The sequence below is a fragment of the Anopheles funestus genome, chromosome X (genome assembly GCF_943734845.2).
Source record: "Anopheles funestus chromosome X, idAnoFuneDA-416_04, whole genome shotgun sequence".
Classification (NCBI taxonomy): domain Eukaryota; kingdom Metazoa; phylum Arthropoda; class Insecta; order Diptera; family Culicidae; genus Anopheles; species Anopheles funestus.
Genome location: NC_064597.1, coordinates 17,312,288 through 17,384,376, shown reverse-complemented (window position 1 = coordinate 17,384,376; position 72,089 = coordinate 17,312,288). Strand labels below are relative to the sequence as shown.

Below are 72,089 nucleotides of genomic sequence, written 5' to 3'. Positions count from 1 at the left end.
GAGTGACTGAGGAAGTTTGAGGGAAAGTCTCAACTGTCGTGGCCCCGCAGCTTTGGATCTAGCGTTAAACTGTAGACTACTTTCCGTAGGATGGCGATCGAATGGTTCTGAAAAGGACTCGTAGGTTTGAAGGATCGATAACAAGTGAAGTTCATTGAAAATTTTCCTTCTTATATATTAACAAAATGTTGGTAGTATTAATTCTTATCCTACATGCCGTGAGTGTGTGTTAGTTTCAAGAACGTAGAGGTAAAATCCTAGTTTTACCTGTAAGTGTTGTTTTAGGATTCTGTAGCCGTGATCCGATTTGGCCTTTTTTAGTTAATTGTACCGCGGGCATAGGCGCGTTGTTTCCCTGTCGACCCTTTCGCCTATTTTACCTAGATGCAAATATGCTGCCTGATCGCATGGTTTTTAAGGGATCGGGATGCAGTTTTATTGCCTGCCACGTATACCACGGCGCGTGGCCGTAAGCTGGTTATTGCTATTTTTGTATCGTGCTCGTTCGTACAAAGGATGCTGTTTTATCGCATTAATTTACCCGCGTCAAGACCTTGTTTACTAATATTAGCATATCGAGATGCTTTGTATTTTTAATGTTTCGGGTAATCGCTTATTGAGGATAGCGAAGCCGTCGGCCTTTGTTATGAGTTGCATTTTTGGATATGTTGAAATCGTGTTTATTAGTTAGCGTTTCCTGTTGCAATGTTTATGTAGGTACTTCCTGCAGATTTGAACCTAAGTTGGCCATGCGATCCTAAATAGCATCCTGTTTATTTTAAGCGGCGTTCTGTTCTTGCTCATTTTAACTAGAATTCTATTGCATTTCTCTTAACGTTTGTCTAGCCTGGAAGGAGACATATTTTCTTCGATTGTCCTGATTTTCTCACGCGTACGTTATGAATTTTGTCGCGTTCGTAACAATATTGATTCCCTCTTTGATGTTTCCAAAATACTTGTTGAATGCTTCATCGAATTCCTTTTCTAGTGATGCGTATTTTGTATTATTTTTTTTTCGTGTTCACTTTTTTTCCATTTAAAATATGAGATAATTTTGGGTTTTACGAATGTAAACCACCAATCTATCCAAGTGGCATAGTATTTCTTTTGTTTTGTTCATAGTTAAATTCATTCAGTTAAATTCTTTAGAAGTTTCTTTATTTATAGTTTGTTTTTGTAAAGTCCAGAGTCCATATTTTATGAGTGTTTCCTCGCTGTTTGGGATTCATAGCCTAACTTTATATGCTTTATGGTCACTGAATGAAACACTAACTATATCTGCTGTGCGTAGATTTGATTTTAAATTTCGAGATATGTAAATTCTATCAATGCGTGAAGAGGAGTTGTGTGTGAAGAAAGTGTATTCTGTATTTTTTTTAGCAGTTGCCATGTATCGTCCAGTTTAAGGTGCTGTATTGTATTTTTGAGAGCAACGCTATTGCTACAGTTTCCAGTCGAATCTTTCTCATTAATGACATAGTTAAAGTCTCCTGCTATAATGAAATATTCATGCGGTCTTCGCAAGTAATATGCCAAGGTGTGTTGGAAAAAATATTCTCTCTTCTGCCTTTGTTGTGTACCAGACGGCGCGTATAGGTTCAATAGTTTTAGATTGTTGTAAATTATAATTGAGATAATTCTTCCGTTCAGACTTTTTTCCATTATTGAATATTTTAAGCCATTGCGTACAGCAATCGCTGTTCCCCTTTTGTGTTGGTCTATATTGGTAAATGTGTTGAATCCTCTGATGTGTAGCTCATTTTCGTATACCTCTTGGTTGGTTCTTTGTACCTGTCTATTTCGTTTTGTGGTTCGGCAGTGATCGTTGCGTATGATGTTTTTGGTCGGTCGTTCACCGTGGATTTTTGTCCAATCAGACGTCTGTTTTGGTTGCACGTCATTCCATGGTGTACATGGAGCTCACAATAGCAACAAATTGGTTTTTGGCCCCGATGTGTTGCAAGTGAGGTATCCCCGTTGATTTGGACAAACGAGGGAATCGGTTTTGCCGTTATTATTCGCACGAAGCGATAGCCGTTTGACCCTTCCCCATGTACCTTCTGATACATTTAGCACTTTTCCATAGTTAGAAAAGAAATTGACAATATTATTGTCAGTGGTTCTACCAGAGATGTCGTGCAATTTAACTAGCACGGATCCATCATCCATTGCGATGGGAATAGCGTACTCCTGTCCTTGGCAAAGCATCGTGTGCTTGTCATCGTTATTATCGACGATCTTTAGAGCCTCGCTCTCATCCTTTAAATCAATAAAGGCGTTGACACTGCTTGTACGCAGATGTATGCGTAATACTTGCTCTTTTGTTATATGCAAATTAGATGTGATGAAATACATCAACTCTTTAACGTGGGGTTTGAGTGGTAGATGTGAGAAATCTACTCTCAGAGCAGCTTCTAGTTCATCCATGTTGTCACTGTATATTTTGCACTTCTGTTTTACGTCCGTTCACTTCGAGCTCTAGAACCAAACTGATGTTCTAGCACATAACACGTGGAATTCAACTCTCAACACGTGGAAAATCAACTTATGATTAAGTTGCGTGTTTTTCACCATATCACACAGCTTCAAAAAATCAAAGCACTGACTTACGGATTTTCACTAATGTTTCTACCAAAGTTTCATTTATTGCATCCCTTACAACCATGTTAAGAGTATGTGCAAAGCATGGAAATTGTCACATATGTTCATTTTGCACTGCACGTTTCATATTGGCTGCATTGTCAGTAACAATTTATCCGCAATGTTGAAACTGTCCATCACAGTTCTCAATCATTGCAAAACGACACACTGCGGTAAATATTGGGCAAACTCGTTACAATCTAGCAAATATGATTTTAATCTGCACTCTTCTGCAGCCATGAAGTGTGCTGTTGCAGCTAAAAAGCTAGCATTGTTTATATTGGTCGAGCCATCCGATCTTAAACAAACAGCTTTAGAGTTATTCATTTTTTTGCTCGTTTTCTCGTAGCTTGTTGTATTCGTTGGTCAACATTGTATAACTGAACGTTTTGTGGTTTGGTAGGTTATAACTTGGACAGATCATGTGAAACAGTTGTTTGAAGTCTTCAGTCTCCAACAAAAAAGGCAAAGAATGATTATAAAAAACGTTCAACAGTTGCTGATCAATGTTGGTTTTCGTATTAGCACTGAAAAGCTTGAAAATATCGACATAATCAGTAACTAATGACTGTACTCGTTTGCCTGATGCGGTATTCTCACGCAGTTCTTTTCCTGAACCTAACAAATTCTAGCTTTCTGCAGGATCATAATCACCAGTTGGATGTTTTTTTAGAACGCTTCGACGACGCTTCGACGATTAAGATGAAATTCCTCTTACCCTTAAAACATCCTTACCAATGTCACACATGTGTTTATTAAGAGATGCAATATGACGCTCAAAATGCTTCCAACCACTCTTATTTGATGCTTCCATTTCTGATAGAATAAACTTTCACTTCACTACATGTACCTATATCTACTACACGTGCCGATACTGGATTAAACTGTACTGATCAAGTTACTGGTTCGTCCGTTAATGCCGATGTATGTGATTTTATCGCATCTTTGTTTCATGGAGCGACAAAGTACTGTCGCACACATTGGCACGAGATTGATGGAAAAAGTTCCAGAAAAAAGGAGCAGTTACAATTCGTTCATTCCTCAAAACGAACCCGACTGTTCCCACAAGGTTTTTAACCCGGTTCCAAATCGGTTCCTTGAACGACGCTTAAAAAGTTGACTGCCAAGCAATTTTGAGCGAAATTCTTCGTGGGGCCACACGAGCCACCCATAGCTCACGCGTATATGTTAATTTTTTTAATTTTTCTGGATTTTATTTTTTGTTATTGTAAATAGTTAAAAATTATAAACCTTAGCCACCTACTCACCTGATCTATACAGATCTTGACAGCTGTCACGGTGACAGCTCAACATTTGCCAAAAGAATGGCACTGTGAATAAAGGATCATTACCGTTTGAAATTTGAAACCGACAACATCTTCAGCCTTCCGTGTTTTATTTCTTCCGTGCCTGCATTTTACATCTCAGAAGTGGGATCATCATGCCTACAAAAGACGAAATGGTGTGTGCGATCGAGTCTGCCGGTGAAGTTGTACCTCCTACGGCAACAATCGCGCAAATAAGAAAATTGTTCGACGAAATTAATGGTGTGACTGAAGAAAAGACCACCATCATTGCTTGCACCGACGCCGCCGCCATTTTCGACGCAGGCGATTCTGTACCTGTGGAAACCGACGCCGCCGCCATTTTCGACGCAGGCGATTCTGTACCTGTGGAAACCGACGCTTCCGTGCCTGCGATTCTACAAGCGAAAAGCGACGCTGCAGTTCTACCTCGCGATATGAGCAGTTTGGAAGATCGCATTCGTCAATTGGAGCAGGAGAAGAAAATTCTTTTGCTCCAAAAAGAAATAGCGGAACTGAGCGCACGAATTGACGGGAAAGCAGCTGCCACCATCGAAAATGCTCCTACTGCGGTACGTGATGCGTTTGACTGCATAAAGAGTATGGTGACGCCATTTAGTGGTGACAATGGGGATAGCATCAGTGCGTGGTTTGACGAAGTGGAGAAAGCGACACTTATGCTGCAATTAAACGAGATGTCGACGCTGATTGTTACTCGTCGTTTGCTTTCCGGAACTGCAGCTATGTTCGCAAATACGATTAACATACGAAGCTATAATGAACTAAAGGAACAGCTTAATTCAGCATTCGGTAAAGGCCCTACATTGGAGTGTGTGTACCAAGAGCTTCGACGCCGTCGCCTTTTGCCAACCGAAACTACCTTCAGATACGTCCTGGAAATGGAAAAAATTGCTAAAAAAGGATTCATACCCCAAGAGGAACTAGTGACAATCATTATTGATAATATGGGTGATGCGAGCAACACAAGTGCAATGCGCTATTCGGCCAACACCGTGGAGGAGCTGAAAAAAATGTTGGCTAAATACGAGCAAATGCGCATGTTAAAATTACCTGGCTCGTCTACCCGCAACAACACACGACAAGCTTCCTCAACTGGTCCAGAAGTCCCAGCCTTGGATACCCGCTGCTTCAACTGTTCGGCTTTCGGTCATTTTCGTGACAAGTGTCCTAAGCCCCTTCGCCCACCAGGTTCCTGTTTCCGATGCCATCAGACGACCCATGTATATAAAGACTGCCCTGAACGGAAGACAACATCGAGCGCAGCGATTTTTACGGCCGATACGGATTCAGTTACGAAATTGCAAGAAACACAGGAGGTAAGTGTTGCCTTTAAATTGAGAGATTGTTGGAGTGATGAAATTGATTGTGTGCGTTGTCTTTTTGATTCAGGAAGTCCAGCAAGCTTCATTGATGAATCATTAGTCCCTAAATCATGCTTAAACACAAGCGAAGCTTCAAAATATTTCGGATTAGGTAACAAACAATTAAGAACGCGTGGACGGCTCCAATGTCGCATTAAATTTAACGACCATAACAAATATCATATTTTTATTATACTCTGTAAAGGCTCAATGGCATGGCCATTGATTATTGGTCGTGATTTATTAAATAAATTTGATATTCATCTCACGCAAGTGAAATTTAAATACAATAAACCACAATTATTAAATTTAAATAATAAACCAAACCTTCCTACTCTAAACTCACGCACATTTTCACTACTCCAACATATCGGTATTTTGAAACAAGATAACACAAAAAAGAAAGAACAGGTTGCACCTTTGGACGAAAGTTTTGCAGAACTTTGTGTGATTAATATAGATGAGAAGGAAGAACCACATATTAATTACAATCTTGCAAAGGAACAAATAGCTACACTTAAAAAAACAATAGATGCTAATTATTTTCACATTCCATCAGACCAAATTAAGTTTCCTGACCATAGTATGAAAATAAATCTAATTCATGACACGCCAGTATATTGCAAACCACGACGCCTCTCATACGCGGAACGAAACCAGGTTCGGGAAATAGTAAAAGATTTATTAGACAGAAATATAATTCGTCCTAGCAATTCCCCATACGCTTCAGCACTCGTTCTAGTTCGTAAAAAGAACGGAGAGATTAGAAAATGTGTAGATTACAGACCAATTAACAAAATTACGATTAGAGACAACTTTCCCATTCCTTTAATAGATACATGTATAGAACATTTGAGCAACAAACATTTTTTTAGTTTGCTGGATTTAAAAAGCGGGTTTCATCAAGTCAGAATGCACGAAGACTCTATAAAATACACATCATTCGTCACACCAGATGGCCAATACGAGTACTTAAATATGCCATTTGGACTTAAAAATGCCCCATCGGAGTTTCAAAGATTCATAAATTCAATTCTAAGAGAATTCATAGATGCTGAAAAAATAGTTGTTTATTTAGATGATATTATCATTGCTTCAGTAGATTTTGATACGCATGTTCAAGTTTTAAGCGAAGTTCTTCGTAAAATTCGTCAAAGTGGCTTAGAGTTGCGCCTTAATAAATGCCAAATTGCTCAGAACGAACTAGATTATTTAGGTTACAAGGCAAATTCACATGGTATACGTCCTAGTGATAAACATATTTTGGCTATAAAAAATTACCCTATGCCTAAAGATATTAAACAAGTTCAAAGATGCCTCGGACTCTTCTCGTATTTCCGCCGTTTTGTACCATCATTTTCTATTCTAGCCAAACCAATTACAAATTTACTTCGAGCTAATAAGCCGTTCATTTTTGACTCAGACTGCACGATCGCATTTGAAACCCTTAGGCAAAAGCTGATCGAGTCCCCAGTGCTATCTATTTTTGATCCCACCCGTGAAACAGAATTGCACTGTGATGCGAGCTCAATCGGTTTTGGATCCGTATTATTGCAAAAGCAAGAAGACAACAAATTTCATCCCATTGCCTATTTTTCAAAGGCCACATCTAAAGACGAGTCCAAATTACATAGTTACGAACTAGAAACATTATCTGTCATATATGCCCTCAAACGATTTCATAGCTACGTCCATGGTATTCCGATAAAAATAATCACTGATTGCAATTCTCTTGTAGAAACTTTGAAAAACCGAAATGCTTCTGCAAAAATTGCTCGTTGGTCTCTTTTTCTTGAAAATTATAATTACACTATGCACCATCGACCGGGAACTGCAATGAGCCATGTTGATGCTCTAAGCCGATCCTTTTCTGTGAACATAATTGAAGAAATAGATATTGATAGCCAATTACAAATAACCCAATCCCGAGACCCAGACATAGAAGCAATCAAAAATGAATTGGAGACTAGGCCTGTGAAAGGATATGTTTTTCAAGATGGTTTAGTTTACCGACAGTCACCTTCAAATAAATTGCAGCTTTATGTTCCTAGAGAAATGATAGATAATGTAATTCGATATACTCACGAGAAAATAGGACACTTAGGAACTGGGAAAAGTTGTGATCAAATTAGCAAACATTATTGGTTTCCTCTAATGAAAACTAGAGTTGAAAATTTTATAAAAAATTGCCTCAAATGTATCATTTACACTTCACCCGCAAGAAATAATAATCGAAATCTCCATAGCATACCCAAAGTAGCATCTCCATTTGATACGATACACATTGATCACTTAGGCCCCCTACCATGTATTCAATCAAAGAAAAAATATGTATTAGTAGTAATTGATGCATTCACAAAATTTGTCAAACTATACCCAACAGTCTCAACAAACGCACAAGAAGTTTGTAATGCTTTATCACAATATATGGCTTATTATAGTCGGCCTGGTCGTGTTATTAGTGATCGAGCCACGTGTTTCACATCCGCACTATTTGAAAAGTTTTTGAATGATCGAGGGATTTATCATGTTCTGAATGCAACTAGTTCACCACAAGCAAATGGGCAAGTAGAGAGAGTAAATAGGGTCTTACGACCGATTTTAAGCAAACTGTCCAACTCCATAGACCACGGAAATTGGACCCTTCAACTATCCAAAGCCGAGTATGCCTTAAACAATACAGTCCATGCATCTACCAAATTTACCCCATCAGTAATGCTTTTCGGAGTCGAACAACGTGGTCCCGTGGTTGATGAATTAACTGAATTTTTGGAAATGAAAAGTAATACACAATCTAGGGATTTTGAATCCATACGTCGTCAAGCTTCTGAAAACATTGTTAAATCTCAAAAAACAAATGAACAACAATTCCTAAAGAAAAATTATCCAGCACCTATATATAGAACAGGAGATTACGTAGTTATAAAAAATATAGATACGTCACCAAACTCAAATAAAAAATTAATCGCAAAGTACAGAGGACCGTACGTAATTCATAAAATCCTACCTAATGATCGCTATGTAGTTCGTGATATTGACGGTTACCAATTAACCCAATTGCCATTCGATGGAATATTAGAATCAACCAAATTAAAACACTGGGTGCAACCACATACGTTTCAAAATATTAATAACTCTACAGGCAACACTTCGTCCTATGTATAGATTAAGTGAATTGAGGCCAATTCATTTGTCAGGTTGGCCGAGTTGTAAATAGTTAAAAATTATAAACCTTAGCCACCTACTCACCTGATCTATACAGATCTTGACAGCTGTCACGGTGACAGCTCAACATTTGCCAAAAGAATGGCACTGTGAATAAAGGATCATTACCGTTTGAAATTTGAAACCGACAACATCTTCAGCCTTCCGTGTTTTATTTCTTCCGTGCCTGCATTTTACATTATTGAAATTATAGAGGTTTTGAGCCTTTTATGGCTGCCTTCACCTCTTAACATTTATTTTACTACATATACATCAAATTTACTTAAATTCAGTAACAAGGCAAAATTTGTTATCCATCAGATTCGATCGTAAATTCCTATCTTTCTTACAAAGCATAGCACCTTTCGTTCATTTTTATCCTCGTTACATAATATTACATCGATTCCCGTATCCATTTCTAGTGTCCTCCTCTCTCCATTTTTTTTTTTTTTTTGTTAACGGGGAGGGAACCTTCAAAAGGTACCCACCTCGAAGGGCGGCTTGCGGCTACAAACCAATCCCTCCGAGATGGGTTATGTGGGATTCATCGTGACGCTGGGCCCGTGAAGCGGACCCGGCAGCCGATGGGACCCTAACTAAACCACTCCTCGACCTGATCCGAACCCTGCCGATGCGCTTGATGTGCGTAGTACTCCATGCAGGAACGTTTGTGCGATGCACCCATTCTGTTGACGCGCTGCTGCTTTCCAATGCTGCTACTGCGTCATCCGTCCTAGTTGTCTAAGCTGCTGCTGCTGCTTCGTGCCTTCCTTCCGCTGCTGCTGCTTAATTCCGCCCGTCCGTAGCCGCTACTTCCGGTGGGGTCTAGCTCCTGCTGCTGCTCTGGTTACTCGTTGCTGCTGCTGCTGCTTCCGTTGTCGTCATCCTTTGGTGCGGTCACGGCGGCAGCTGTTGCTGTCCCGTTTGTTCCGTGTTCCGCCGTCGTTGTTGTCGTCTCCGTCTGGCCGTAGGTGGACTTTCCTCATTCCATCTCTCTTGGAGGTTTCTGAAGATGGTCCTTGCGGGGGTCCGGACTGCTTCCCAAGGCACTGGCCACTCGAAGAACTCCTGTGCGGTGCGTTCTCTGAACCGTGGTCCGGTGAACGTCCTTCTGAAGAAGCGTCCGTCCCCACGATGGTGCCGCGTAGCGGACAATGCTATTCCCAACGTTAACCAAGGGTCTCCTTCTGCTGCTTTTTGGGCCACACTTATTCGGCATCAGAGTGGTCAAGGTATTCGTGATACGTGATGCCTTGCTGCAAACCTTCTCCAAATGCCGACCGTGGTGCTGTTTGCGGCAGAGCTCGACCCCCAGGTACTTGAGCGATTCCGTGGATACGATCGTGTGTGTCCCCGCACGTAGTTGACCTACCTGCGGGTTGTGATGAGTGCAGAAGTTCATGTAGCCGGTCTTTTGATGGGCCAGCTTCAATCCCACTCCATCCATCCAACGCTCGATCATCTCCAGGTTCCTCGTAGCAAGGTTGCTGATTTCCTGCGGGTCCCTCCCGATAAGGGTGAACGCCACATCATCAGCAAACCCTATAATGTCCGCACGCTTTCCGAACAGTTCCAAACGAAAAAGGTCATCGTACATAACATTCCACAGTGTTGGCCCTAGAACCGAACCCTGCGGGACACCTGCCGATACTGGTAGCGAGACCATTCCTTCATCCGTTTCGTAGTGCAGCGTGCGATTCGTGAAGTAGTTCCGCAGCAACGCCTGGAGGTACGGTGGCGTGTTCCTTCGCTGCAGAGCTGCTCCGATCGCTGTGCAGTTGGCCGTGTTGAAGGCGTTCTTCACGTCGATTGTCACCATCGCACACAGTCGATCGCCCCTGCGCTTCTTGTCAAGCGCAACCCTTCCGTTGGCAATCACCCTGTTGATGGCATCCATGGTTGAGCGTCCTTTCCTGAATCCGTATTGGGCATCAGCGAGACCGCCCGTTGCATCCAGATGCTCTGTAAGTCTGCGCTGTATGAGTCGTTCCAATACTTTTCCCAGAACACGCAGTAGGCAGATTGGCCGGTACGACGATGATTCTCCGGGTGGTTTCCCGGCCTTCGAGAACAGCACTATGGCCGGAAATGGCCGGAATCGATGTAATGTAAATGGCGATCCTGTCGCTGCTCTTCCGTTCGGGCTCGCCTGAGTCTTCTCCGCATCCCGATGTAAGTGCGACGTAACTGGGAAATCTCGTTATTCCACCAGTACACCGATCGTCGTCCTCCCCGTGCTGCTGGCAATCTCGGCATCGTCGCGTCGCAGGCAGTTGACATTGCCTGCGTCAACTCGTCCGCCAAGAGGGTGCGGTTGTAGATGTCCAGTGACCCCAAAATTTCAACGAACAAGTCCTTGTTGAAATACCGGGTTGCCCATCTGCTCTCCGAAGCCTGCTGTGCACTGTGTCCCAGGTTACGCTGCGTCGTCGTCCTCCCGACCGCAAACTTGATGGTATTGTGGTCACTTGGATTTTCGTCGCAGACGCGCCAGTTATTTTCCCCCAGAAGAGACGAGCTGCAAAAGGAAACGTCGATAATGGAACTACGGCCACTGTTGTTGCTCCAGGTTGGCCGGTTGCCCCGGTTCAACAAGACTAGCTCAAGTGATGCCATAGCATCCATCACCACTGCTCCCCTATGAACTCGTTCTCCATCGTTGTGTCTGCGTTCCATCCCCCACGCTCCTGACCAGGCGTTGACGTCCCCGCCGATCACGGTGTCCCGATTCCGCGGAATCACCGACGCAATTTCGGTCCATTTGCGTCGATAATCCTCCACTGACAAATCGGACCCCACAGGAGGTAGATACACGGAGCAGAAAACGATACCACGCATTTCGACCACGACGAAGCAATCCCGCCGATTCTCGATTATGCGTTGGATAGGGTATCTTCCTGTCGAGTCTGCATCAGCATGTCCTGGGCCAGCTGGCTGTGATTAAGGTTCTGTTGAAGGACATTAATCATGACGAGGCCGGTTTTTTACCCCTTCTCCTACTTGGCGGCAGTTGCGCTGTCCGAACGAGTGCCCTATTGCCTCCGGGCCCTTGCAGACGAGGCACTTTCGTTCCTTGGTGCACGGTCCTGAGTGCTTAGTCTTCGCACATCGATGACACTTGCTTGACCGATCCTTCCCACGGCAGTGGATGGCAATGTGGCCAAACTCGTAGCACCGATAGCATTGGCGCTTCACCTCAACCTTCTTGAACCGGCAGCACTGGCTGAATCCGACAACATGCTGTTTTAGTAGCACGTCGTCCGTTACTGCCACCTCTGGGCATCCGAAAAAAGCGACCAGCGTTCCGTAATTGGATTTAACGGTACTGATCTGGTCCGCGTAGATCGTAACTCCCAGGGCTGTGCTTAGGTCCGTTGCAATTTCCTCTTTGGTGCAGCTTGGTGGAATGTTCGTGCAGGTGAGGCGAGTTGTGGGGGTCCGTGGTCGGGCTTTCGCTTTGCCCTCCAGTGCTTCGGACACTTTCCGCCACATCTCAAGCGTCTCGTTGTGGCTCTTGCAGGACAATTCCAGAAGAATATTCCCCTGGAAATTCATCCTTACACGCTCCACTTTCTGCCGATCATCCCCCAGCTTTTCCTTGAGGATGCGCATCATCGCGTCCTGTGTTGTGTTGTTTGTTGTTTCCAACTCCAACGCATCTGGGACGCGATGCGCGCGCTGCTTCGGTTGTTTTGGTTGTTGCTGGTGCTCCGGCTGCTGTGGCTGGTTCACGTCAAGCGCTGCTGCTTCCTGCTGCCGCTGCTTCCTCCGTGCCCGTCGCTTGGCCTGTTTGCTCAGAACTTTTGTCCATTCGGGCGCCGGTTCTTGAGACTTGCCTTGGTCCTGTCTGTTGCCCGTAGTCTTGCTCTTGTTTTGTCTGCGTTTGCGTTTCTTTGTCTTTTTGGCTGTCTGTGTGTCTGTGTGTTTATCTGTTATGTTGCTTGTCTCATCGTTTGAGAGGGTCAAGGGTGTGTCCGTGGTCGTGGGGATGTCTGTTTCAGAGTTTTGTGTGGTTTCGGTCTTTTTGTTTGTTTGTGTTTTGGTGTTTGTGTCTTTTGGTGTTTTTGTCATTTTGTTTGTGTGGGTCGAAGGGTTGTTTGTTTGGGTGTCTTGTCTGTTTGTTGGTTTGTCTGTTTTTGTGGTGTCTGATGTTTGGTTTATCTGTGTTTGTGCCTGTGTTTGTTCCTGTGTCCACTGTTTTACAGCGTTCAACTTAAGCAGAAGCTTATTGTTGGCCTCCAAGATCAATTCCGTCATGTGCGTCAGCTCTTCCACCTCCTCTTTGGTCGGACCGGGAGACAGCTGTTTTCTGGGAGGCTGGGATGCAGGCTGGGCCTTCACGAGTGAAGACCTGGCCACTTCACCTACATTACCCGTGGACTGCCGCTCAACCGGTGTCGCAATGAGTTCCGGTAGTTCGTCCACTGCACGTGGCGGTGATTCGGGAACGTCCGTCATTGTTGTTTTGTCTTGATGTCCCGTTTTGTTTTTGTCGGCTGTGTCGGCAAGCAAATTCAAGGAATTCCTGAATTTGAGTGCCCAGTCTTTTGGCATAGTGCCAACGGGGTACCGTGCAAGGAAGTCCTCCAAGCTGCGCCCAGCCGTAGATGCAACCAAAGTTCCAGCACTCCCCTCGATGACCGGCTGCAGCGTCGACCGCTTTGCCAGGCCCAGTCCATCCTCGAAGTCCGCTGCAAAGGTGCGGAAGCTTCCGCTGATGGAAGGGTTGCGGGAGAATGACCTTGAATGATATAAATGTCAGTGACGTCATATCTGCATCTTTCCGTAAAAGGCAATGTGCTGTGACATCATCAGTTGCTAACAGATGTTTGACCATTCGGACAATTTGGTCACTAGTGGTGTTCGGTGCAAGGCGGGAAAAGTGCATCGCAAATTTTGGTGCTGACTATTGAGCTGGAACGATGTTTACAGTAGAGTTGGTAAAGTTCCTATTTTCATGTGAACTTGAGCGAACTGTTTCGTTCATTTTGAAGAACTGTTGAACGGTACAGGTTTTACGTTCATTTTCCGAGGTAATGACAATCATAACACCACAAGTTATTATATTTTTGCATTTGAAGCCCCTGTGAACGGACAGCCACTGTGCACGGTCGACATGGCAATGATGGTTAAAATTAGCAAAATTTATTGTTTTTTAACTACATTCTTCATCCATAATGTTATAAGCACAAAAGATTATTTTGAAACATAGGCATCCTAAACAAAATAATTATGAAAATTATTAATATAAGCATTTTGGTACGACCACAAAAAAAATTAAGTAAAAAAGACCTTTAATTTCATTTTGAAATTTATTTGCGCATGGAATATTATCAATAATATGCTTCTTCTTATTTATGAAAAATTCATTACTAATCATCTACAAGAAATAATCCAGCAGTATGCACTAATTTATGATGTTTCACCAAAAAAAATAGTATTTAATTTTAATCGATCATGACTATGACGAAATTTGAATGTGCATATCTCAATGTGAACGTACTTTTCCCGCCTCTTTTTTTATCTGTTTTTCCAATATTTGGCGGTTGAAAATTCGATTCTTTTTATTTAAATATTATTTGCCCATAAGAGGGTCTCTCGTTTGCGATTACTATCTCTCGTTTGTCATCTTGACTCACTCCGTGAATGTAATGGATGTTGTGTACAATTTTCACAATCACTCACACGTATGCATAGCATACCGTTCATTCTACTTGTCGTTACAGTTCGCTCGCGATTTTGAACGTGCTATTCGTTCTACCTGTCGTTAAGCTGCGGGGCCACGACAGTTGAGGATTCCCTCAGAACTCAAAACCTCAGGAACTCATGAGTGATTTTGAGGGATTTGCGTTTTGAGGAAAACCTGGCCGATCAACAAAAACCTCAAAAACTTTTTGAGACTTTTTTTGAGGAATCGTTTTGACAGTTCCGATGCCTCAGCTGTTCAGAATGTAAACAAAACATATTTTTGTTTGCGGTTTTTTCCAATGAAAGTACACTTTTCTTGTGCCATTGTTAATGCAAATACCTACTGAAGAACTAAAATTAACATTCATTATAATTTAACACCGTATTTGTGTGTTTATTTTTTTTTTGTTTTTTTCGACGGTAAATTGTTCATTTGTTGCACAGTGTGTGACACAATTTATGTATACGTGTTAATTTAAAAAATAAACTTTTTATGCGAAAGAGTATCCTTGTATCTCGTTCTTTTGATTGATAAAATGTTTAAATACTTTCTTTTTCTTAAAACAACTTTTTATTGGCTATATTTTCCATTGAATTGATCAAAAAACACCTTCGAACAAAGATTACAATTACATGAATTACATAGCATTTGTCAAACACTGTTTGTTGTCGCTGACGAAAAGAGAGGCAGCATGAGTGATTGTTTGTGTGACCAAATTTGAGGAAAACCTCAAACGGCCACGGCAACACTGGTTTTGAGACGCTTTTTGAGGGATTTGAGTGACTGAGGAAGTTTGAGGGAAAGTCTCAACTGTCGTGGCCCCGCAGCTTTACAGTTCGCTCGCGACTTAGGACGTGCAGTTCGCTCGAACTGTATTCACAGTTTTTGACGAACGCAGTTCGTTCGATCATTTGATTGAACTGAACGAACTGTACAGTTACCGTTCTTTCGACCCAACTCTAGTTTACAGCATACGAAGGCGATGTGTGCCTGTGATGGCAGCTGGCCGTTGTGTTGCCGGAGCAATATTGTGGTTGTTGTCGTTGTTGTTGTGGTTTGCAAGGGTATGATTGGGTCCCGAAAAATTATCAGAACCACTTCGGATGACTTCGGAAAACAGACTCTTGGTCGAAGTGGTACGTCGAATTTTAGCAGGGGGATGGCTACTGCGAGGCGTAGGTGCTTGGTTGATAACCGCGAAACCATTGCGTACCTCTCTGGCTAACGGTTCGATGGCTGACTTGATGCTGTTAGCGACGCTTAATAAAGCTGCTTGGAAACCAGCTTGCATGGATGTAGCTTTTATCGATTTTGTGCGTGGCTTGAGAAAAACGTTGTTGCATCCTATGCAGCACCAGTGGAGCTGTTTAAAATCGTTTATGCGTATAAGAAGCTCTTCGGGTATGGCCGTGCAGCGATGGTGGAATGGTGATTCGCACAAGCAGCATGAAATGAAAGCGTCGTTTATTTCCAGAGTGCAGGAATTGCAGATGCGTGCCATGGTGAATAGGTGAAAAATAGTGTCGCGGTGTGGATAGCAGGAAACAGTCAGGGATAGCAGTAGGGAAACTTTAGTGCACAGATTATAGTGATGGCTGGTGTGGCTAAGTGTTAACGGCGTCACGCACAGATCAGCTTGTTGGCAAACACAGAACACAAAACGTCGGAATTAGGCACGATATCCAGTGTTGTAAGGATTCAGTCACTTTACAATCAACTAACAATGACTTGCGAGTGCAATATCGATCGAAACAGTAGTGTAATATTGAAAAAAAACACACGAATATAGCTTTTCAGGCACAGAGCGATAGAGTATGCGACCGATTGCGACCAAATACAATGGCGAATATATCCTGCGAAAGAGGGAGCGGGTATTGATGAGGTTGCAGCATATCATTTAAACCCGTAGAGTAATCTCCGCAAACTCGTATCTTTCCATTTGTCTTACGCACAACAACAATTGGCGTCGCCCATTCAGAATAGTCCACCTTGGAAATTATTCCATCTTTTTCCAGCCTTTCAGGCTCATCATCCACTGCTTGAAACATTGCGTAGGCCACGGGCCGCCTTGGACGAAAAACAGGCGTTGCACCTTCTTTCAGCTTCAACTGAATTTTCGCCTTAGTGCAGCAACCTAGCTTACCGGAAAAAAGCTTCGGGAACTCCTTCTGCAATATTGGACTGCACGGTTCAACCAAACCAACGCAGTTACATACAGCTGTCAGCGGCACATTCCACAAATTAAACGCGTCCATGGAATCTTTCCCAAAAAGCGCCAAATCCGCCGTTGTTACTCGGATCGTGCAATTCTTGCATTATTCTCCTACAATCATGGAACAGGCAAACTCGCCTACGATGTGCAAATCGTAGGCAAATGTGCAACATTTACGCATCCACGTATGCTCTTGATTGCATTGACCGACACGATTCTTACGTTGCGGGGTTTTTTTTGTTCTGCTTGTTCACCAAGACGCCGCGTTGCAAAACCCTTCTTTGTGTTCAAACTTGAAACACTTGCTGCATTTATGGCTCTTATAAGTACACTTCCTAGCCCAGTGGCCTTCTTCACTATTTCACTACTATTTTGCCACTTCGTCTTCGGGCTTCGACACTTTTCTTCGCCAACCATATGGACTTTGCTCTCTCTTGCGAGGAAGGTTGTATCTTTTTTTAGATTAATCAGATTTTCACACAAATCTGTTAGCTGGGCCAGAGTGATATCCTTCTTTTCTTCCATACTGCTCAGCAATTTCATGCGTACATCAGTATCCTGTTCCTCTTTCAGGCCGTACACAAAAATTATACACTTCACTGCTTCTACGCTGATCCCGCCCAATTCCGCATCGACGGTAGCCTTATTTATCCGGCATGAGAACGTTACATGGTCTTCAGTAGGTAGTTTCTGCAGCTGAAAGCACTTGTATCTTTTTCTAACGTCCGACTCCTTTAAACCAAACAGTGCCCGCAGTTTCACTATTGTTTCCGCAAAGCCGAAATCACATGCTTTTTGCGGCAATATATAGCTGTTATACCGCTCATGCTCCGTCACTCCAAGTTTACGCAACAACAATCGCATCTTGGCATCATCCGGTAGCTTTCCAGCATCCTTTTCAAATAGTCCCTCGAAACGCCTATACCGCGCAGCAAAAGTAATATTTTCCTCAGGATCGAACCGAAATTCCGTCACCTGTTTTGCCAACGACTCGATCAAAAATTCCGGTCCGTTCGTTTCACGCACATTCATCGATGACATCATTCGCGTTAAGAAACTTTCTTGTTGTTTCAAAAAAGCTTCCTGCTGTTGGTGTAGGATACACTGTTGCTGTTTGAACATTTCTTGTATCCATGCGGTATTTGGCGCTGGGACGCTGCATTGCCGGTGGCTTTCATGGCTGCTTCGCGATGGCTGCTGTTCGCTGTTAAGGTCATCTGGGTTCAGCATCATTTATCTTAATAAGGTGTCCTTTTTTATCAGAATGCCGATTTCTGGTTCTGCACCTCGTCGCCACTATTGTGTTCTTGTAACACACTGTATTCTAAAACAAATAACGTACAATATAAATATATAAAAATCAGCCTTGTTAAAAACGATACCTCGTCCTCGGCAACGGTCGCAGGAGAAGAGAAGACATTCATGGGCTGGATGCTGTGTCTTGGTACTCACGTCACCAAGTGACCATCGAATGTCACTTGTGAGTGGCACATTATGCGCGGTAGACACAGGAACCCAACACATAACAATTATTGAAAAAAAATTATTTCTTTTGTCACTTTTCTGGTCGAACCCTATGAACACTTTCTGCTTCCAGTTTTTAAACAAGCCACGTGCCATAACGACTTGCAAATAGTTCGTCGAAACTGGGTATACATTGTCGATACCGACTAAATTTAAAACAACGTCCAGAATTCCTGCTTTTATGTTCAACTGCTGAGTGTATTTTTTTAATGTCGATATTGATGGCAAAGGGTACTGTAAATCTGTTCCCAAATAGTTATAAGCTTTCTTGCTGAAATACCGCAAAGTCAATGGTGAACTTAGCTCTGGTTTTGTCCAATTCACACGTTGCTTTTGTTTTAAAATTAAATATATTTGATTTTCGGAAAAGCTTCCTTTCAGATATAATTTCATTTGAGATACTAATTCATTAAAATCAACGTTGCTGTCGTTTTTCTTATCTAACTGTTTTTTAAGTCTAGCTATTTCCGTCCTAAATGTAATGTTCTCACTATTTAATTGTCCTAACCTATTTCTTAAACTATTATTTACATGTTTTAAATTATTAATTTCAATTCAATTTCAATTTAAGCATATTCAATATGCTGATCCATAGGTTCAGTATATGGTACGTCTTCTTCGTACAACTGCTCCATTCTTTGTGAAATAGTATCATTCACTTGCTGCTGTTTGTCAGCTTAACTTGTAGCGCTATTTGTTTCAATTGTTGGAATTGCTAAAAGAAATTAAACATTATAATAATTCAATGTAGCGGACTTTTTTCATACCTGTTGGATTAAGCTGCCGTAATCTATTGTTGATGCAAATTATTGGTGATATTTGTAGTTGAAAGTCTTCATTTTTAAAATGCATAGAACATAGGGTGTGGAAATTTTTGGGTCCCCAGTTTTCCACTCTCTGGCAAAATTGAATCCACTCCTTTTGAGTTTGGCTGCTGCTGGGAAATTTGTGAAACGTAACATATATGCCACGTTTCTTGGCATTCGCACGATTGTTTTTGCAAAATTTAGCTGCACAAGATCTCCCAGTCATGTTGGTTCCTAAAATAAATGCATATACAAATGTTATCTTTCAAAGTGCAGTGATTGATTGATTTGTAAGTGGTGTGTAATATGAGCAAAATTAGCAATAAATACAAGCCTATAAATACAACAATCACCTAACACGAAGTAAGAACACATAGTATTACTACTTTAAGGTTTTCCTAATGCTTTAAACTTTACAAAACATTCTATCTCTTGGCTAAAAGTTTTATTTTTTAGACTTATTTTTACCACGTAACCGGATAGTCAGTCCTTACTGCGGGGGACGATCTGGAAGAGATTTGATACCCATTCCTATCGTCGTGGAACCGACGCCGTTTATCACATAACCATGGGGTCGCATAAAACACAACATAATATACAAAACAATAAGCTAAGTTTTTCATTGTTAGTTTAAGTTAGATATTTAGCAGCATATTTGTGACCAAGGGTTAATTATGGTACAGGCATGTTAAAGTATCCGGAAGGATAATTGCTTTCGTTTGATTTCAATATGTCACTCACCGTAGTTGTATAATAATCGGTTTATAATAACTTGAAAATTCTGTATTCAATTTCTGGTTCTAATTTCGTGGCCGTAGATTTGGGAAAAAGAACACATAAGATCTGGAAAATGTAAACAACACAGATTTACTGATATTTCATGCACCACACAGTTTTTCATTTGACTCACCGTAATTGTACTGTACACTTTTCGAAACAATTTGAATAATATTGTTTTCGATTAAAAATCGTACCATGAATCGTGCACGCAAGGAAAAACTTATTTGGCGGATAACAAAAACACCATTGAACACCACCACTCGCAAAGCACACTCGATATGGTTCACACACATATATTGACAAAAAATCGAACCCACAAACGTCAAATTTTAATTCATTTTTCTACAGCGCAGATGTCAAATCGTTAGGGATAAGCCCACCTAGTCTCTTTACCCACTTCGGACACGACAGTAAAGATACTGGATGATATGAGTCGTGCCTTGATGGCGGTTTACCAGGCTTCAAAATAGTGAAAATAGTGACTTTCACTTCTCTCCATTCTTGTGGGACGATGTTGAGTTCCAACATACTGTTGAAGATGCTCAACAATCGTTTCTTCCCCACGTCTGGAAGGTTTTGAAGTAATTTACTACCAACCTGATCCAAACCTGGAAGAGAAAAATTTTTACAAAATAGGAGAGTCAAGGATAGCTCCACCATGGTGAATGGTGAGTCCATCATTGGGTCACTGCCAGGCGCATCTTGAATGAAATTCTGCGCTGGGACGAAGTCGGGACATAGCTTGTGTGCGAATTCAATAAGCCATTCACCCGAAAAACTTTCGCTCTCTTTAATGTTGTTGCTGTTTCGCATTCTTCTAGCCATTTTCCAAAGCGAATTTAAGGAAGTGAAAGGATCTAGATTATTGACGTATTTGCGCCAATAACCCATTTTCTTCGCCTTCAACAGGTTTTTACACGCTCTCTCTTGTCCTTTATATTTTAAAGGACTTGTAGGGCTTACGCGATACTTTTATTATCTTTTTTGTTCGGGATTCCGCAATCCCAGAATACGTCTGGACTCGTTCGGGGTCGAAGGAATAAGAGAGCGACGATCGGCGCATCCGATCGCTCGTGGCCTAGCGAACGACGATCGGCGCATCCGATCGTTCGTTTCTAATACTACCTATACTAACATACAATGTAACGTTCCGATCGTTAGTTTCCTATACTACCTATACTAACTTACAATGTAACGTTACCACAGGGTGACACCCGAAAGTGGTGAATTAGGAAACGCCGTCAGGAGCGTAGCGTTAGCTCGTTAGATGGCGCTGATCACCACAGACTATAAGGCCTATATATCTTTTAAAGGTATAAAGGCCTCGAACCCGTGTCCTGGAAGGCTTTATACGCCTCCCGCTTCTTATTGAAAGCCGCTTGGCAATCCTTGTCCCACCAAGGAGTGAGTGGCTTTTTAAATGTCCTTGCTTGGTGGTAGCGACTTGTTTGGGCCTGAAGGGCGAACTTGTTTATAACTGCAACAAGAATTTTATACTCATTTACAGGAATCGAATAATAAGTAGAGAAGAGAAAGCGAAGCGGCTACTACTTCACCGTATCTTGTCCAGTCAATGTTCCTCGTTAAGTCACATTTAACGGGGATCCCATCAACTGAACATCCTCCCTTGATGTAAGAGATTTCTATCGGCAAGTGATCACTGCCAATAGGGTCCTGAATCACCTTCCAGCTAAAATTCAGGGCCATAGCTGATGGACATAGAGACAAGTCCAGTGCACTTTCCCTACTTTTTGGCGTCGACATCCTAGTTGCCTCTCCTGAGTTAAGAATTGAATATTTATATCTGTCGCAGAAATCTCGGATAACGGGGGCGCGGATATCATCCTTAACCAATCCATTTTTTTCTTTTTCATTGTTGGCTATCGGAGGGATATAAACAGATGCAATTGTCACGTGAAGGTCGCCTATTTTGGCCTGTATTGCGACAGTTTCCATCATTTCTTGCCTAGGGGTTGGCACTCTGGAGAAGGTGTGACTCTTTCCTATACCAATCAATACCCCCCCCCCCCCCCCCCCCCCCCATCCCTGGTAATTCGATCTTCACGGATTTTGGTATATCCCGGGAAGGTTAGTGTAATGTCATCCGATAGCCAAGTTTCACAGAGAGCGAACACATCACATTTATGTTCTCCTACTAGTACTTTAAAGGAATTCAGTTTTCCGAGCAAACTTCTACTGTATGAAGGTAGCCATTGGAGAATTGATCGTAGAATCGGATCATCATACTTAGACACGGCCATTGAGCCGGCCACTGCTTGATCATCCCCTTCAGGTAAGGAAGGGCCCAAGTAGCGATCAATTGCAAAGTTTGCGGGATCGCTAATCCATCATCGCAGCGACCCGAAAGCGAAGGCAAGTCCTGTAAGGGGAAATGGAAGAACAAATCAGGGTGCTCATGCAAAAGTTGCCTCTGTTGATGCGTATCACCGGCACCGGAACGATCCCCGCTTGAGTATCTCATGCAAGATTCGTCTTCAGCACATTTGGTAGGTATCTTGATATGCCCAACGAGCCCCAATCATGCACAGTACTGTCGGAAGCACACGTGAACAAATGCATTGCAACGATTATAATCGTTAAATGTTACGTAGCATTTAAACGATCGTGAAGGTGATGATTCAGCTCGTACTGCGTGTGCTTGATGGTAACGAAGGTGTTGCTGCTCGAACAAATCCGGAAGTTCCGCCGCCGTGGATTTGACCGCGCGAAGGTCGGTTAACTGCGGAAACTCTCGCGCAAATTTCTACGCACAGTTCAGTTCAACTGATGGTCAGTAGTTTTTTTCATCAGTAGGGTTTTCCCTGGATTGACCACAATTAGTTCCTACCGGTGGATCGTTGTTTTCATTGTCAGTGTGTCTGGAAACTCCAGATCAACATAAATCGGACGTTAGGCTTGTTCCAAGATTTCCAGGCCTAGTTCCTAACGGTGGTGTTTCACTGACAATGTTTCCTGCTGGCGAAAACGCCCGGAATTGTTCGGAATGATCGCTTTTCTTATTTCCTCCTAAATGCATCGCCAGCGGTCTGTTTTTTCGCTACATCTTGGCTTGTCCCAACTTTATTTTAGGTTTATCGCTTCCAATGATTACATTTTATCATTACGCGCAGCATCCACTTTCACGTGTAATCTTTTTCCGAACTACTTGAGTCGGTTTTCTCAAGTTTCGTTTCAAGGGCATTCGAGGGTCGCATGATTTTATTAACTTATCACGATAAGTTACAATGCTAAACAATCAAACTTATTCAACCTTATCGTTGCATACGTGATATTAGCCTAACATGCATCGTGCTGTGATCTACCGGAAGGAACGATATAATTTTTTCGCGTATCCGTTTTAATTTACGTTCGCGTTCGTAACAGGAGGTACGACTTTAACTTCTATCTCATACAATTGATGCTGTTGTAAAATCCGATCAAGTGTTTATTATGATCAACTGGTATATGATTGATCATCCGTTTATGAGATCAATCCATGCGGTGTAGACATGAATTCGTAGGCAGAGGTTCATAAGGGAACAAATATGCATGCGCAGTACAGTGAATCCGTTCTCGGAACATTTTACCGACAAAGTTGAATATTCAACTTTAAGATCGTTATAGCTTAGCTGAAACTGAAAAGCAACTTACGTAGCTATGTGATTAAGTGAGGTGCATTGATTTCAATTTCAATTGCATTTGTTATAGCTTTTTGTTTTCTCAAATATCTCAATGCCGGTCTGAATAATGCTTGAAATATAAAAAAAACATAAAACAGTTATAGGTTATCTTCCATAAGCGTTACTAAATTTGTTATGTGAGAGAACCTAATTCGGGCCCAATAGCAGCAACGAATGTAGGTGAGTACAAGATTAAAAATATGGAATAATATTTAAATGAAATTTTAATTCACATATGTTGCATTTTAGATTCTCTGATCTGTCTATCTGTACCGGTCCTTACAGATCCGTTCCCCATACTTATAATACCAATAACTAAAGGAGAACTGTGGTACCGGGAGTACGATCGGTTCTGCTCAACCCCCAATTAAAGGAGACATTTTTAAAACAAATTATCTAAATATTACTATTTTTTCTCTTTGTTTCTTCTAGCAATACACAACTAAGAGGACTTTGTTCTCATTTAAATTAAACTTTAACTTATTTAATTAAACTTAACTTAAGTTTCTACTTGTGCTAAAGATATAATTATAATTATTATACCTAATTATTACTGCGACACGCTAAATCTTGTCTCATAAGCCTAACTGTGGTTCTGGCTGGCTAGGTGGTTTGTTGTTTGCTGCTTATCTGCTGACGTTTGCCGGATTGCTGTTATTAACCGGATGCGCGTGTACACACACCGGGTGTATTTATATCTCTTCTAATACAATAACTGAATAGCCAATTAGTAAAATAACGATATGAAGAGATATGTATTATTTGTTAACTTATAAACTAATATTGTGATATTTTTTTATTTTCAATTTATAAATACATTAAGTATTATGTGTATTGCGGTATATTTTTTTAAGTAAATTACTTTTATAACTTTTAATTATAAATATATCAGATTGTGATGCAATCACGTAAAGCCTTTGTATTCTAATAAATGACAGTTTATGACATTATCGCATTTCCACAGTTATATATACAGTTTTTATTGTTATTAACGCATCTTCCTTTAAAGTATTAATGCTATAAAAGCTGTTATTTCATAATAGTACTTGTACAAGTTACGGCTTCACACGCCTTTGTACATAGGTTCAACTATCTATATCACAGCTATTGTTATCATTGTATCACTTGTATATAGTTAGTCTGCTAATATTGCAATATACTTTTTAAACTAATTAACATACATGGGACGCGGACAACAACAAAATTCAACTTAATGTCTTCGTTTGGTGCGACAAACACTGTTCCTCTTGCTTTGTAATTGTTTCATTCTTTGTGGCGCATGTGCTAGTTTTAATTTTACATAATTTTCCACATACGCCATGTCCACTTCCACTCCCATATGATTTGTGGCAAGAGATTTCAAGAGCCGCATTGTGTTACCATATTTCTTAAACGCTATTTTCTTCCCTCCAGAGCCTTCCCAACTACATATAGCGAGCAGACCTTTGTCAAAAATTATTGCCAAAGATTCGTTTAGTCGGTTTCTCGCACCATGACTTTGGATTTCCGCACGTACCATAGCTTTTATCTTTTCATGTTCTGATTCGTTTGCTATCATGTTTTCAAATCCATCCAGTGCTTCCAATTTCGACAGAACATCGAAAGCGGAAGGTTCGATGTCGTCGGAAATTGTACTAACTGGATGCATCGTTGCAGAGAGATCTTTTAATATGACTAATAATTGGGTACTGCGTGCCTCTATTTTCAACATTGTCCTCCAGCAAGCGTTGCAACAAGTATGGCCAGAGGAATGGTTGACGTTAGTTGGCTTCGATGAGACCGGCATGGAAGAAGCAGGTGCTCCAGCCTCAACAACCGCCGCAACCTGTCCGGTAAACCGAGCAACGGTCCCAGCTTTGCGGAGCGCAGATGGAACCGCAACGGCAGCGGCAGGGACAGCTGGTGGTGGTGCAACTGTTAATTGGTTATTCGTTTATTTTCAACTGACCGAGTTCAGAAATGTATCCTGCTTATATACTAGTTTGACACCAAAGGTGTCAAACCCAGAATTACAAAACGTTGCTTACTTCTAACAGCAACAACCGCCGCAACCTGTCCGGTAAACCGAACAACGGTCCCAGGTTTGCGGGGCGCAGATGCAACCGGAACAACAGCGCCAGAAACATTCGATGCTGCAACAACCGTCGCATTCCGTCCGGAAAACTGAACAGCGGTACCAGCTTTGCGGGGCACAACCGGAACCGTCACCGCAGCACCAGAAGCAACTGTACCAACCGACCGGCCAGTAACCCTCACTGGTACTATGCTGGGTGCAGGTGCACCTACGGTTGTTGCGGCAACTCATGATGCTGGTCCAGCTAACGCCTGCTGTCCAGCCAATCGCACCACTGTTCCTGGCGGACGTGTTATCACCGGCATCGGAACACCAGCAGCTGCAACAAATCGCGGCACAGCACTAGACACCGTTGGCCGCGCAGAAAAGCAAGAAGGTATGCTAATAGCATATCCAGCTAAGCGTATTGTTTCGCATTGCGGGTCTTGCATCTCAAGACGCGCTTGTTTTGCCGGCGAAGATATGATTTAGCTGCATAAAATACAGAGCATTAGTTTTACTGCATATTAAATGTATTACTAAACACACTATACTAACCTTTTTTTTATATTTGCAGGTATATAATGGTAAAACACAATAAATTCAAGAGCGGCTGAAATGCACGTTACAAAATCGTGATGGCGCTTTTAAAACGGTAGAACTTACGAATGCAAATGTCTGTTACAATAACACAGCTTAAAAATGAAACGCACAATGGTTCAGCGTAATCGATTCAATATTGGTGTTCGCGCAGAACAAAAGTGTTGTTTGCCAACACTGAATGACAGGACAACAACGAAGTTTGACAGAAGCGAAAATGGTTTAGCGCGAGGCGAAAAGACAGTTTAGGACCAGCGCCATCGCGCTGCTGTAATAGCGTCAGTTCATTACAAGCCAAACACAACGTAGGAGCTAAAAATTCACGTCCAAAACTCAAACTAAATTTCTCGCAATAAAGCGTTCCGCGAGTAGCGCGCGAACATATGGTGCCGTGACCAGGATAGATAAGACGAGAAATTCCCAGTGTGTAACGTGAATTTTTTAACGAGTTTAGGAACATTTTTTCTTCGCGATGTCCGAGCAAGTAAAGTGGGCGTTGAAGCGTCGCGCCTTGATGGTGTCGCTAGGACGCTATGAGAAGTTCGTGAAGGATTTTGTGGAAGAGCGCGATGTCGCTCAAGTGGCGTTGAGATTAGAACGGTTTAAAACGTTGTGGTCCGATCTCGACGAAGTGCAGTTGCAGCTTGAAGAAAGTGCAACCGAAGAAAGTGCAGTGGTCTGCAACCAGGAAACGCGAGCTGAATACGAGAACATTTGTTTTAGAGTGCAATCGGAATTAGAAAATAAAGTGCCCGCCGTTAGTAGTGTCATCGAACCGGCAACCAGAGCCGCTAAAGCATTAACGGGTTTGAGACTCCCGACGATATCCCTACCGGAGTTTAGTGGTGATTTTATGCAGTGGCTGCCGTTCCGGAACACCTATGAAGGCCTGATACACGACAACACGGAGGTACCCAAAATACAGAAATTTCATTATCTAAGGGCCGCGCTAAAAGGTGAAGCCGCGCAAATCATAGAATCCATATCGCTCAGCGCCGACAATTATGATTTAGCGTGGGATTCAGTGGTGCAACGGTATTCAAATGAATACCTGTTGAAGCGTCGGCATTTTGCGGTATTGTTCGCCACCCCTGCTATAATGGAAGAGACAGCCATAACGCTTCACATGATGGTGGATGAATTCGAGCGTCATAAGAAAACGCTGGGGCAGCTCGGAGAGCCAATCCAGCATTGGGGCGGACTACTGGAGCATCTACTTACCACAAAATTGCCGATGGAAACCTTGCGCGAATGGGAGAATTTTGCGACCACAGCTGACAATCCAGATTACGATTCCTTAGTGGAATTTCTGCGCAGGAGAATGCGCATGTTAGAATCGCTAATGGTGACGCAAGAGCAGGCCGCAGCCATATCATCCCAGCGACAGCCATCGCGGCGTGCCGCTTGCGCAAGAATGGCTACTTTCTCAGCGACCACCAGAACGAATGGATGTGTGATATGCAAGCAGGACCATGGAGTGGCCATGTGTCCCCGGTTTCATGAGATGCCCATCGTGAACCGGAAGAGATTGGTGCAAGCGTCTCGGCTTTGCAATAATTGTCTGAAGCAAAACCATTTTGCTCGAGAGTGTACGGCTAGAGGCAGATGCCGGCAATGCGGTCAGCGCCATCATTCCTTGTTGCACGCTGACCCCCCTAGTGAGCGTTCTAACACTTCTGCGATTCCGTCGAGAACCACGCCGCCCCAGCCTGCAGCAGGAGCGTATGCCAGTGGATCAGCGACACCAGAAGTGTCCAGGACGCAGCAGAGTTTAGTGGCTGCTGCAGGTGCAACTGCGCACGACATGGTGTTTTTGCAAACGGCATTAGTTAGCGTGTTGGACGCTTTTGGACAGCCGCACCATGTTCATGCCCTTTTAGATAGCGCCTCCCAGCCGAACATAATGACAAGTCGATTGGCACGCATGCTTAACTTGCGAAGGTCGACAGTAAGCATTTCACTGGAGGGTGCTGGAGCTGCAGCCATCGCAGTGAAAGAGAGCGTATCAGCAGAAATACGTTCCAGGAGCAGTGAGTACGCGGCGCGTGTAGATTTTCTTGTCATGGACAAAATGTTGTCCAATCTGCCGTCGCGTAGTGTCGACATCTCTGCGTGGAATATTCCTAGTGGAATAATCTTGGCGGACCCCACGTTCCACACAGCACAGCCGATCGATCTAATCATTAGCGCGCGAACAATTGGTAATTATTAAAACTTAAATTTAAAATAATGTATCGCGAATTAGTGAATAAAAAATTTATTTACAATATTTATTTATTTTGAATTTAAAAATATAAAATAAATTTGACATAAATAGCACACACACATACACACACATAGGGCATTTCGAATTTTTTTTCGAAATTTTGAATTCGACATCGGATAATTCGGACGAAAAGCTTCTACTCGATGTCCTTACTCGATCTGTCAAAAAACTGTCCGAATTGTTAGCCGGGTAGGCTCTGCGGAGAAAGCCAGGCTTTCCACAGGAGTTTCGGTCAGAGGGGATCGCTTACTCTTGGGCTGTTTCCTGGGATTTTGTGGAGGAGGAGCAGAAGAAGCAGTGTCACGTGTTGGGGTGACGGGGGAGGGGGTTTCTTTTTTCCCGTGACGCTTTGGTGCCAAAGGTTTATTTTTAGCTTTTAGAACATTCCGTTGTACTTTTTTGTAAAGTACTCTCCGGTTCGTTAATGGTCTTGTGGCGAAACACAACACAACAGGCACCAGGCAACAACAACAACACAACATTTCTTCAGAATATTAGCTGCAATAGTCGACACACCATACAATAGTGCCCAACAAGTTTTCACCAGAAGCGCTGCAGACAATGCTCGTTTCCGGGGAAATTTGGCAGCGCTGAGCAACGTTCGTACACACGTGCCCGTGTCAGGATACGACACACAGTCGATGATCACCCGCTCACCAGAACGGACCTCGCGAACGCGATAAGCAAAGTGAACACAAAAGAATATACGTGTGAAATAGTCCAATAAATATTATACCGCAAATGAATTGGTTATAGTCTCATCGCCGCCCGCTTTAGAGCGGCCGGGTTAGATGCAGCATTTGCATTACCTTCAGACAACGCCGCAAAGGGATTCGAAACGTTTGCTCCTTTGAGAGCATCGCTATAAGAGCCGCGTGCCCATTCGGCTGCCGTTTTGATCTGCTCCCTTTGTAGCTTGCGGTACACGGGACACTGCGCTACCTCATGCCAATCGTCTGAGCAATGCGAACATTTCTGAGACGATGCTTTGCACTCCTCGGTAGCATGCGTCCCTTTGCACTTTCCGCAGCACGTTTTGTGGGTACAAAACGATTCGGCATGACCGATGCGGCTGCACTTAGAGCAAGCAGCTACCTTAGGCACGTATGGCCGATCGATGGGTATCCGGAGGCCTTCTACTACGAGGGCCTGTGGAAGTACCGTCGGACTGAGGAGGTCGGAATAAATCTTTTTTTCACTTGGTTCTGAAGCGTCCAGCTTGTTCAGCTTTTTCGCTTCAAGAACTTTTACTGTTAGGCATGTTACAAACATGGAGAATGGAGAAACAGGAAGAAAACACACCCTGGCCCATTTTCACCACTTCCTCTAGGGGGTGATCAAAATCCTCTATTACGCCGGAAACTTCGACCAAACTACCAGTGATATAAACCCGATAAAATCAATCAATAAATAGATAAATAAATAAATAATACAAATACATATATAAATATTGAATTTAAAAAATAAATAAATAAATAAAGCTATACATAAGTTAATAAACTACCGATAAATGATATGTAGAAAAAAGCCAATCAATTCGTGATTTTTCTCATTTTTTTGCTTGTTTTGCATGTGGATCTGGATGTTTTCTCTTTGGCTTCATCATATTTTCAGAGACTCGTTTTAAATTCAAATATCGTATCCTCATAATCACTCGTTGTTTTGAAAAAGAACGAATTATTTCTAAGGGTAAATCTGGCACTTGTTTTTGTATGTTTTTGGCGATTTTAGCCACAATTCCTCTAGTTTTGCGAAGGTTTCCACCTGTGTTCATTTTTCTTTTCTGTGTTCATTTCTTTTCCATGTTATTCCCTTGAGCCAAGAACTCGTAAGATGGCTCAAACAAACCTCCTAACGACAGATGCCTAACAAAGGTCGGGGGTTGGCAGTAGCTGTGGTCAGTGGTGATTTTAAATGTTTGAGCTCCTAACTTTAATGAGGGATACTTAGAGCTAAATTTATTTACTATGTAACCCATTACATACTGGCACCCATCACTTTCTTGCTCCGTATGAACAATTTGTTCACTACTAACGGTACTGACTAGATCAGATGCATTGCTGCTACCATCGATGCCTTGGCAAATAACATTAACATTTTCCATATGTTTTAAGTCTGGGAGAATTTGTACAAAATCCACACCAGAGAATACTGTAGCTCATAAAAATTCTTCTTTTTCTTCGTCCTCCTCTTCGCTCCTTTGACTAGAATGGTTATTTAAAATTGTAGGTGACTTACCAAGAATCATCATTCTAATTCGGTATGTACAACTTAATGGGGACGGATGGTCATACACACCACCAATTTGGCGTAATTGAGAAAAATTTTTTTCTAAAACGTCTTGATTGAGCTGTAATGAAAATTAATAAAAAAATAAATAATATTTAGTTTAATAATGTACAATATAAATAACATATTAACTTTTAATAATAATTACCTTGTATGTAGAAATAAATTTGATGTTATGCTTCTGTTTCATATCATCGTACAACAGCTGAAGCGATGTAATATGCATGAGGATGGATTTTTGAAAAACCTGCATATTTTTTTTCCCTAATGCAGTCATATTCTCTGTCATTTCAAACATTTCTTTTAGTGCTCGAATCTGGTTTTCATTGCCATTGTACGATCTTTGGTAATGAAGCTTAGCGGTGGGAGAGCGTGAATTTGCCACATTAACGAACATAAATCAAATAACCCATCAAATCAAATAACAGATCAGACTTTATAATTTTTGTTTTGTACACGAATCCTGTATCCAGCAACCAATTTCTAACCAATTTCAACAAGTGAGGAGCGTCAGGAAAAACATATATATTGCATATAGTTATTGGATGTCTAAAATAAGGATTGGAATAGTTATGAGCTCCCAAATCCTTCCAACATCCAATATTGGACTGACAATTGTCGCTGACTACAGCAACAACATTAATGCTAATATCACTTAGGCGCCTGATGATAAGCAATAAAATTTCTTTGGTCATTTGCTGGTAAAACCCAATGAAGATGGGTTGTTTCCAATTTTTAAATAAACCTCTTGCCATAACCACTTGCAGATAGTTGCGGACCAACAACTTCAACAGAAGCTGGATCATACTCTAAAATTTTGTTAACTTTCATTTCATCGAATGATAACACACACTCGCGATCATGAATGTGTAAGTCTTTGGTAATATTTTCTAATAATATAAGCATACCATCCAAAATTCCCTGTTTTAAAGTTAGCTTGCGTGCGTATCTCTGAAGCGTGGACAATGATGGAAACGGATAATTTAAATCAGTTGCCAAATACATATATGATCTGATTTCAAAATAACGAAGCGTGAAAAATTTGCTGATTTCCAGCTTAGTCCACCTAACTCGCTTGCTTTTTTGGGTTACTAAATCTATTTGATTTGTTGTTAGTGTTGATTTCAAAGCAATTTTCATCTTATCTTCGAATTTCTCAGCAGTTAACATAGTGTTTTCCATCTGATTTAAGTTCAATTTTAAAGAAACAATTTCGCTTTTGCACTGCGCTTCTTCTTTTAAAGCTGCTTCTAGTTATTTGGACAAAAACGTATTAACTTCCAATAATTGTACGTTTGTATACGTTTGAAGCTCTGTGGTGATTTGTACAATGTTGGCATCTTTTTCAGTACAGAAATGGTATGTATAAAGTGTGACATTTGTATAATCCGTATTTTCAATGGATTGGGATGAGGAAGTACAGGTTGTAGGATTCTGTGATATATCACTTTCGTTATTATGCCTAGTTTTAACACTCGAATGCATTGCAGAATGTATAAATTGCTTATTATTTATCATGAACGGAGTTTGAATTTATGAAAAAGCTGTAAAAAAAGTAATCATGAAATAAGGCAAAAACATCTTATCTCAATATTTCTCAATTTAACAAGTTAGCATACCACACGGTTTCAACTTCTTAAACGTTCCTCTATTTTCTTACTAGGAGAGCGAAGTAATTGGTAGTCCTCCCTCAAAAAATGTGAAGAACATATTGTTTGATTTTTAGGTGGAGTCCAGGATGGTTCACGTTTACAAAACTGAACCCATCGTTGAATCAGCAGAGAGTCAGCCGGGAATTTATGGATAACCACATCCAAACCATATTTTTGAACGAAATCTCGACAGTTTTTGCAAAATGATGCAACGCACGTCAATGCCATGTTGTATACTAAAATAAAAAACAGTTTTTTCCATTCGACAGATTTTATATTACTTTCATACTGTTTCGCTCACCCGTTACACATTGTTGTTTATGCTTTACGAGACAAGAAATTGTTTTTAAAACACAAAAAAGAAGTATCGTAAATTGCGCAGATTTGTTAATTGTATATATTCCGGAGTAACCAAAATACGATTACGGTAGACGCTAGTGATGGGAAAAACGGCTACGGAGCCGTGGGTTCGGAGCCGTGGGTGCACTCCAGAGCGCACACCATTACTAGACGCAACAATTGTTTACAAAACATTTGTTTACAAAAAAAAAGGTTCATAACCAACCGTCAAAAATGTTCCCACGGTATCATTTTACACTGCATGCATCGACCTCTATATTACATAGTCCTTGCTTTCAACATTCGTTCATTTCCCAATGCAATACATCGAAGGCGTCTTCTTTGCTTCGTTTTAATATACTTGTTGCGTGCCCAACGCGCGCATAAACGGTTCGTTACAAAAAAGCGCTTACATAGCATTTTGGTAACACACGACGTGCGCATGAACGACGTAAGCCACCTATTCAATAGCTCGGTCGATAGGTGCGCAAAAACACGTCTGTATCGTTTGATTGTTAGTCGAAGAGTACTGTATTACAATCCTTTTCATAATCTTGCTGTTAGAATTCGATAAGCATGAGGTAAACCCTGCAACGGGGCGAAAAGTAGAAAAGATCCGATGGGCCGTGAGTACCCGGATGAAAGGTGCGTAGCACTCAGAGTGCGTAGCCGAACGCGGCTAAGTATGCGTGCAGTACAGCTAGAGACACGGGAGCGAACAGAACCAAGGCGGACCTTTTTTTTGAAGATTTGTTAATAAAGCGAAAACTACAAAACCCGCATTTTTTATTGCGCTCCGCGTGCCTACAGCTTTGCCTTCAAAAAAAAGTTCATTTGTGCGTATAAAAAGGTGCCCACAGGGGAAAAATCATGGGACCAAAAAAACGTGGTTGTGAGGCGTGCAGTGACAAAATGGAGGACTCTCAATACGTGCAGTGCGACGCATGTGATAAGTGGTGGCACTTTACATGCGTTGGAATAACGGAATCTGTCGAATCCGTGCAACAGCGTGCGTGGATTTGTGACGATTGCGTGCAAGGGGCATTGAAGGTGCAAGCAGCACCGCAAGCGGGCGAGCCCAGACCATGTGCATCGAAAGCCCTTCCTAAGCCCAAAGTGAAGGTGGACATTGTGGGTGAGAAAGAGACAGCGTCGGCGATCTCAAAACGACGAGCACGTTTATCGCTCGCAGGAGCCGACGAGTTGAGCACGTTGGAAGGAGCAAACCACGAGGCCAGAGACGCAGTTCATAACCTCAACAATGATCCTGCCAGTGATGAAGTAACAGCGCAGCTGGTTATGCTGAAGCAGCGACAGGATCTGGAAAAAAGGCGGTTGGAACTAGAACTCCAGCTAAAGTTCGTGCGTGAGGAAGAGGAGTTGTTAAGGTTTGGTAAAGTGGAATTTTCGACATTTTCACCCCAGTTTGACTCTTTTCAGCCGAAAGAGAGCGCGGTGAAAAACAGCGAAGAAGGTTCCAACATTACTCCTCGACAAGCAGTTGCACGGAAGACGGTTTCGAAGGAACTCCCGACCTTCACAGGTGATCCCGCTGAGTGGCCGATATTTATTTCTCACTACGAGCACACCACCAGGCAATGTGGTTATTCAAATTGGGAAAACATGCTGCGGCTGCAGAAGTGTTTAAAGGGACCTGCATTGGAAGCAGTGCGTAGTCGCTTGATGTTGCCGGAAGCGGTACCGCGTGTCATCGAGAAACTTCGGTCAAGGTATGGCAGACCGGTGCTTCTCATTAAGACCCTGATAGCAAAGGTACGCAAGATTCCACCTCCTCAAGTCGACAAGCTGGAGACCCTTATCGAATACGGCGAAGCAGTGCAGTGTATGGTGGACCACATGGAGGCAGCTGACGCACGGGCCCATTTAACTAATCCGATGCTGTTGGAAGAAGTGGTAGGCAAGCTGCCAAAGGACCAGCAGTTGCTTTGGTCACACCACATTCGAGGAGTGGATGAGGACGCGGTCGATCTGGTTATGTTCAGCGATTACATGGAACAACTGGCCGAAGATGCTGCTAGATTAACGACGATAGACTCTCCATCAATGCGTGGAACCTTTAAGGGGAAGAGGGGTATTGTCAACACGCACGCGGAATCAGATAGCGATACAACGTTAGTAGTGTCGGAGGGAAGCTGTTTGTTGTGCCATGCCACAGGCCATGGATTAACCGCGTGCCATAAGTTCAAAACCCTGCCTGTGAAGGACCGATGGCAAAGGGCACGAGAGTTGTCGTTGTGCTTTGGTTGTTTGGGGAAGCACAACTGGCGGAATTGCCGGAACAAAACCGTGTGCGGAAACAATGGCTGTACGTACCGACACCATGCTTTGTTACACGATAAGATGGTATCGAGCGGTGGTGCTGGGAGATTGGAAGGCGGAACTGTTGCAGAGAGCAATCACCATCAGTCCGTGGCATCGTCCTCAACGGCATTATTTCGTATTGTTCCGGTAATGTTGTATGGCCCAGCAACTAACGTATCTACGTTCGCGTTCTTGGACGAAGGGTCGTCTGTGACGCTAGTGGACGAGGATTTGGCGGTGCAGTTGGGTGTTGAGGGCGTGGTGGAACCACTTTGCATGCGATGGACGGGTGATACGACTCGTGTAGAAGCCGGATCGAGGCGAGTAAACCTTCAGGTGGGGCCTGTCGGTACTTCAAGGCGGTTTGCGGTCAATTCGGTACGGACGGTACCCAGGTTGAATTTGCCGCGACAAACGTTTAACATGGAGGACGGCGGGGGTGAACATCTGAAGAGGCTACCAATTCAACAATATCGGGATGCGGTGCCTCAGTTGCTCATTGGGTTGGATAACTTGCATTTAGCTGTTCCTCTCAAGGTTAAGGAAGGGAAAGTTGGTGAGCCGATCGCTGTTAAAACTCGTCTAGGATGGTGCATATATGGTAAACACTCTGCTATGATGAATAAACGATTGTTTCACGTATGTGAATGCAACGAGCAAGAAGACATCCACGACAAAATAAAAATGTTTTACGAGCTGGAACAATTAGGCGTGGCGCGTGCTGTCGAACAACATCCTGAAATGCTGCGCGCTCAAAAGATCCTGGAAGAAACCACAGTTCGAGTAGGAAATCGTTTCGAAGCTGGGTTACTTTGGAAGTCGGATGATGAAGAACTGCCCGACAGTTTTGAGATGGCGCGTCGTAGATTTTTGTGTTTGGAAAAGCGGATGGAACGGGATGGTGTGCTGAAGGCACATGTTCAGCGACAGATTGGAGATATGCTGAGCAAAGGGTACATTCACAAGGCCACGGATCAGGAACTCTCCGAGTGCGACAGGAAACGAGTGTGGTACTTGCCGATAGGTGTGGTTATCAACCCGAACAAACCCGGAAAAGTTCGGTTGATATGGGACGCGGCAGCGAAGGCTCATGGAAAGTCTTTAAATGACCATCTGCTGAAAGGACCTGATGAACTGTTACCACTGCCTGGAGTGCTGTTTCGCTTTCGAATGTATGAGATAGCTACTTGCGCTGACGTTCGAGAGATGTTTCTGCAAATAGGAATCCGAAAGCAAGACAAGCAAGCTCAGCGATTCTTATGGCGAAAAGATTCCAACAGCGAACTGGAAACATACATTGTTGACGTGGTGACATTTGGATCGGCATGTTCTCCGGCAACGGCCCAATATGTGAAGAATCGCAACGCTCGTGACTATATGGCTTTATTTCCTCGTGCGGTGGAAGGAATACTACAAAGCACATACATATGTAGATGACTTCATAGACAGCTTCGAGACGGAAGAAGAAGCGTGTCGCGTATCCGGAGAAGTTAGAGAAATATTTCGCGGTGGTGGATTTGAGCTTCGAAATTGGATCTCCAATAGTGCGAAGGTGATGGAATATCTTGGGGAAACGAACACCGAGGACATCAAGTGTTTATCATCAAACGGCGATGAAACGGAACGAATCTTGGGAATGCGGTGGAATTCTGTATCTGACGAACTGGGTTTTTGCACTAGAGCCTGCAAAGCATTGTCAAATGTGGGAAAGACAACACGAACTCCAACGAAGAGAGACGTACTACGATGTGTGATGTCGTTATATGACCCTCTAGGTTTGCTGGCAATGTTCGTTATTCACGGCAAGATATTAATCCAGGATTTATGGCGAACAGGAGTGCAGTGGGATGAGGAAATCACGGACATCCAACTTCGAGATTGGCAGAGATGGATAGATATGTTTCCCTCAATTGCGCAAATCCGAGTTCCACGGACGTATTTCACAGACGCCACGAGAGCCATGTACGAAGACGGTGAATGGCACGTGTTTGTAGATGCGAGCCAATATGCATGTGCTATATATCTGCGGACGGTAGATGCTACGGGAGAGCCCCAATGTGTGCTTGTCAGTGGGAAGGCTAAAGTTGCGCCTCTGAAGCCGTTGTCCATTCCTAAATTGGAATTACAGGCGTGTTTGCTCGGAGCGCGATTGTTGCAGTTCACGGAGAAACAACATCCTATTCCGATTAGACGGCGGGTCCTGTGGACGGATAGCACTGTTGCTTTGTCTTGGGTAAAAGCGGACCCGAGAAACTACAAACCCTTTGTCGCCCACCGAGTAGCAGAAATATTGGAGACTACATCTGCGGAGGAATGGCGTTGGGTGCCAACAGACCACAACCCGGCCGATGAGGCTACCAAGTGGAAGGGGAAACAGAACTTCGACTGGAATAGTTCTTGGTTTCAAGGAGCTAGCTTTCTGACACAAAGCGCAGATACTTGGCCAACACAGCGATGCAACACCAGTGGTACGACGGAAGAACTTCGACGCATAAACCTTCACGACGAAGTAAAGGATATGGTGATGTTGCCAATTAAGTTGGAGCGCTTTAGCAGGCTGGAGAGGCTGCATCGGGCGGCTGGATGGATCTTCCGATATGTGGGAAATTTACAACGGAAGATGAAAGGTGAGCCATTAATGGGAGGAGTTCTTAAACAGGAGGAGCTACTCAAGGCGGAAAACCTTTTATGGCGGCATACCCAGCTGGAATACTATTCGGATGAAGTTCACACGTTACGTGGAAAAAATGGCGTAGAGAGACCTGGCAGAACAACGGTGGCAAAGCAGAGTCACATCTACAAATTATCACCCTTTTTGGACGAAGAAGGGGTGTTACGGATGCGAGGTAGGATAGGTGCCGCGCCGGATGTACCCTACTCGGCTAAGTATCCAGTAATATTACCCGGAGTTTCTAAACTCGGTGAGCTCATAGTGGAGAAGTTTCATAGACTTTACCGCCATGCGAATAAAGAGACTGTCGTCAACGAAATACGACAACAGTACCAGATCCCGAAGCTGAGAACATTGGTGGCGAAAATGGCAAGAAACTGTACGTTTTGCAAGGTGCGACGATCTTTACCACAAGTCCCACCAATGGCGCCGTTACCGAAGGAGAGGTTGACACCATTCGTTAGGCCGTTTAGTTACGTTGGCTTGGATTATTTTGGGCCGATGCTGGTGAAGAAGGGAAGGTCCAATGAAAAACGATGGGTGGCCTTATTCACGTGCTTGACCATACGTGCAATCCATCTTGAAGTGGTACGGAGCTTATCGACAGAGTCGTGTATCATGGCCGTCAGACGGTTCGTGGCGAGGCGAGGGGCACCTGTGGAAGTCTTCACGGACAATGGTACGAATTTCGTAGGGGCGAGTCGGCAGCTGCAGAAGGAGATCGAAAAGCGCAACGAAGTTCTGGCGGCGACTTTCACCAACGCAAATACTCGTTGGACCTTTAACCCGCCAGGTGCTCCACACATGGGCGGTGTGTGGGAGCGTATGGTGCGGTCGGTAAAGGCGGTGATCAGCACGGTGATGGAGGTCAAGAGTACACCTGACGATGAGACGTTCGAGACGGTTCTGCTGGACGCTGAGGCTATGATCAACACGCGACCTCTAACATACATTCCCGTGGACCCGGAAAACCAAGAAGCGCTAACTCCTAATCACTTCTTGTTGGGCAGTTCTTCAGGTATAAAGCAACAACCGGTGTTGCCCACGAACTATAGGGACGGCTTGAAGAGCAACTACAAGTTGGCGCAACACATTCTTGACGGCATGTGGGGCAGATGGGTTAAAGAATATTTACCGGTTATTACGCGGCAGTGTAAATGGTTTGGAAACGTACGTGAGGTAAAGGTGGGTGACCTTGTGCTAGTAGTAGACGGGAATGTGAGGAACATGTGGAAACGGGGAATCGTGGAACGAACGATATCGGGTGCGGATGGACGTGTGAGGCAGGCGTGGGTGCGTACCTCTAGCGGCACATATAGGCGACCAGTAACTAAGTTGGCGGTACTGGAGGTAGTTTCGGGTGACCATACGTAGTTGGTCACGGGCGGGGGGATGTTAGAATTCGATAAGCATGAGGTAAACCCTGCAACGGGGCGAAAAGTAGAAAAGATCCGATGGGCCGTGAGTACCCGGATGAAAGGTGCGTAGCACTCAGAGTGCGTAGCCGAACGCGGCTAAGTATGCGTGCAGTACAGCTAGAGACACGGGAGCGAACAGAACCAAGGCGGACCTTTTTTTTGTAGATTTGTTAATAAAGCGAAAACTACAAAACCCGCATTTTTTATTGCGCTCCGCGTGCCTACACTTGCGTTCGTCTCTTACTAATACTAATACCTGTGCTATAATGTTTAGCTAACCCAATTACCAATTCATGAACATCCCGACCACCATAAAAAATTTATTTTTATCTATATCTATAAGTTCATGAAAATTCGTAGTCAGTTCAATTTATCAAAGATGCCTGCAATTCTAGAATACATGATTTAATTATCCTATTGAATTCCTGCAACGCTTGTGTTCCTTATATTGGTATTGAGTTCATATTTGCCTGCTTCTATTGGTAAGATACATATTTTTGTAGCAGGTCTTTTCACATTATCTGATTGAGCTGTTCGAACCGTCACTACGCGTACAATATTATCTTTCCCTGGATGCACTTCCTTTATTCTTCCTAACGGCCATTTCGATGGCGCAACGTTATCTTCACGGACTATTACCATCATTCCCGGTTTTATATCTGTAGCTATACCATTCCACTTGGTCCTCGCATTTAGTTGCTGCAAATATTCCTTATGCCAACGATTCCAGAAATGTTGTGCACGTTGCTGCGTTGCTCTTCAATGGCTTAAACGTTTTTCTGGAATGTTCTTCAGGTCTATCTCTGGTAGCTGTTGCATGTTAGATCCAGTTATGAAGTGCCCTGGGGTTAACGCTTCTAGATCCTCAGGATCATCGGACAACGGAGTAATCGGTCGTGACTTCAAGCATCCCTCTATTTCAGCCAACAAAGTCGTCATATCTTCGTAAGCCAGCGGTATGTCTCCGAGTACGCGTTTTAGATGAAGCTTCATTGATCGTACCGCTGCTTCCCACAATCCACCGAAATGCGGAGCTCGTGGGGGAATGAACCGCCAGATGATACGACTCGAGCTGCTCCACTCTTGAATGGAATTCTGGAATTTCGAAGACTAAAATAGGTTATAAATTCCATTCAACTCGTTTGCGGCACCCTTAAAATTGGTACCGTTATCAGAATGCATTGCTGATATTAGTCCTCTCCTCGCGACGAATCTCCTTAAAGCCGCTAGAAACGCCTCCGTGCTGAAGTTCGATACCAACTCTAGATGTATGGCCTTGCTAACAAAACATACGAAAACCACAATGAAAGCCTTAGTTGGTGCTGCCTTCCGATGACTTCCTTTGATGAAGACTGGTCCACAATAATCCACACCAGAAATCGAAAATGGTCTTGCCTTCATGACCCTTTCTGCAGGTAACTGTGCCATTGGTTGAACAACATTCGACGGCTTGGCCTTGAAACATATCAAACACTGACGGCACAATCTCCTAATGGTCGTTCTTGCGCCGAGCACCCAAAAACGTTGTCGTAGCGCTATGACTGTTAACTGCGGCGCTGCATGAAGTAACTTCCGATGATAGTGTTGAATCAACAGTGCCAGTCGATGCGTTTTCGGGACGTCTATTGGATGTTTTGCCCAGTCGCTCAACGATGAATTATCCAACCTTCCCTTCACTCGAAGCAAACCATGGTCGTCCATATAAGTGGCAAGCGTGGATATCGGCGAACTTCCTGCTACTCGAACACCCTTTAGCAACAGTCTCACCTCTTCCGAAAATACCTCCAATTGGGCCAACCGACTTATACGAATTTCTGCATCCAATATCTCCTCTGCTGTAAGGCTTGTAGACCGCTCCTTTCCTTTCGATTTCGTCACTGTCGCAAATCTCATACAATATGCTACGACGCGACATAACTAAGTGTATGACGACACTCGTTTGAACAAATGTTCACTAAACTTCTTCTTCTGTACTGATGAATCAGTTGATGCTCATTCAGCTATTTGCTCCTCTTCAATCACTGATGAGACTATCGCTGCTGATGCTCCCACATCAGGTGGTTTCGGCCAGTTTGCATCGTCTTGCATCAACCATTCTGGCCCCGACCACCAAAGCGTGTTCTTGCAGAATTCATCTGGATCACAACCTCGTGACACGAGGTCAGCTGGGTTCTGCAATCCCGGTACATGTCGCCAACTGCACTGTCTGTTAGGGCATGGATCTTAGCTACTCGATTGGCTACAAAAGTCTTCCAGGTATGAGGAGCACTTTGTATCCCATGCCAGGTGGTCATCGAATCCGTTCACATGTAACACGTTGCTTGTGGCAACTGCGCTTGTCTCACGAACTGATATAACCGACTCGCCAAAAGTGCTCCGCACAACTCCAACCTCGCGATCGTCAGTTTCTTGGATAACGGTGCCATCTTCGACTTTGATATTAGTGTTTCTACGGTTTACGATACAAACAAACGATAAGTAAGCTGTCAGTCAGCATTGACAGCACTCTTCCGATCGCGTCTGGTTGCGAAACCCACCGCTAGAGGTCAGGAGAGAGTAGGTTCGGGTCTCGGGGTCGAATGACCTCTGGTTCGGGATCTGGGAGTTTTGGGTTTTACGCCATTGCATTTGCCAGGGAGTAGCATCACGACAGGCGAACAGGGAACAAGTTAAAGGTGTTTTTGAAGTGAAATAAAATAGAAAAATTAGAAAAGTTTAAGAATTTTCTTACTTCCTGAACTCCTAATAAACTATTCACGAGCGCGAAAATTCGGGTACTTACTAACAATTAGTATGCTGATGTTTACTCCTTCCGTCGTTGAACTGCTCCGTATGTAGACACAAGCACCGTATCCACGCTCTGATGCATCACAAAAAATGTGATATTGCCAGTTTGAGTTCAACTTTGGATGCCGAGGAATGCAAATGCTTTCCAAATGTTTAAACTTGCCGGAAACTATCCTGTATTCCTCCTGTATTGTCTCAGGCAGTTCTGCATCCCACGACCACGTTTGTCCATTGGGATTCTTCAGTGACCATAGTGTTTGCATAAGCAACTTCCCCTTCATCTTAATCGGATCTAGAAATCCTAAAGGATCGTACATCTTGGCGAGGTTGCTTAGTACGTTCCGTTTTGTTATTGGCTTAGATGTATCGATATGTGGTACTCGTATGCTGAAACTATCGAAATTCGTCTTCCACACTAGTCCTAACGCTAGTCCGACATCTGCTCCATCGATGTTCGCTTCCTCACCAATAGCAAGGTCTTCCATCGGAACATCCCTCAATGCACTTGCATCATTTGACGCCCATTTTCGCAGTCTGAATCCAGCAGCAGCGAGCATTCCGCACAATTGACCCTGAATCTGCTTTACTTCTTCTGCTGTATCACCTCCGCTGAGAAGATCGTCGACGTAGAAGTCATTGTACCAACACATGGCTCTCGGGTGGCTTTCTTCATGATCTTCAAATATTTTTCGCAACGTTCTAATGGCCAAGTAAGGAGCGCAGGCGGTACTGTACGTGATCGTATTCAGCTGGAAAATCGATACCTCTTCCGACCCTTCTTTGCGCCAGAGGATGCGGTGTAGCCTTTTGTCCGCCGGAACCACCAGAATCTGCCGATACATTTTTTCAACATCGGCAACAACCCCAACTCTTCTCATCCTAAAACGAAGAAGAATTGATACAATGTCGTCTTGAAACTGCGGACCGTTCAGAAGAATATCATTCAATGAGGTGCCTGTGCTGGTCCTATGCGATGCATCGAATACCACGCGACATTTTGTGGTTGTGCTCGCCTGCTTCAACACGGCATGATGAGGCAAATAATATGACACTCCTTCCGCTTTCACCTTGTCGACGGTTGACACTTCAGTCATGTGACCTAATCGCAAGTATTCTTCCATGAACTCGTGATATTGCTGTTTGAGGTTGTTGTCCCGATTCAAACGCCTTTCTATGGTCGCAAAGCGTTTTATGGCACCTTGCATGGAGTCACCCAGTCTTTCCTCGTACCGCGGTATCTTTGGGAGTTCAACTACATATCGACCAGTTTTCTCTCGTGTGATCGTTTTGAGATACCACTGTTCCATTGCTTGGTCTTCGCTGGACGGAACTCTCTCTTCTGGTATGTTCTCGAGCATTACGAGTTGTTACATAGCAGCATTTAAATCATCCTCGGCTAAAACACAATAAGCTTGCGTGACTGCAGGCTTGTGAGCGCCCTTCCATTCTTAACGTCCGCTAATTATCCATCCGAATTGATTCATTTTTCCATTTCGACCTGATTCACGCACACGTAGCCGTCCGTTAAAGAAATTGTAACACGAAGCCGTCAATAAAATCTCGTTACACTTTTACTGCCACTTGCACCTGTTTAACAATTAACGCACCGAACAAGAGAGAGCATATGATTAATTGCACGCAGCTTAAATACTAGCTCACGCAGGAAGCGGTGAGAGAATTTTACGCATTAAATTCTCTCCCACGCACGCTCCCATATGACGCATCGATATTTGACGTGCGAACACGAGGTCATACCCAAGTAGAAATTGTCAAGCGAAATATAGGCCCGAGGGGGTGAGAAATTTGGGTAAAAATTTGCTCGAATCGTGAGATGGAAGAAACTTTGCCGTAAGTAAGAGCAGGAGGACGATAAAAGTCTATGATGGTGTTGGTGAACGTCAGCCATCCTATGGCGGCATTTTCAAAACAAAAACAAATCGTATGTCCTAACGAATATACGCTGAACGTATATTCATATTTCCTGCGTGTTTTGAGTGTTTTGTGGCTCCCATTTTGGTGAAAAAGTGTTTAATAATGTGTAATAAAAAATGTTTAGAGAAAAGTAGAGTGTTATTCTAACATGCTGAAGTTATTTTGGGACAGTTTTGAAAGGAATCAGAAGCAGATAAGTTAGCGCCAGTTCAGAAGGACTAGGTAAGTTGCATTTTTTTTCTTTGTGTGCTGTGTTTTATTATATTCATATAATAAACCACACGACAACGAGCGTTTAATTGAACATATAATTTTTCTATGTTTCAGCAAATGGGATAGCCGGACGTTAAAGCGGAAGTACAGGAGTGTTCTAGGGGAATAGATTTACGAAACTGAGTGTTCGTAGACGAACGACAATTGGAATCAAGCCGGGACGGAAGAAGAGGGTAAATATACTGAGACTCATAGTTCAAATATGCTAAAGATTTGGGATTGTCTCTTAAAACTAATAGTTCAACTGTAATTGAAAGATATGTTGTTTTTAACTCTATTATTAATGCTATTTGTTTTCTTTGCTTAGGAGTATAAAACCACCATTCAATGTGCCGCTACGAGTTGATAAACAGTTGATAACTGTTGTAGGATGTCTGTTGAAGGCTTGTAAAGTGTTCTTGGATATTGTTTTCGGTAAGTATTATAGCAGTGCAAGATAATCATTTGCCTACTTTATCGTAATGTCTTTTCTTCTTGGCTCGTTTTAGGTCCACCCGAAATAGTTTGTAGGAAACCCACTCACTATTGCGACATCCGACTGATTAGTTTGCATTTGGCTCGATCAATGAGCTGGCTATGCTCCTATACGCATCGTGCCGAACGGATAGCTGATGAGCAACGTTCTGGGAGGACATGAGCCTAACTTCTTCTAACGGTTGCACATTAGCGTTAATATTAAAGAATTAGCATAATTGTTTAGTCAAACAGCTTAACTAGCTCTCTACGCAAGCGTATGTGTCGTCAATTTAAACAAAAATAGTGAACGCGTAGATTACCTTTCGCAGGATAGTCATGTAGAAGTGAACAGATATGATGTAGGTAACTAAAGTTTCGCTATAAAGGATAGTGTTTTGTAAACTGCCCTCAACGTATTAGTCAGATTATTGTAAAAAGAATATAACTATACTATATGCTAGAACAGTATCGGTTCATTACGCCACATATATGTAGAATAACAGAGTTTAAGAACTAGATAAGGCATGCCGAAACTTCGCCAGGTTGAAAAAAACATGCGCGTATATTTTAGTTATAATAATGGTGATTACGTATAGGGCATAGTAAGGAGTTGTCCTTTCCTACAAAAAATGTAAAGCTTTAAAAAATAAGATACGTTACGTATTGTACCGAAGGCATTGTTTAAAGCGATAAGAAACTGTATACAGATTCGTAAGATCAATAAATTACAAAATCAAATCTAATTTACATAATCGGTTTATCATTGTAATACCCAAACAAAAGAAAAGCTATCACGAACATAAACAATAAAAAACGATTTCGGCGTTCCACCGTCTAGAAAGCACCAAACACATTTGTTTTGACGCCAGCGGCAGATCGATAAAAAGATCATGTGAATAGCAGCGATCCCGTTACAACCATGGACCATGCCTGAAACCTCGGTGAGTAAAGAAATTTTCTCTAATTAAAAAATATATAGTTATGTCTCAACATCAAGAACACCACCACACAATATAAACGCGTTGCGTAGTACATGACAATGCGTGTCATGTAAGAGCGACGCATCGAAGCGGTCGCTCTCTTCTGTTCGAACTATCAGCCAATAAACAAGCTTTGCAAGCCCGACTCATTATTGGCGCAGCCGGTAGGATATAGCTAGTGGAAAACAGGTAAAAACAGTGCAAAAAAAGATTTCAGTTTAATTCACATTAAATTCAGTGAAACAGTGAATCTTTGTGTAAGTGTACCCGGAATCCGCGTGTGTTTTAAATAGTGCGTGATTTCATCTCCGAGCGATCTTCAAAGCTCGGGTGACTTGTGGTGCCGCCGCCCTGTAACCACGTGCTTTCTACAGAATCTTTTGTGTGTGGTCATTGACCTAAGGACGAAAGTTAAGGTGTTTCGCGTTGGTAATAGATCTTTGCGCACTACTAGATAGACGCAAAATCTGAACAAAAAAAAATTTTTTTGTTATTCCAAACGAACACATTTTTGCAGGCTGATTGCAGAACAGAGAGCGTTTGAGCGATTTTTTTTCTCGAACCAGATTTGTGCGCACTACCAGATAGACGCAAAATCTACAATACAGTGCTACTTGCTAGTCCGCGTTTTGTTTTCGCTTTGAAATTTCATGAGTAACCTTTCTGAAATTTTATTTGTTAGGCGTGATCCCGTAAGTGAGGAAGAGTACAGTGGAACTGTAAACTCTATTGACTCAGGTGATTTAGCGCAAATTCCCATAGCGAATCTTAATATCGATCTAGGAGCAATGTCCCTTGAATCACAAGCGCAGACACAAACGGCAAATGATGTGTTATCTCAATTGATATCGCAGATTAGCAGAGTAAACGAACTAGTGTCTGCTAGACAGGAGTCGTATGAGGTTATGCTACAAAGGTTATCGAACCCTGTAAGCACGTGTTCCCACCAAACGTTTACGATGCCTATTCAATCATCTCATGCAAATGATGATATTTTTCATATCCCTGTGCTGATTAAATCAATACCTGCCTATAATGGCAGTCGCAAACAATTGCAATCGTGGATAAAAATAGTCGAAGATAGATTGAAGATTTTTGAAAATGTCGTTAGTAGCCAGGTGTACAAAATTTACGTTCAATCAATTTTGAACAAAATTACCGGAAATGCTAAAGATGTGCTATGTCTTGCAGGTAATCCGTTACTTTTCGTTGATGTAAAGAACGTGCTTATAGAAGCTTTTGGAGATCGCCAAGAGCTTGCCACATATAAAGCTCAGCTTTCGCCGAATAAACAAAGCGAAGCATTTAATAGTCGAACGTTCCATGAACAGAAAGAAAATATAATGCCTAATACTAACGTAAAAATTGCGAGGCAAGGAAAAATTAACATTTTAGCCGATGCTATGAGTGAAATACCTCAAGAAGTCAATGTAAAGGAAACAGTAGCTGAAAACGTTCCTAGTAGAAACAGGGTCTCCTTGACAGCTTCAAATCATGAAAGAAGTGATTTCTGCGAAACAGTGCATTTTATTGACGATTCAAACGATTATTTCGTCCATATTTCAGGCAGGCCAAAAATTTGCTATCGAAATCAGTTGAATTACAAAATTGCAAACACAGACCCAACTATTGTAAAAGCAAAACCATTCCAAAATTTCCATAGAACAATTATAAGAAAGCAAGGATTGGAGGATAATTTTTCAACCAAAAGTAATTTTGTCATGGCAAAAACAATAGTCGCAGATACGAAAAAACAAAATCTTACCACATCCAGGGAACATGAAAGAGCATATCGTGGAATTTTTGAGGTTGAATGTAAACTTAAACGTGCTTACTTCTTTCCAAATATGCAAAGACAGATAAAGCATTTCATTAAAAGCTGTGAAATCTGCAATGTTCATAAATATGAACGCAAACCATTTAACATCGAAATATCCCCTCGATATTTACATCATAAACCATACAAGCTTCTTGTCCTTAATCGATGCATTTACGAAACATTTGCCAATGGTACACATGAAAAATAAGAACATTATTCAGGTACAAAGAAAGCTATCGCAATATTTTGTACAATATGATGTACCCAACGGAATAATAACGGATCACGAAACAACATTGCGATCAGTACAATTGAAAAATTATTTAGGATCATTAGGTATGGCATTGAAATACGCTCCATGTTCGGAATCTAACTCGCAGATAGGAAAAAACGCATTGTGCCATCACTGAAATTTATAATACAAATAATGTTTGCGAAGTTTAAAATGTTAGGGATTATGCAGGGCTAGTATTAAGCATAACTATTATAACGTAATTTGAAAAAAAACAAAAAAACAAACAAAAAAAAAACAATGAACTAAAATGAATGTAATCATAAGGTATTTGCATAGCCGCACCACATCAGACGAGGACGTCTTCACACTTACCCCCGGAGGAGTTATGTCTCAACATCAAGAACACCACCACACAATATAAACGCGTTGCGTAGTACATGACAATGCGTGTCATGTAAGAGCGACGCATCGAAGCGGTCGCTCTCTTCTGTTCGAACTATCAGCCAATAAACAAGCTTTGCAAGCCCGACTCATTATTATATGTTCTCTTCCTATCTCATTCGCAGACGGCAAATCTAAAAATAGATCGGATATCTACAACAGTCGCGCTGTTGTAAGGAATTAGAAGCAAGCAAGAAAGATAGGATCACACATAACCTCTTTTTTTCGCCTACGGTAAGGCCGGCTGACAAGTAGGTGTAAATGTGTTCGTGTCGCCATGATTTCTCTTGTGTGCGTGCCATCCGACCTCCGGATAAGCTGCCGATCCGCAAAGTCCATTGAAAAAAGCCAAAAAACTGCTCGATATTTCTACTTGGGTAGGGTCAAGTGCATATCAAAACGCCAGTCGACAGGTGAACTCCGAAGAGTAAACACACGTTTTCAAAGTGACCGTTTCGTAAACGGGCCGGTTTTTTTTAACAGTGTGCGAGCTTTGAATAGAGTGTGCGTTTTTTTTTCTCGCATATAGAGAATAAATATTAAAACAAATAGTTTTTTGAAAGGCTTTAACAAAAAAGAGTACAAGGAGAGTACAAGTGGAACGAATGGGGGTTCAAGACCCGGGGGGGGAACCCCCCTTAGAAATTATTACAGCCTGTTGGAGTGGCACGAGGAGCCAAAAAGAAAAATGGGAAAGAGGAACCGTAACCTCGCAAATCAAAATGGTGAACATTTGGACGAAGAAAAGTTCCTAGTAATGGAATCCATTACAGAGGGCAAGGACCTAAATAAGGCCAATCCGTTTTTATTGTCCAAACTAATAGAGAATGCGATCAGCGGTAAACCGCTACAGGTGAACCGGTTAAAGGATGGCAAATTACTGATCAAAGTGGCGAACCAGAAACAGGCGGAAAAACTAAAAAGCCTAAATAAAATTCTCGACAAAAATGGCTTAATCCTAACTAAAACAATTGAGCACCCTACACTCAACACGAGTAAAGGGGTAATTAGGAGCCCAGATATAGAATTCATGGACGAGAAAGTCATTTTGGAAGGATTAGGAAACCAGAAGGTTAGTGAAGTGGCAATTATGAAACGAAAAATTACAGACAAAAGTGGCAAAGTGGAAATCGTGAATACCAGAACGGTGATTGTAACGTTTAACTCCGGAAGAGTGCCACGAATGGTAGATTTCGGCCTATACCCAGTGAAAGTAGAATTGTACGTTCCCAAGCCGATGCGGTGTATAAACTGTATGAAGCTGGGGCATACAAAAAAATGGTGCAGAGGTGCAAAAACATGTGCGAACTGCAGTGAGCCAGATCACGTTGAACAATGTAAAAATGTAAAATGCGTGTCGTGTGGTGATGAACATCACACGCTGGATAAGAACTGTCCAGTATACATGGACGAAGTAGAGATCGTTAAAATTAAAACAGAATAACATATGGTGAAGCTAGGCGGATGAGAAGGAGACAATGCCCCGAACTACCTAAAAAATTCACAAAAGAGAACGTTACATACGCACAGAGAGTTAAATCCTTACCAAACGCGAAGACACATAACACAGAAAACGATAACACAGAAAAAAATAAAATCAACCCAACAGAAAAAATACACACACAAAACCAGCACTAGAAACACAGAAAGCATCAACAAAAAGCACAGAAATCACTAACGAACAAACAAGCAAAAATGACACAGAAATAATAACATCGGATACAGAGATCGACGAGCTATCTATAAAATCACTGGACTCATCAAAGTCCGTATATGTAGAGGAGATCGACGAATCCGAATACTCCTCCCCCGAAAAAAATTGGAAAAAAGAATATCCACTTAAATACCCAGACTTAAGAGCGAAAGAGCAAACAAACTAGAATCCCACACTCAAAAAAAAACCAAATGGAACGCAGGCACGTCCATTTTCGCTTACCGGCTTTACACACGCGTCAGCGATTAAAATTCTTCAAACGAACATCACAAGCCTTATAAAAAATAAAGAAGAATTAGAAAGGATACTCATAGCGCAAAATATAACAGTGGCATGCATATGCGAAACATAGTTAGATGAAAATAACAAACACAAAGCCAAAATAAGTAATTACAATCTCATCAGCAATAACAGATCAGATGGTTATGGCGGAACAGCCATTTACATACAAAAAAAACATTACGTACAAAACAACACATTGTACAGCTAATTGCGAAAACATACAAATAACAGAAGTGGACCTAACACAGCACAACATAAAGATACAATCAATTTACGCTTCGCCCAGAACTCAGATACAAGAATTTAAGGATAAAATTCCCCAACTACTACAGGCTACAAACACCAACAAAAAAATCTTCATCGCCTGTGATTTAAATGCACACCACACCTCTTGGGGGAACCCATTCAGTGATAGCAAAGGTGCGTTTCTAATAAATGAGATTGACAATTCACATCTAACCTTCCTACACAAGAAGGAGATAACCTTCGTCCCTACTGATTGCACAAAAAGAAACACGGCAATTGATCTGACGATTATATCAGAAGAGATATGGGACAAATGTGACCGATCGGTTCTAGATCACCATATGGGAGCCACTAACCACAAGACCATCATCACAACAATCGAGTCAAACTCTCAAAAAAAACAAAGGGTCACAGTAAACAAAAAAAATCTGCTCCTTCAAGTTAAACATCTAAAAACAGACGGTAACTCGACGGTGAAACAAATTTACAAACAAATTGCGCATCTTACTAAAATCAACACATTCAAAACTTCCAAGCCGCTAAATATTTGGTGGAATAAGGATACAGAAAAAGCATGGCTGGAGAAAAACAAAAGTAGAACAAACTTCAACAACAACAGAACGTTGACAAATGAAATTCAATTCAAAAAGTGCCTAGCAAAATTTAGACTATGCAAGAGACAATATAAAATCAAGAAGTACGAAGAAAAACTTAAAGAAATAGACGCAAACATGAACACTACAGAACTGTGGAAGTTTGTAGGAAGACTAGAAGGACGGAAAATGCAAGAAAAAGATGAAAATATCGTTCATTCTGACAAAGAAGCAGCAAAAGAATTCCTGAAAAATAATTTCAAGAAAAACTAAAGAGGAAACAAAAGACCATATAGAAACCTGGTCCCCACATACGAGATTGTAAATGAAGAGAAATGGCATAGAATCTTGAAGAAAAAGAAAAACTCGGCACCAGGACATGACGGAATTTCTTATGAGATACTAAAGAACATGAACGAACAAACAATAAAAAAAATAATTGAAGAAGCGAACGAAATGTGGAGGGAAGGACGATTAAAAAAACAATATAAAAGAATCGAGATCATTGCTATTCCAAAGCCTCACACGAACAAAGAGGAGGTAAGAAACTACAGACCGATTGCTAAAATACCCACCACGACCAAAATGATTAATTCAGCAGTTCTAGAAGAACTTAACAAACACTGTGCAATTAACAACGTTATTCCAGACACGTCCTTTGGCTTTAAAAAAACTGCACAACTAGTCAATGCATAAACTATCTAGTCAATGAAGTGAAAGCCAAAGAAAGAAAAAAAATCTTAACAGGTGCAATTTTTATCGATTTAAGCAGCGCGTATAATAATGTAAGTACGGACACGCTCATACACATATTAGAAGAGAACCAGACACCCCTGGAAATCATAAGATGGGTTGGAAATTTCCTCAACAACAGAACAGTGGAAATTTTGACTGTAGGGGAAAAAATTAAAAAACTAGTATCTAACGGCCTTCCGCAAGGTGACGTACTATCACACACCCTGTTCAATATATACACGAAAAGCATACACCAAAGATTTAAAAACACCGCAGGTAGGGTAATACAATATGCAGACGACTTTGTGATATTACATGAAGGAAAAACGAGTCAAGTTCTGCAAAGGGCAATGCAAGCACATGTCAAAATATTTATCGAAGAAATTGAAAAACTCTAACTACCTATTACAGGGAAACACACATGATAAGCTGCGGAGAGCCCACTTTTGGAAATCGCGCAAGCGAATATGAAAGTAGGGAAGGTTGATACGGAAACACCCAATATGTTAGCAAATCGCCCAATATAGATAGGAAATCGCGTGCAATTGATATAAAATGTCAGATTGGCGAGGCGGATTGAATGCTGGGTATATACTTGTCGGTTCGAGAGTTGAAAAATGTAAACAAATATTTTTAAAATAATTTTTAGTTAAATTAAGTAGTTTGTGGTACGGTGGCGATGGCCGGCGTACCTTTCCGAGATCGTTCTTTAAGCGTGCGCATGCTGACATTAAATCCAACTTCGCGCGCCACGCCATAAAATTGTGTGGCGTACATTTTCCGATCCTCGATGGTCGTCGGTGCGTTACGCTGCTCCGGTATTAGCTTCACCATCTTCAAGGGGTAGTTGAAGCCTTTTACAGGGAAACACACATGATAAGCTGCGGAGAGCCCACTTTTGGAAATCGGGCAAGCGAATATGAAAGTAGGGAAGGTTGATACGGAAACACCCAATATGTTAGCAAATCGCCCAATATAGATAGGAAATCGCGTGCAATTGATATAAAATGTCAGATTGGCGAGGCGGATTGAATGCTGGGTATATACTTGTCGGTTCGAGAGTTGAAAAATGTAAACAAATATTTTTAAAATAATTTTTAGTTAAATTAAGTAGTTGGTGCATTCGAAAATCGTATCAAAATTATTGTTTAATAATATAATTATAATATTATCTCGCTCAAACTGAAATTGCGAACTATAACTGTAAACTGTATTTCAAAAACATGCTAAAATTCAAATTGGAGATTTAAACCAGTGCCTATATACACCCGTGTTCAAAACTGTTCTGTTGAGAAGGCTAAAATTCGTTGGGATATAGAAAATATTTCATATTGGTCTACAAGCGAAGCGTCTACAGTTTTACGGATTAATCTTTGGCAAATTTTGTGTGCTTTGTGGATATTTACAAAATAGCATAACGTACGTTAGTTTTTGGTGTATACAATCATGCCCCTGAAGGTATGTATACGTTTAAAATAGTTCAATAGTTCATTTAAAATAGTGTAAAAGTTTAAAATTTCCGTGCCTTTTCATGTCTTGCAGGCGCTTGAGTACGAAAGGAGTAATTTCTTTGCCGATGAATTTTTGCTTCAAGAACGTACCGTGTTAGAGTAAAGTAGGTTACAATCGAGCAAAGGACTGAGACAAACTAACTTAACTAAAATCGGCAATTATATCGGCATTTATATACGCAAACATGAGCTCTAGCCAAAGCTCTGAACTAGCTCAAAGTGCAAACGGGGCAGTGCAGGCACTTCGACGTCGAAAGACTACGAGCAACGAAGATAGAGAGCGCGAGGTAACGGCGTATGAAAATGGAGCAACTCGTGCTGCCATTATCCAAATACTGAATATAAAACTAGCGACAGTTTACGGTATTGTCAAAAAATGCCAAACAGCATTTCAGGTCGAAGCCAAGAAACGTGGTGGCAACGGGCAGAAAATATTATCGCAGCAAGCCATAAGCGATATTCAATGCTGGATCAACGACGATTGTACGGTGACGCTAAAATCACTCGCACAAAAATTGTTGCAGGAACACGGTGTGCGAGTTTCCACTACCACCCTAGCGAGGGAAATAAAAGGCTTCAACTACCCCTTGAAGATGGTGAAGCTACATAATACCGGAGCGGCGTAACGCACCGACGACCATCGAGGATCGAAAAATGTACGCCACACAATTTTATGGCGTGGCGCGCGAAGTTGGATTTAATGTCAGCATGCGCACGCTTAAAGAACGATCTCGGAAAGGTACGCCGGCCACCGCCAACGTACCACAAACTACGTAATTTAATTAAAAATTAATTTAAAAATATTTGTTTACATTTTTCAACTCTCGAACCGACAAGTATATACCCAGCATTCAAACCGCCTCGCCAATCTGACATTTTATATCAATTGCACGCGATTTCCAATCTATATTGGGCGATTTGCTAACATATTGGGTGTTTCCGTATCAACCTTCCCTACTTTCATATTCGCTTGCGCGATTTCCAAAAGTGGGCTCTCCGCAGCTTATCATGTGTGTTTCCCTGTAATATCGATTAATCATAAATGATGGTCTTCGATAAAAAGAACCACAACATCCAAGTGCATATTAGAAATCAAGAGATAGAAAAAGTCAATACATATAAATACCTAGGCACATGGATTGACGAGAAATTATCCTTCCGGAAACATGTCGAAGTGCTGAAAGAAATGGCCAGAAAGCGCCTCCATGTAGTAAGACGCATTTGTAACGCGAAGAACAACCTTAGCTAAAAAAATACAGTGAATGTACACAGAGCCATTGTGAGAAGTGTATTAGAAATCGGCTCCCTATACACCCTAAACGCGAACAAATCAATTACAAAGTCCATGGTCGTTATTATAAATTAATCCCTAAGAAAGGTAACTGGATGCACTAAGACTACCCCGACCAACACACTACTAGCCTTAGTTGCAGAACCACCGCAACACGTAAGATCAGAATACCTGGCAAGCAAAGATCTTATAAAAACCATGACATTCTCTAAAATTCATAAAGATCAAATAGCTAAAAATACCGCGGACAGGGCACCTTCAAACAAAAAATCGTACATGGAAAAGCTGTACGCACAGAACCTACCAATTATTCAAGAAATGAACAACATAAAAATCATAAACGACATCATAAAAGAGGTAAAAATTAGACGCGAAATAGAAACAGGGGTTTCTATTTCAAACAAACAGCCGCAGGAAAAATAATTCTAAAACGATTTTGTGAACAAGAAATACGCGAACTTAGGAAAACTAACTCCCTAGTCTACACTGATGGGAGCAAAACCAACGAAGGATGTGGTATAGGCATATATGTATCACCTGCTATAAAAACAAAAACAGATACTGGGCTCACAAATTTAGAACAAAAAATACAACACCAATAACATCAATAGAACTGGCGACAATAGAAAAAGCCATCGCAATAGTACTGGAAGAAAAAATAAGCCACCCAATAATCCTAACCCGACAGTCAAGCCGGCTGTTGGATTTTAAAAAACGCACAAACTGAAACGTACATGGAGGAAACAGTGTATAACATCCTAAAAGGGTGTGAAAAAGCAGGCGCTGAATTACGATGGATTCCAGGACATCTTAACATACAAGGAAACGAAAAAGCAGACGAATTGGCGTAAAAAGGAATCCACGAAACTAAAGTCCACCACAACAAACTTTGTTTGAAAGATGCACATAACCTGTTACTAGAAAACATGGATAAGACCAACAAAGACTGGTAACGAGCTACGAGTGAAAAAAAGGGAAAAAGTTCGAGGTTTTTCAAAAAGACTTTGAGAAAAAACCATGGCACTACAACACAAACCTCTCCGCACATGAAATAAAGACAACAAACAGACTATTAGCGGGACATGACCTGTCGAAACATTGGTTAAGTGTAATGAAGATATCAGAAGACGGAAACTGCGAAATATGTAATATTCCCGAAACGGGAATACATAACGTATTCTTTTGCCAAAGATATAGAACGCAGCGTGAAAAGTATAACATATCCTTCGAAAAATTTCGAGAGAAATGGAAAGACAAGGAAGGAAGGGTTATAAAAGACATTATAAAATTCATAAAAGAAACAGAAATCAAATTTTAAACTGATTTTGAACTAAACTGAACTAAACTAAACTGAACTGAAGTGAAACTGTTTTAAACTGAACTAAACTATAAAAAATGACAATAATTATAAGATACGATAGCAATGAAACATAGGCTATAAACAGACACAATGAAATCAACAATAAAAAAAACCAACAATCAACACGAGGCAGATGACATTAAAAGGTCAGAAGACCCAGTCGTAAGCCAAAAACATGAAGCGGTACGCCTTTGAATATGAAGGGAAAATCTGGGGTTCTCCCATCGTAGAAGGATACATCCCTGCTACAAGAAGAAGAAGTATCAAAACGCAGGTATTATTTTCGAACTTGAGAAGCGGAGGAACGCATCCTCGCTTGACGGTTTCGAACAACTACTTCGATAACTACGACCTTTTTTGCAACTCTGGTAAATATTCGACTATCCATCTTTTTGTTGGTACAAAATTGTTGTACCATTGTTTGCACTAATTGCCACCTAGACAATCTGGATATTTTCAAATCTAAAATCTAATAGTTGGCAGCGTTCCATACGAATGACGCCGTTTGAACTTTTAACAGGAGTAAAAATGAAAACTAAAGCAGATATTGTTATACACAACATTTTGGAAGAGGAATTACAAAATGGATTTGTAAATGATCGGGCTGAATTAAGAAAGTTAGCTGGCCAAGGAATCGAAAGGATTCAGCAAGAAAATATTCGATCTTACAATTTGCGTCGTAAACCGGTACGTAAATATCAAATAGGAGATTTGGTGGGTGTACCAGTGACCCAATTTGGGGTAGGACGTAAAGTGAAGGCTAAATTTTATGGACCTTATAGAATTTCAAAGCTACTTCTGAATGATCGAATAGAAGTAAAGAAATTAAACCAGGAATTAGAAGGTCCACAAGTAACGACAACAGCCACGGATTGCGTGAAACCATGGAATAATTATGGTGATTAGAATGTGTGTAAGTCTTTCTTCCAGGTGGAAGAACAGTCAGGAAAGGCCGTGTAGGAGTGTGAGTGTCACTCGGTGACCAATAATTTAGTATATAAGTTGTGACAAATAAAATACAAAAACTGTTGCTGCCTGGACTTCAGAAAGGAAACAAGTGTTATTTGCTACCCTATATACATGGTGAAAACATTTTGGAGTTGGAAAATATTTCTCAAATAGAATAATTACGTCTCCAAAGTAAATAACAGTTTTTTCGTAATCAATCATAGCTCTACATTTAGCCAAATATTCAGAGCCAATGATTCCATCAAAGTAATCATGAAAATTTTATTATACACTTGTTCTGGTAGATTTGTTCCAAGTAAATTAACAATTCCTTTATGTGTTACGTTATGATTTCCAATAATATTTCTTATAACAGTGTTAGTTGGTTGTATTGAAGAAAGAATCCCTTTTCTTAGAATATTTTTTTTACACCGGTATCTATAAGTAATTTAAATTTATGTGAAGTATCCGGGTATGATCCTGTTATGTACGGAAGAAAGTTTAAATTGGTGGTTTTGTCTTTACAGCTTCCCAAAAATTTACCAAAACATCATCTTCGTCATGATCGGACATACGAGTTCCATTTGATTCAAATGTGTCGTTCGAATTTAAACCTTTCTTATTTAGTGTAAGGGGCGGCCCGATGGTGCATGTGATAAACGGCGCCAGTCCACACGGCCGGACCGGGTTCAAATCCCATCCGGACCGTCCCCCCGTAGCAAGGACTGACTATCCGGCTACGTGGTAAAATAAGTCTAGTAAGCCAGAAATGGCCGGCGTGACCTGTAAGGTTGTTAAAACCAAGAAGAGATTTAGTGTAAGTTTAATTCTAGTGGTCTCAGTTTCCATAGGAATAGAACCATTATTAGATACTGCATGAGTATTTTGTTTAAAATAACCCGATTTTGAAGGTTGATTTACTTCTCTGCGTACCATATTAGAGCTGGGTGGAAAACGTTCTTGTGGTGAGGGTTTTGTGTTTGTGGCTAGTATTTTTTTTGGCTGCATGTTAAGTGCTGTGGATTCATTAGCTTTGAATTTGCATAAAAATGAATATGCTTCTTCCAAATCTTCTACACGTGCTGCCTGCACATAGCCAAAATATGGATGAGAAAGGCCAGCAATGAATGTCGCCAAACTTGTTTCATCTATAAAACTGTTAATAGCAGTCCAACTGTTTTTGTATTTTTCGTTTTGTTTGGCCAGCATTTTAATTTTCTGAATTAGTTCCTTTGTTTGCAGGTAATAACTTCTGATACTAGTAGTGTTACTCATTTTATTTTGCCATAGCTGACTCATATGAATTGATAAATCGAATTTGTCACTCAATCCATTTATTAAAATTTCTTTCACCTCATTGAATTCATATGGGGTTCCCTCGAGACAAATGTTGTCTCTTGCACGGCCTTGCACTTTATTAATAACAGCTTCCTCATACATTCTGAAGATAGTAGGATGCACGTTATCTTTAAAAATATTAAGAGCATTTTCAGCTGTTTTTATCCATGAGAATAAATGTTTTTTATTCCCTTCAAATATCGGTACTGCTTTTATCGTGTCCGGTATTTTATAGAAAGCACTTATCGACAAGCTAGTGTCAACGGCAGTGGCGGTATCATTGCTTGAACAATTTTTGTTCAAAGCTAATGATACAATCTGTTGCGATTGCTGCTCTTGTGTTAGAGCAAGATTTTGAACAAGCACCGTTAGCTGTTCGAGTTGTGATTGTATTTGTTCCATGTTACTGGTCTCTTCAATCTGTAAATTGCCAATTGGGATATCTACTTTTATTCGTATGTGAGAGAGGCTGTCCAATTCATGAGATAAAGTATCTGAATCTGATGCAAAATCGTCTACAGCAGTATTTCTCCACATGAAAAAAAATCGGGGATAACCACGTTTCTCTGGGTATTTTGTCAAAATTAAGCACCTCTAGAGTAACTTAATTTACGAATACGAATAAAAAAAAATTACACGTTACACAGTTGCAAACGTTTTTTTTTTTCTTTGTCACTCTGTGACACACAAAAGATTAAACAACTAAATTTGCTTACCTGTGTGTACGTGTGTGAAACCACGTGTGGTGCCTAACCTCAATCCGCTGCTGAATAAAGAGAGAGGGAGAGGATGGTCCTGTCGCTGAGCTGTAAACGACGTTGCCACAAATCGTCCGCACTTTTAATATCGTATGGAGATGAATATGCAGTCCTATCTGGTAGTAACTGCAAACTGCGGCAAACTGTGTGAGATTTTTATCACTCACTAGCACTGTTTTTTTCTATTCAACGACTACCGGCTGCGCCAATAATATGTCTCCCTTTATATAAAACACGTCTTTATTCCATGCGTTCTGGAGGTGAAGAGATCAAATAGGACGAGCCTTGCTCTCTGTTCAACCTGACCTTTACATTACTGTCAGATGAACAAGGTTTCTAGTTCGGTATACCATTACACTAAGGTTACATAGTGTAATTATACCAACTATAATTATATATTGTGCAATAAACACGCTGTTTGAACTATTAAAGTTGCATGGTCCGGAGCTACCTGGAGTTCGGTTTTTAAACAACGCCATTTAGCTGCTAATATACCAAAAGCGCATTCAACACAGCGTCTTGCAATGCTTAACAACTCATTGAAATGAAGTTTGGCTGGGTCTTCATTATCGGGATAGGGGGATCGGGATTCATTATCGGGATAATAAAAATGTTTTAAGTGGATATCCCTGATCACCTATAAACCCGTCGGGCATATTTTGCGAAGTATCGGGTAGTGGTTTAGCAGCAGGGACATTAAGACTATTTGATTGTATCAGTTGAAATAATTTTGATGAATTAAATACGCCACTATCACTTCGACTGCCGTATTCACCAATATCTATGGCTATGAATTTACATTTGGCATATGCTACTGCTTGTAAATGTAAGGAGAAATATTTTTTGTAATTGTAGTACAGCGTACCAGATTTTGGCGGCGATTTTATCCTAACGTGTTTGCCATCGATAGCACCAATGCAATTAGGAAATTTCCATTTTTCAAGAAATTCCTTCTCTACTCCCTCAAATAAAGCCGTCGTGGGAATAGGGATAAACTCTTCGTTTAGCATCTTCCAAATCGCTTCACATGTCTCGTAAACTATTTTTCCAACTGTGTTATGAGCCATATAAAATGAGAAGGACAATGATTTGAAGGTTATTCCAGTAGAAAGAAATCTAAAAAAGGGAAAACAAAAAATAAGTTTTTTAGATCACTAATAGCATTACAAATCAACTACACTACTAAAAATGGTTGCATGAAAATGTGAAACATGCGATGTAATTATAAATTTATATTATATTACAGGAATCGTTGTCAAACAAAAGTGGAGAAATTTGCGAGACACTTTTGCTCGCAAAATTGCGGAACTAAACCAGCCGTCTGGGTCGGGGTATAAGCATTTCCGATGGAAATATTTTGAAAACATGAGTTTTCTTAAGGATACCCTTATATCCCGACCCAGAATGGGAAATTTAGAAGCAGTGGAAGGTATGAATTCATATGTTTAAAATTTACACTTTCTGGTAACTAACAACATCCTTTTATGTTTTGCTACATAGATAACGCTACGGAAATTGAGTTCCTTGACGATTACGATGGCAATGAAATCATGCCATCGCAAGCCACCATATCAAAGGAGCCTCCAACAAAAAAAGGCGCCAAGATGGGCCTTCCTTGGAGGACCTGATTGAAATTGAAAAACAGAGAAACGAGATATTTAAAGAAAAAAAAGAAAAAAGCAGCAATTTTCATGTGATGGTCAGTTTGGTTCCTCTTCTGGATTGCCTGCCAGAAGAGGACCAAATGGATGCTCGGGAGGAAATCCTCGTTTATGCCCATAGGATCATAAGGGAAAAAAATAAATTTAAAAATAATAGCACTTAAGTTAGTAAATAGTTAGTTTTAGTTTAGTTAAGTTTAAGTGTTATGAATTTAATTAGTATTAATTTTCCATGAATTTTTTTCATGAATTTTGTGATATTGAAGTAATTAAATATGAATTGTTGAACTAAAATTGAACCGGTAACGATTTTCCTTTTTTTAACAATAATTGTAAAGATAATTGCAAATTTAAATGTAACATACCTGAGAGTAATCATCAAACGTTCTTCTGGACATATATATGGTCGGTGTCTGGGCAACTTCGAGATTACTGGTTCTATCTTTCTTAATATGAAGTAAAACGTTTCTTTCGACATCCTCATATATTCGAAAAATTTGGTATCTTGCTGTAAAAGCTTCGGAAATAAAACGTAGTATTGTCCATTTTCCATGCGGTATTTCCAGATGTCGTTGATTGGCTTTCGCTTTTTCTTTAATAGCATGTAGCGCAAATTAATGCTTGACATAAGCTCTGTTTCAGAATTCGAGTCCATTAACAAGTACTACAAGTACAGGAAAACAGTAGTGTATGTAGTGTAACATACTTTACACCGTTGTTCGCTTAAAAATCGCAACAACTAGCACTGCAAGTTAACCACTCAATTGGGATCACTTACAATACCGGTGATTGTGCTGATCGTGTATGAGAAGGGTATGTTGGTAGTTGATACCCACTTGGCAGAAATCGCATGAGAGGGGGGAAATTTCTTCATTCTCGCTACCCCTGACCCTCACTTTCCAGCGATCGTACGACAAACTCTCACTCCACCACCCTACCTCACTCACACACGCTCCTATATTCTATGTAAACCCTCACCGCAACCTGCGTCACCAACCCACCCCACACCTGAACGGTCCCATAGCCGAAGTGTTAGACAAATTTTGGTTCCACACTTCGAAGCCTGTCGAGGAGTGTGGCACTATATTGTTTTTCGCTGTCTCCTTTCTTTCACTGCAAAATTGCTTTTGCCCTGTCTTTGGCTTATTCATATGAGTTTGGCCTTTGCTGGAGGCGGAGGTGTGTGCGCAAGCGTTATCGTGTTTTGTGAAGTGATTCTTTGCTCCGGTAAGTAATGTGAAAACTAGGGATTGTGATTAGTGAATTAATTCTAATCCATGTGTTTTGTGCATAGTGAATCCCATCGAGCCGATCTCGCTGATCAGCTGATGGAAAGAGTTTGGCCGTGAAGCGGAAAGGGTGAAGCCGGAGTTAAACCGCAGGATGCCAGGACAAACCACATCGGAGAGAGTGCTGAGTACTCGCCGTCTTGAAAGGTACGCATTTTAACACTCAAAAAGAGTTTAAGAAAAAAACTTCATATGAATACGCCAAAGACAGGGCAAAAACAATTTTGCAGTGAAAGAAAGGAGACAGCGAAAAACAATATAGTGCCACACTCCTCGACAGGCTTCAAAGTGTGGAACCAAAATTGTCTAACACTTCGAGTATGGGACCGTTCAGGTGTGGGGTGGGTTGGTGACGCAGGTTGCGGTGAGGGTTTACATGGAATATGGGAGCGTGTGTGAGTGAGGTAGGGTGGTGGAGTGTGAGTTTGTCGCACGATCGCTCGAAAGTGAGGGTCAGGGGTAGCGAGAATGAAGAAATTTCCCCCCTCTCATGCGATTTTTGCCAAGTGGGAGTATTCCACGGATAGACCTAAAGCTGCCTCGATTGAACCTTGAACCTCCGACGTTTGACGAAGATATACTTAAGTGGGCATCATTTCATGATCTTTTTGACTGTGCGATTCATCGAAATGGATCGTTACAAGATAGCCAGAAGCTATACCTGCATTATCTAACACCCCCACTTGATTTGGGCATTATCTAACAAAATTACGCACACTGCATTGAGTGATTTATTGGTTTTGATTCGTGAAACTACAAATATTTCTCTTCCTAGGATCTCCAAGACGCTGCTCTAAAACGCCGGTACGAGTGGAAAAGGATACTGTCGGCAGATGGCCTTCCTCTACATCATAGCTCAGCGAAAGAGTTCTGACCCATGTTGATGCAAGTGAGCAACATGCCTGAAATACCGATCATGGTGTTGGGAAAATTTTTCGGTTTGTCAAAACCGAATAACGTCGAAAGTTTCTTACGGTCTTTAGTAACAGAAATAAACCACATACTTGTGCAAGGCAAGTGTTTATGTTAATTTGTTTTATTAATATTTGTAACATTTTAAGTTTAAATCAATTAATTTCAGGTATACTAATAAACGAAACTGTGGTAGACATCCGGTTAAGGGCTTTTATAGCTGATACACCAGCTCGTGCGTTTATAAAACGTAAGAAAATTGCGAGTGAATATGATCAAAACATTTAATTGCCATTTGTCTTTTAGGAGTAAAGTCATATAATGCCAGGCATGGATGTATGAAATGCAAAATAGTTGGCACCTTTGATGAGAGCGAGTTAACAACCACCGTTGTCAACACAGCATTTTCCAGTGTTGTCAACCGCCACCAGCCACTGCACCGATATATTGCTCAGATCAGCAAACAGCGTCGATCAGCAAACCGTGTTGATCGACTGACCTACTCACCAGTTGCAAAACATCCAATTGCCGAATCAGCAATAGTCAGCAAGAATCGTCGATACCTTCCCCTTCCCCATCCAATTCCCAGTAAGTTACTTGTATGTAAATTAAAATTAATAAAGTTACTCCGATTTTGACCACAGAAGAAGCAAGTGTCGATTTCCTTTGTGTCCGAACCCTATTGTTTTTTAAGTAGCGCAAAGAAAACACTATTTGAAAAAACAGCGGAGGATCGGACGGATGAGGAATTCAGAAGAGGAGAATACATTGAACATCAGCTGCGACACACACCATTATTAGATATAAATGAATTCGACATAGTTAAGGACATAATCGTAGCAGATAATTCACACATATTGCATTTAGGTTTAACTAGAACTTTGTTGAAAGGTTACATTTTAGGTTCATTGGCCCCTCTTCGTGAATTGAAGGAAATTTCAAAATTATTTGTTGATATAGAGTACCCATCAGAAATACACCGTAAGCAGAGAGCATTAAATTATATAAAATATTGGAAAGGGTCCGAATTGGCGGCATTTTTACACCATAGCAGCATTCTTTTATTGAAAAACAGAATCTCGGATAGGGCGTATGAACATTTTAACCTTTTTTTCTTAGCAGCCAACATACTATCGTCAAAAGGATTTGAACAATATTGGGAATATGCAGGACAGTTAGTACAACAATTTGTTTCGGAATTCAGCACAGTTTATATCAGAAATTATTTAACAAGCAACATTCATAATCTACTTCACATACTCACATACATAGACGTACAAAGGTTCGGGGCTCTCCCTTTAATATCATCCTATCCATTTGAACATAAACTTCAATATATAAAGAGATTAGTTAAAACAGGCCATAGAGAATTAAACCAGATATTATGTAGACTAACAGAGCTTAGGGATTTAGAAACAGCGGTTGAAAATACAAAGGAACCAGTACAATATCTGTCATTAAAAATTAAGAAAGTGGAGGTTATTTTACAGGTAAAACCAAACTTTATTTTAAGAAAAGGAAATAGAAATAGTTGGTTTTTAACTCAGGGGAATGAGATAGTGAAGTATAGTAAGGCAATTGAATCATCAGGGAAATTTTTTATTGAAGGGCATTTAGTGACTGTAAAATATCCAACATACCACTCCTGTTCAGAAATCATTTATAATTATACAGCTAAGAGTTCAAATATTTCGGAAACATTATCAACGATAGATTTATTATTAACAATATTTACATTATTAACGATAGAAAGCGTTAAATGTAAACTAGTAGCTACAAGTTTAGATAAGGGAAATTCGTTTAATTTTAGTCCTTTATTACATACATTTGCAGAATAGGTAGTTAATTAATAGATAGTTCATGGTTTTTCGTTTAGCAAGCAGTTCAATATAATTTTAAATGTTTATAATTCAAGAGGAACATCAACTTTATATCACAGTAACTTTATGCTAATAATAAAAGAAAAGAAAGAAAAGAAAAAAGAAAAAGGAGTTCAAAAATCAACTTATCCTACTTTGAATTTCAAAATCAACTTATCCTAAAAGTTCGAATTCATAATACTAAATACTATTTCATTAGTTCATTTTATACTATCTTATCCTATCCGACACTACTCTATTCCTCTTTCTTTTTTTATAGGTACGCAATCCTGTTGCTGAACACCTATCTTCTCCATGGTACAATTTTTTAAGTAAAAATTCTTTTACACCTGCGTCAGTAACCGTTTTGTTGAGGAAATTATTTCCACCAATAATTTTAATTAAGGCTAAAATATTTACATTGCTTCGAATTCATCTAGCATTTCTTGGGTGTAAATCTTTTCAAAATTTTGATTTTGTTGCAACTCTGGTTTGCTATAAGTGTTTCTTAAAATTAGGTTCATTTCTTGTGATGTGTTGCACACTACTTTAGACATGATCCCTAGCTGTTTCTCCATGCGGTCCAACTGCGTAGCATTTGTGGCTGGAATCACGTTTACCGGATTGGGAAGATATAATCGATGGTAATTGGTGTTACGGATGGTAATTGCAACGATGTCCTTCGCTCGGGAACTGTAGGTAGATAGGCCACGGATTGTAACGGGGCTATCTTTGAAAGGGGCAAGGAAGTGGATCGAACTGGTACTGTGGAAGGTGGCAACGTCAAGGACAGATTGGGATACGACGTCGTTCTTTCGGGAACTAAGGGCAAAACGGATACGGATTGCAAGGGAGGAATACTTGAAAGGGACAAGGAAGTGGATCGAACTGGTGGGGTAGGGGTTGGGAATTGCAGGCTTGAAGCATCCGATTCGGTATTTGCAAAGTTTCCATCCATCGACCCTACAACACAAAAAATCAGCTACATTTTATTGCGTCTTCAACGAAACGCACATGCACCAGGAAAATTGCGGTCCTTAAAACCAACAGGCCAGTTACAACGAAGGATTGCACCTAAATCTGAGTAAGTACAAAACTTTTCATATACAAACCTTCAATAAACTTCTCTTCCATTCTGATTCGTAGCAAAATAACACAGTCTCGAATTAATTCTCTCCGAAATGTTCTAATGACTCTCACGGTTGAGCGTTACTCCTCTCACAGCAGAACAAAAGTTGGAGACACGAGCGAAGACCAATGGAAACGAGGCGATGTATGCAAGTGCTAGATATACATACATATATGATCTGGCACATAACCTCTTTTTTCGCCTACGCTAAGGCCGGCTTTCAAGTAGGTGTAAATGTGTTCGTGTCGCCATGGTTTCTCTTGTGTGCGTGCCATCCGACCTCCGGATAAGCTGCCGATCCGCAAAGTCCATTGAAAAAAGCCAAAAATCTGCTCGATATTTCTACTTGGGAAACAACTGTGGTGCCAAAAGCGAGTTGAGTGCAAGGAGAATGAATTAACGCTAGCAAAATTGTTGAAATTCACTAACGATCAAAGTTCAGCTTTGTTAATGGCAAAGAGGAACTCTACGAAATCCCGACTAGAGAAAGAATCACCGAGATCTAAAGGTGTAGCTCTTGTTACTAACGTGAACAACAGTGTAGCCAGACGATGCGATATTTGTCAGGAAGCACACACCGTTTCTAATTGTGTTAAGTTTGGATCAATGAACGTAACAGAACGGATTAAGATGGTAAAATCGTTAGGACTGTGCTTCAATTGTTTACTCAAAAGACATCGTTTGTCCGACTGTAAATCGATATACAATTGCCGGTCATGTCGGAAAAGACACCATTCACTTTTGCACAAATCTGTTACTGACGCAATACTAACACCGACAGCTGAGACACAACACCGAACTCATATAGAAATGAAACCCCGCAACGAATCCAACTACACTAGTGGAAATGTTCAAGAGAAAGCGACACTGCATGCTTCCAGATCAGCTGATATCGCTATGAATCAAGTGCTATTATCGACTGCAATAGTTAAGATATGCGACAAAAACGGTAACTCGTATCTATGGAGAGCGCTCTTAGATTCTGGATCACAGATGGATTTCATGACTACACGGTTAGCTGATCTCATGAGTCAAGAAAGAAAAAATGTCGCTTTTGTTGTGAGTGGTTTCAACGGAACGCAGGTTAAAATGAATCAGGCGATGAACGTGACAATAGCATCATGCATTGGGAATTATAAGTTCGATGTCAGCGTACTGATCACTCCAAAGATTTCGACAGATTTACCACAAACCTCATTTGATGTCGCCAATTGGCACATTCCAGAGAATATCGAGTTAGCGGATCCGACGTTCAACATAAGAAGAAAGGTACATTTATTGATTGGTTCGGAATGGTTTTGGCACCTTATAGAACCAAACCAGTTGAAGATGGGAGACAATCTTCCAATTCTAACCAAAACAACGCTGGGATGGACAGCAGGAGGAATTATCAGTACTGGTGTCCAAGTCATTGCACAGACATTCTGTCAAACAAATGAAGATACGCTAGCCGATGTGCTATCACAATTTTACAAGATAGAAGCATGTGATTCAGATGTTCCTCCAAGAGACGACGATGATACTATTGCTCATTTTTATAGTACTCGTTGGCGAGACAACGATGATAGATTTTCGGTACGTCTTCCATTCAAGCCCAATCGAGAAAGGTTAGGCGATTCGAAAGAGATGGCCACGAAGCGGCTAAATGCATTAGAGAGACGCCTAGCTAACCAACCTGAACTGCAAGATCTATATTCCACATTCATGCGCGAATACCTTCAATTAGGTCATATGAAAAAAATTACGCAGTCAGAAGAAGATAGTGGAAAGGAATCTTATTATATACCACATCATTGTGTCGTGAAACCATCAAGCACAACCACCAAACTAAGAGTAGTTTTTGACGGATCAGCTCCTACATCGAATGGTATAGCCCTCAACACTATTTTAAGAAAGGGTCCAACGGTACAACGTGAATTATTTTCAATATTGTTAGACTCCAGGAGCTATAGATATGCCATCACTGCTGATATTCCAAAAATGTACCGCCAAATTCGAGTTGCATCATCAGACACACAATTTCAGAGGATTGTATGGCGTTCTTCATCAGAAGATCCAATCAACGTGTATGAGTTGCAAACGGTGACGTATGGTTTGACATCTTCACCATTCCTTGCAACTGTGGCGTTAATGCAAACCGCGATGGATCTTAAAGATGAATTTCCACAAGCAGCACATGTTCTTCAACATAATACTTACGTCGATGATATCATAGCGGGTGCAAATGATTTGAACGAATCCTGTAAATTGCAAGCAGACATCCAGAAGATTTTAGAAAGGGCTTGCTTTGGTGCGCATAAGTGGTGTTCAAACAACAGTGAAGTGTTAAAAAACATTCCAGAAAAGGATCGAGGTTGCGAATTAGACGTGAGTGACAAGACCATTGCAGTAACAGTAAAAACGCTTGGCGTAATTTGGAATCCTATTCATGATTGGTATTCGTTCACGGTGTGTCCAAGTGAAGAAGAAGCGAATACTCGGCGGAAGCTAGTGAGTGAGATAGCCAAACTATGCGACTTGGAGGGACTGGTCGGTCCAGTCATCACATGTACAAAAATAATCTTGAGAGAGGTCAGTGAACTACAGGGGGGTTGGGACGACACAGTGCCAGAAAGGATTAGTGAAAAATGGAATCTTTTCAAAGGTGAACTTGGGTGCCTCAATTAGTTACAAATATCCAGGTGGATTTTCACGTCAGAAGCTAAAATTGTGGAGTTTCACGGATTTTCAAACGCCTCTGATGACGCATATGGTGCATGCATGTATAGTCGTTGCATTACTGAAACCGGGTGTGTAACAGTTAAGCTTATATGCAGCAAATCGCGTATCCTTCCAAGCAAGTCGGGAAAGAAAAAGCGATTACTACCCCGCGTGCAGAATTACTTGCAGCGCTTCTTTTAGCTAGACTCACAGATAAGGTAGTGAACGCAATAGATTGTCAACTTAACCGTGTATGTTAATGGTCTGATTCACAGATTGTAGAATGCTGGATACGCCGTTCACCCGAACAATTGCAAATGTATGTTGCAAACCGAGTTCGTGAAATACAAACTTTAACCCGGGGATATGTATGGCGCTATACATCCACAAAGGAGAATCCAGCAGATATAATTTCACGAGGTGAACGAGGTTCACGAGGTCTTTTGCAAAATAAATTGTGGTGGAGCGGGCCAGATTTCTTAAAGGACAGTAGTGAAGAAGAAATTCCTGGTGTGTTCCCATGATTTTGTGTTCCCTTTTGCAACTTTTGAAATTTTAAACAAAGTTGGTATGCCTTGTTTAAGCTATCGGGTGCTGCAGTTTTAGCTAAAAGACCTAATTCAGTATTCAATCTTCTAATAAAATTATCTACAGCTTTTTCCTTAAAATAATCCACAAAACCATTTCCTAATTCTACATATTTTTCACTATTTTTTATGTAAGTTATTATTTACGATAGAAGTTCATTAGCTCTATTGTAATATTGCTCAATACTTTCTCCGTATTTTAGTCTAATTACTGTTAGATCATAATCAAGAGTCTTAAAATTACGTTCGTCGCAAAAGTGTTTTTTTAAAGTCTCTTTCCTACTCTCCCAGTCAAACCCTACGTGGTTTGCGTTGAGAATATCAGACGCTTCACCAACGATTTCGCGACAATTCACATTATTATTCCCATCTGAGTGGGACAATTGGCGAAAGGTGCGTAAAAGTGAAAAATACCTTCGACATCATCAAGGCAAGCATTAAGGCCTTTAGGGTTACCATCATATTCCGGCCAACATTCATTCATTTTCAAAATATCTGGGACTTTGCCCATTTCTAGAAAAAGCTTCATTTCTTCCATTTTAGATTCCATTTCTCCTGGTTTTTACGATACTTACACGTACAATGGAACAGTTGGATTTCCAGGATACTGAGAGAGTCGACTTTCAGGTATTGATCTTCCAAAAAGAAATTAGCGCACCTTGTCGCGCTACAGCAACGCAAATCAACGACTCGCTCGGTGATAGCTCTTGGGCGGGATGCTGTATTCCCAGAAAAGAGACAGCTAAAGGTGACTTCGCTGTTTGTACTGTGATTGACAGTTTATACTGTTACTAATTAATCTCTTTTTTTATTCGGGCGCCAGTTAACGAGTCTGCACACTCTGGTGGTTGCTTATTGATTAAAGTTTTATTAAAATCTATACGCACCTTACACCTAGCTTAACTAATACATAAATAGAATACTTAATACTAACACTATCCTACACGATACGGTAACTTTCATTATAATTTTTGCAATACTTAAAACAATTACGTATAAGTTAATGACGGTTCAGACTAATCGGACATTTTATTTTAAATATTAGTGTCGCTATTTAATAATAAAATTATATACTTATACTAGCTTACCCGGCAAACCTAGCTTTGCCCTTAAACATGCCTTTTGTAATTAAAGCAAACATTTTGAGTGTTCAATCTTGATTCATGTGGTATTATTAGAGTGGCGATAAGAGAATATCGTTGAATATTCGAAAATTCTTAAATTATTGCCTTTCTTAATCCAAATAATATTGTTCTCTCCCAGCATCCGATCGGATCGGACGTGTTTTTTTCTTAGTGCGTTACAGTTTTATCTGAGAGAGAGAGAGAGAGAAAAAAAAGGAAACAAGATTCTAGCGAATCTCCGAAAGAGACGAGTTGCTCGGCACCTCGATATGGGCCGATGCAAAAAACGTGTGCCTCGTAGAGGTAGTCCAGCAATGTCACTGACACATACCCAAAGTATGGATCAGTGCGTTAATCCAAGTAGTGCACCAACAGTGTCGGTGAATAACGCATACGATCTTCTTAGTGAAGATGAAGAGGCTCCGTCGGCAGGCCAACCACCTCAACAACGACAATCAAACAAAAATAAACCACGAGTACCGCCAATCGTAGTAACTGGAACATCTGTGGGCAATGTCCACCGTTTAATAGTGTCGTCTGGTGTGATACATTACACCACAAACACGACAACAAAAGGCATCACTGTTCACGTGACCACCACGACAGACTTCAAAACCGTGTTAGAAATTTTCAAACAACATAAAATAAACTTCTTCACGCACCAGCTGCCAGAAGAACGAACAACGAAAATATTGATTTTTGGTCTTCCAGAGATGTCCGTGGAAGAAATCATTCCGGCACTTGAAGAGTGCAAAATATGCCCCATCAGCGTGAAAAAACTACAAATCCGCAAAAAAAGATACGATGACCAAGCAATGTACTTGCTACATTTCTCCCGAGGATCGATCACACTTGGCGAACTTAAACAAGTCCGCTTTGTAAACCACCACAGAGTGTACTTTGAGTACTACTCACACAAGCACGGCCCAATCCAGTGCAGAAATTGTCAACAATACGGTCACGGAGAAACAAATTGCTTCCGCACACCTGTGTGTGTGAAATGTGCAGAGCCGCATGCGTCAAACACGTGCCCGCTCAGCAAAGCTACAACTAATCCAGATGGCAAAATAGCCCAGGCTAAATTACGATGTGCAAATTGTGGGGATCACCACACATCCAACTTCCACGGGTGTCCTGCTCGTAAAGTCACCAAACCCTCACCAAGACCGACAAAACGACCGACCTTCCAGCTAGACCGGGAACATTTCTCCTCACTAACAAAGATAACTCCCGACAGCTTCCCAGCCTTATCTATGGCAAGCCTCTCACGCAATAACGCACCCAGCACCAACACAATGAACTACGCAAAACAGTTTCGCTCACACCATCGGGAAACGAGCGGAAACGACATCGACCTGAGCGAAATCGGTGAAATCGTCGAAGACGTGTTCAATCATCTGACTAAATGTAAGTCTAAAAAAGATCTCATATCCGTGATCGTGCAGATCACAGCCAAATACTGTTTCAGAAATGCTCTTCACGGGTAAATTAAAAATATTATACTGGAATGCCAACGGCATCACTACGAAAAGCACTGAATTTTTTAATTATCTCTTAACTGAAGACATTAAAGTAGCTGCGATTTGCGAAACATTTTTAAAACCACAAATACGTTTTTCACATCCAGAATTTTCCATATACAGACTAGATAGGTTAAGCGGCAGTAAAGGTGGCGTAGCACTAGCCATTTCTAAAGAAATATGTCATAAAATACTACCACTACCCCAACTGAAAATAATAGAAGCAATAGAAATATCCATATCAACATCCCTTGGTAATTTAAACATCATATCTATCTATCATCCTGCTTCTAACACTGACAGCAATAGTTTTAAGAAAGATATTATGGATCTATGCAATATTCGAGATAGTTTTATTATCTGTGGCGACTTTAATTACCGTCATCAATTGTGGAACTGTGCTAGATCAAACCGGATGGGAAAACCCCTCTTTGACACTGCCCAAAGAGGAAATTTTTCAATATTTCATCCGGATTGTCATACATTCTACCCTAGTGATTCGAATCGTTCCCCATCTACTCTAGACTTGGCCTTATCGAACAACCTTCACGACATTACCTGTTTAAATACGATTACAAATTTTGACTCTGACCATCTCCCTGTCTGTTTTGAAGTGAAGACAACAAACATACAAAATCGTCTTAAACAAAAGGTGCCAAATTACTCTGGTGCTAACTGGTCTCAGTTTAAAAGTTTAATCGATAGCAAAATCAATGTAGTAGATCTAAATTTGAATGACATAACTGACACTTCCCAAATTGACACTATGATTAACCAT

The 72,089-nt window shown here is 41.3% G+C and overlaps 4 protein-coding genes across 4 annotated transcripts; 2 read left to right on the top strand and 2 right to left on the bottom strand.

Annotated features, from left to right (window-relative positions):
• Positions 1 to 26,346: 26,346 nt before the first annotated feature.
• On the top strand, positions 26,347 to 32,155 carry LOC125763526 (uncharacterized). Its single transcript, XM_049426803.1, has 2 exons — positions 26,347 to 27,282; positions 32,093 to 32,155. Exons 1-2 carry the CDS (start codon positions 26,347 to 26,349, stop codon positions 32,153 to 32,155), a joined length of 999 nt encoding a protein of 332 aa, XP_049282760.1.
• A 1,177-nt stretch (positions 32,156 to 33,332) lies between these two features.
• Positions 33,333 to 36,179, top strand: LOC125763519 (uncharacterized). Its single transcript, XM_049426789.1, has one exon. The coding sequence runs from the start codon at positions 33,333 to 33,335 to the stop codon at positions 36,177 to 36,179; it is 2,847 nt and encodes a 948-aa protein (XP_049282746.1).
• Positions 36,180 to 39,037: 2,858 nt separating this feature from the next.
• On the bottom strand, positions 39,038 to 43,697 carry LOC125775048 (uncharacterized). The gene is made up of 2 exons (XM_049445490.1): positions 41,614 to 43,697; positions 39,038 to 41,429 (listed from the first exon to the last, which is right to left on the bottom strand). The coding sequence occupies exons 1-2, from the start codon at positions 42,974 to 42,976 to the stop codon at positions 41,371 to 41,373; spliced, it is 1,422 nt and encodes a 473-aa protein (XP_049301447.1). The 5' UTR covers positions 42,977 to 43,697; the 3' UTR covers positions 39,038 to 41,370.
• A 15,224-nt stretch (positions 43,698 to 58,921) lies between these two features.
• Positions 58,922 to 60,448, bottom strand: LOC125760470 (uncharacterized). Its single transcript, XM_049420636.1, is given in 2 exon segments — positions 58,922 to 59,118; positions 59,120 to 60,448. Coding segments are annotated over 2 exon segments (618 nt in total). The 5' UTR covers positions 59,541 to 60,448.
• Between the last annotated feature and the right edge of the window lie 11,641 nt (positions 60,449 to 72,089).

Excerpts from the sequence above, each read along its gene's own strand:
- LOC125763526 (XM_049426803.1), top strand. The coding sequence starts at position 26,347 with ATGTCCGAGCAAGTAAAGTGGGCGTTGAAGCGTCGCGCCTTGATGGTG. Across the intron at positions 27,283-32,092 it reads CATCGCGGCGTGCCGCTTGC|GAGAGCGAAGTAATTGGTAG; the intron begins GCAAGAATGGCT and ends TTTTCTTACTAG.
- LOC125775048 (XM_049445490.1), bottom strand. The coding sequence starts at position 42,976 with ATGCTCGAGAACATACCAGAAGAGAGAGTTCCGTCCAGCGAAGACCAA. Across the intron at positions 41,430-41,613 it reads CATCAGCATACTAATTGTTA|ATCCCGAACCAGAGGTCATT; the intron begins GTAAGTACCCGA and ends CAAAACTCCCAG.
- LOC125763519 (XM_049426789.1), top strand. The coding sequence starts at position 33,333 with ATGGAGGACTCTCAATACGTGCAGTGCGACGCATGTGATAAGTGGTGG.